This window comes from Astatotilapia calliptera, chromosome 16 (assembly GCF_964374335.1).
Source record: "Astatotilapia calliptera chromosome 16, fAstCal68.1, whole genome shotgun sequence".
Taxonomy (NCBI): Eukaryota; Metazoa; Chordata; class Actinopteri; order Cichliformes; family Cichlidae; genus Astatotilapia; species Astatotilapia calliptera.
Window position 1 is genome coordinate 7505624 of NC_137437.1, and position 59307 is coordinate 7564930.

Here is a 59307-nt window from a genome sequence, read left to right on the forward strand (position 1 = left end):
CACGGGGATATAGCAACTAAGGATACACAGAGACGCGAACTAGACAAGGGAATACAGCTGACAGGGGAGACAGAGCAACTAGAAAAGACAGACATAAACCATAAGACAGAACTCAAAGAAACCAAAGACTAGAAATTATAAATAATTTAATAAACTCAAAAACCATGGGTCAACGACCCAGGCATCCTAACACACTGGTCACTGAAAGTGTCATAAAGTAATGTTGTTGCAAAATGAACATATACCATTTCCTACACTCAATAAATAATTAATAAATCTGTGACCTCAAAAAAGGTTCAGAGGCATTTGAGGTCACCTGATGAATAGAAAAGATTTTTTTCTTTGTGTTAAAGTTAAATCAATAAGCACGACATGCGTTGAGAGTTTTTAGAACTTTATATTTGCAGTATAATTATAATTTAAACTAATTGATATTTTCAGTATTCATATTTTCAATGTACACAGGAGTTGAAGTGAGCATGGGCAATCCAGATCAACATCCTGGTAACAGAATAAGCAATTACATCTGATTGGCAGTTTAATCCAAAATATTGTTGTGGCCTTGTCTGTTTTAGTCTTGTTTTGTTTCCAGCCAACAGTATGTTGTTTTGTTTCCAGCCAACTTATTTGCTCAGTAATAAGAAAATTATAATATTGAATGAACTTCTTACACCTTCAACACATCCTTTGTTTCTTCTCATTTCTCTGATGTGTTCAGAGTGCTAAACACACAAATAGTTCTGCACATAATGCTTTTGATAACTAAATATAGATGCTTTATTTCCCAGAGAACAAAAAAGGGTAATTGTTTTTGTAACATTACAAAAAATGAAAGAAAGCTGGGACAAGAGAGGAAGATGATAGGTTATTGTCAAAGGAATCAGATATGTGATCTGTTGCTGAAGTTATGTTTTGTTCATATTGTGAAAGACCTGATAAATAGGTTAAATAATTAGCCCTACTAAAAGTTTGCATGAAAACACTAAGCAGTTTAGTTCAGTTTGGTGGAGACAAAAGTGGTTAGTTCGCAATATTATGGTAAAAATTTATAGTAATGCACTACGTTGGACTGATACAAACTAAAGACTAGAAACCTGCAATACTTGGAACATGGCAACAAAGAGGTGACTAAACAGATGCTCTGACAAAGGACCAGGGTAAACGGAGACAATATTTGGATTGAGGGGTGTTCAGGGAAGTGGAAATACATGGGAGCACAACATAACGCAGGCTAAATGAAACTAAAAAATGAAGACGTTTAATCAGTAGAGTGGATTAATTCAAAGTGCTAGACAAAGTGCATACTTTGTTACATACTGTAGCATATTGTGAATGTACAATTTTGCCAAGCAGAAGAGACCACACCCAAGCAATGCCACTTCCTCACATACACAGTGACAATGGAACAATGGAAGATCTGTGCTGAGAGTCAAGGAATGTGTGAATGTGCGTCTTTTATATTTGCAGGTCAGTCAATGTGTGGGATATTTTGTATAGGTACGGCAGGCATTTCTGAAAGTTGTAACACAGAGGTTTGGCTTGACTTGGATCTGAGCAACTCTGAGTGAGCAAATGCAAATGTGCCAGGCCTCAAGGATAATGGGTGGTTTGCACAACAAAAGCTGGAGGAGAAACAAGCTGACGACCTGTGAAAATCTCAGAGGTGCTTAACACCTCGGGACTTGCACCAGAAAATAAAAAACCCAGTAATTCTAGGGGGTGTTGGGTTTAGGGAAGTTACATGCTTACATGCTGTCTGGTCTTCATAAACGTAATTGCATGTGTGTATGTGTTAGTACGATTAATGCATTTTATGTTTGTGTAATTTTTGTGTACCTCTCCTCTTTGCGGTGCTCCAGACACAACCATTTACATTCATAGATGTGGACTGAGAAACAGGATTTTACTGTCTGGTATCTCATGCTTGTATAAAATCAAGATAGTCTTCTCTTGGTTTCTAAGCCTGTTTATACAGTCTGTTGTATTCATTACTGATTAAAATTTTTTTGAATATAGCAATGGATGATGAATTAAATGTAACATATATAACCCTTGATGGTTATGTCGAACTTAAGCGATGCGGATATCTATATTTTTTAATTATGGTTGCACTTTATGTTTTAATAATTATAAGTAATTCAACCATTGTGTTCCTGATCTGCATTCATCGAAATCTCCATGAGCCTATGTACATTTTCATTGCAGCTTTGTCAGTGAACTCAGTTGTCTTCAGCACTGCGATCTACCCAAAACTCTTTGTTGATGTTTTATCCGAAAAACAGGTGATTTCTTTTTCAGCATGTCAATTTCAGCATTTTATGTATTACTCAATAGGTGGCTCTGATTTCTTACTGTTATCAGCATTGGCATTTGACAGATATGTGTCTATATGTAAGCCTTTAAAGTATCCAGTCATTATGAGACAAACAACCATCAATATTTTGCTATTTTTAGCTTGGTTTTTGCCTGGCCTTCAAGTTGCAGTGTCGCATGCATTAGTTCTTAATAATAAACTCTGTAATTTCACTTTGAAAGGGATTTTTTGCAATAATTTATTGTGGAAACTTTACTGTGAGAGCCCACGAGCAGCATTCATTTACGGTTTAATTGTGTTGCTAAATGTTGCTATTTTTCCTGTGTTGTTCATACTTTTCACCTATGCAAAGATTTTTCTAATAACCTACAGAAGCAGTAGAGATATCCAGAAAAAAGCAGCAGAGACTTGCTTACCTCACCTGTTTGTTTTAAGCATTTTTACTACTTTTTGTGCATATGATGTCATTATAGGTCAATTAGAATTTGATTTTCCAAAAACTGCACAGTTAATAATGACTTTACAAGTGGTTTTGTATAACCCTCTCTTTAATCCGTTTATATATGGTCTGAAAATGAAAGAAATCTCTAAACACCTAAAAAGGTTGTTTTGTCATGTCAGGTGTAGTTAAATAAAAATAATTTCTCATGTGTGACAGTAAAAAAGGGACTTTTCAATTTCTCCATTCTGTATTCTATCAACATTTGGTAGTACTCTGCTGATAACAATGATTATAACTACAGTAGTTTCTCTCCAGGAAACTACTGTACAGCTACAGTGGAGAGATTTTTTTTTTTTTTTTTTTAAAACAACTGTTGGTGGGGGGTTGGGTTACTGGAGTTTCAATTAAGTTTTGGAGTTTCAACAATATAAATTCTTGAAAGTTATTTCTTCATGGAATATATCATGAAAATCTAAATAAAGATTTGTCTGTTTAATTAATTAGAGTGCACACTGGAGGGTGTAATTATTATGCATGAATTTTGAACATCTGTAGTACAGGAACATAATGAAATGAAATATTGTACTCAGCCATGCAGTCCTTCATAAAACCAGGTTTCTGAGCTATTTTTCTGAATCATGATATGGTGTTCGGAACAGAACCAGGGAATAAGAATGTAAATTTTAATTTTACTTCTTGTGTTAGCGCTAATCCTTCCACCTCCAGTTTCCTTCGCTCCTGAACCAATAGTCACCGCTCAGTGAACTCCATTCCTGTGTGACACTCCTGCCCACTAAGACTTGTGAGTTTAATCAGATCTTTTAATAAAATCTTTGCTTTAAAGAAAAAGGCCTCTCGGGCCCTTGAAAGTATTTGCATTTGCATTTAAGCATTAATTTGTAAGTACTCAAAATTGAATATAAATCACTACACATTTGTAAATCTTTGTTTATGCTTGTGGATACACATTTGTAACCCTTTAGAGACTAATTTAACAATGCAGAGAGCTAATGATTAACTAACTATGTTGGTTTGATGGTTCATAGTCTTTTCAAATTTGTACTCCTGCCTGTTTGTTTATCTGAATATCAATTAAAACAGTGCCGTGACAGCTGCGGGGAGGTCAGGACAAAAGCTGCACAGACCTGTTTACCTCACTTGCTCGTTTTAGTCAGCTTTTCATGTTTGTGTTCATATTATATAATTATAGGCAAGGCAAGTTTATTTGTATAGCACAATTGAACAACAAGGTGATTCAAAGTGCTTTACAGAGACATTACAAACAAAAACAAGTAAAAAGCATGATTTACAATTGATTAAAACAATCAAACAAACTAACTAACTAATTAACAAACAAACAAAACAGTATATAAAATCAAAACAGATAAAATCAGAAATAGATAAAATCAGTAGTTAAAATGTTAGTTTTGAAATTTAAGCTTAAAAGTGTGGATTTGGTGCTTTATTCAAATGCAGCTGAGAACAGGTGAGTCTTCAACCTGGATTTAAATAAACTGAGTGTTTCAGCTGATCTGAGGCTTTCTGGGAGTTTGTTCCAGATATAAGGAGCATAAAAGCTGAATGCAGCTTATATTATAGCTCATCTAGAAATGAATTTGCCTAATGTTGCACGTTTTATATTGATCTTGCAAGTGGTTATATGGCTCATATCATCCTCTCTTTAATCCAATTGTTTATGGACTCAAAATGAAAGAAATCTCTAAACACCTCAAAAAATTGTTCGGTGAAGGAAAGCTCAACATCTGGCAAAGCTCATGTTGAAAGTATGTAATTTAAATGTGTGTGTTTTTTATGTCGTTTGGTTCAATTGTTGCGTTCATGTGTGTATTATGTTTCACAGTATAGAAGTTTTCTTTTCTCTGTCTGAGATCTATTTTTGTATAGCATATGTATACTATATATTTAAGATTGTTGTATTTTTTTTGCTTGATATTGTTATTAGTGTATTTGTTACTCAGATTTATTTAAATATTCTCTATAAATATACTGCTATTTCCATATTTGTATACGATACTCATATGGCTACATGAGTTGCTCTTTTATTTAGGCACTCTAAGGGATTTGTTTCCAATGTTATATTTGGTGTCCACAAAAAACAAGCAGTAACTTGCAAATCATCCACATGGACTCTCTTTACCTTGTAATATAAAAACACCTCAAGGGATCATTGTTTTTCTGTTTTCTTAAATGCATTTTTCATTTGTTTGTTTGCTGTTGTTATTTATTCTTAACTTAAAACTGTGTTGCTGCAAGGCTATAAATTCAAGTTATTAGTTTTCATGTCTGTTTTGTGTCAATAATAAAGAATATTAGCATCTTAGCAAAGAGTTGTCATTTCAGAAAGAATCAACACAAGAACACATTTAGTGTTTTCCAAAGAAGCATTAATTATGTAAAGATAAGGGCATTAGCATAGAAACAAAAAACTGGAATGGAGATAGAGACCTCTAAGGTCGCCTAATAGATGTTAATTTGGTTTTGTATTTGTCTTTCAGTTTGTACAGAAAATGTTTTTTGATGTAGCAGCAGAAATACTGTGGAAAAGGAGTTGAAGTGAATGGCCCAAAAGAAGGACCAACAAAAGAGGTCACTCTAAAAGGCATCCTATACAGCTAAGATAAACAGAACAGAGGATATCTCGGAAGCAGGGTTCTCATAACAAGCTGGTGCTTAATTACTGAGTTAGATGAGAAGATTGAGAACAGGTGTGCAGCAAGCCATCCGCTACAGCCATTGACCACATCTTCTAGAAAGCCCAAAACACAAGGTGCTTTAGAGCAATAGAGAAAGCGAGGAGCCAGAGAGAGAGAGCAAGCGAGAGAAAACATACAGTGAACTCTTAGAAATACATGACAATCAGTGTTGCCAACTTAGCGACTTTGTCGCTATATTTAGCGAGTTTTCAGACCCTGTTAGCGACTTTTTTCCTAAAAAGCGACTAGCGACAAATCTGGCAACTTTTTCTGGTGGGCACCTCGCCCATGGCAAAGCGCTCACAGGCGGAGGATAATCCTCCCCCAGCTGCTATCAGGGCAGGAGACATTCAAACCTATCACTTTTTCCGGTCCAAGCACGGTTAAAGGAGCAGGGTTGGAATTGTGACATTAAAAAACAATAATTGCTAAAAGAAATAAATTATAAATGCATTTAAGACATTTTTTACTGACTTTATGTCTCTTCCACGATGTTATTTCTCTCTTCAACAGCGTAGGTTACAATTACATTAGCATGATCAATTATCCAAATTAGGCGATGACGTCATTTAGCGACTTCTAGCGACTTTTAGGACAGCCGATAGCGATTTTCCTTACTGATGACAATGGTTTGTTGATTTACTGTAAGTGATCTGTATTAGAGCTCAGGCAAAGTTCAGTTGCACCCATGCACAGTATGCCTCTGTGATTAATAACTGTACTCAAGCACAGAACTCAAGAGCATCATCCTCGTTGTGTTAAATAAAGAATCTGTACAGAATATAATAAGGCCGTGTCTCAGAGCATTCAATAGTCATTGCAAACAAGCCACAAAGTTTAAAAAAGCTCTAACCTTTAGGACCATGTAGGGCCGAAAGGTTAAAACTAAAATTTCAAAATAAAACCTAAAATTACAGGCAACCAGTGAAAGGAGGCCAAAAGTGGAGTGATATGAGATCTTCTGTTGATGCCTGTTAAGAGTCGACTTGCAGCATTCTAAGATAAGATAAGTTAAGATAGAACTTTATTAATCCCTCGGGTGGGTTCCTCTGGGAAATTCGACTTCCAAAAAAAAAGCACAGCAACGACCGAAGTTACAGTTACAGAATTGTTATATATATATATACACACACACACACACACACACACACACACACACACACACACACACACATATATATAAATACAGAGACAAATATAAATAAAATATACAAAGGGGATAAATAGAATAAATAGGAATAAAAAATAAAAATACAAGTGAATTGCACATTTCAAGTATTGAGTCTATTCTGAACCTGAACCTGAGAGTTTGAGACTATCCCTGACCTGGACTTCTTTCTCTGTGTGTATATAGATCTGCCCTGGACCCGAGCGAGCGTGTGTGTGTTTGGAACCCACTGAGAGCGTGTATTGGATTAATCCCTGTCTCCCCCTGGACCCTGGAGCCCCGGACCCTTTCCCCTGCCACACTGTATATATATTCTCACCTGTTGTCTCACTGTAAATAAACGCACTTTCTCTTTTGCCAAGGATACCTGATCTGCCCGTGAGTCCATTTCAAACATTGTGACACCAATTGTATATGGACTGAAAATGAAAGAAATCTCTCAACACCTCAGGAGGTTGTTTTGTCATTGCATCTTATGTGTCAAAACTGATGTTGGAAGTGCGGTCATTTCCTTTCCGATTCAACTTCAAAGGCCTGACTTCTCTACAGTCTAGACATTTCTGTCACGGTTCTGGGTCAGTTTTGACCCAGTATTTTGGGTTTCTCGTGTCTTGGTTTAATTTTGTATTTTGTATTGTATTTTGATTCTGTGTGTGTGTTCAGTTCTACTGCTCCCTTGTCTCGTTAGTCCAATTTCTCCCAGCTGTGTCTCCCTCCTGTTGCCCATTCCCTGATTACCACCCTGTGTATATTAGTCCTGTGTTTTCCTGTGCTCAGTGTCATGTCATACCCTCAGATTATGCCTGTGTGGTTTTTTCTCTGCATTCCGTGTTCACGTCATGTTTTGTTTTCATGCCAGCAATAAAGCTGTGGTTTTGAGTTGCATTCTGTCTTCGAGGCCTGCAGTTGGATCCTCATCTCCGCCTGCCCGCACACAGAGCCCTGACAGAACAACGCGACCAGTATGGATCCAGTGGACTCACGTTTCGCCTCTGACGGGGAGTATCTCGTGCACCTATGGGATTACTGTTGGATGGTAATCCACGCTGTGAACCCCTACAAGAGGCAGCTGGAGGAAGTCTTTTTTTTGATAATTTTTTGTCATCCACTGCTTCCACTGTCAGTTTCCTAAATATCAAAGGACTAAAACAAATAATAATAAATCTGAGAGCGAAGCTCAGTTTTGAACTGTTTAGCATGGGCAGTCCAGGGAAGGAAAATTCAACTGTCCTCCTGGAGGCCCTCGCTACTTGGTGTTCTCGGCGTCAGCAGCATTTTTTGTCAAGGTTTATCGCCAAATCATTCGATCCACCCTTAAAGAAGAAATGCAACCCTCGCCATCATCACCCTTCCATTCTCTCCTGTGGTACGGACTGGAGCGGTTGTCATTTCCACAGCAGGAGCAGCCGCAGCAGAGTTTCTCCACGTCACCTTTTGCCAGCCCTGATCCCATTTCAACAGGGAAGCGGCAGATGCGCCGCCAACATTCACAGTCCCAGCAGGAGTCTGGGATTTTGTCTGAACAGCCGGCTAGGTCAGCTGCCCAGCTGCCACCTTCAGCTCAGTCGGCTGCCCAGCTGCCACCTTCGTTCGTCCGTTCAGCCACCGCCTGCTGTATCATCCCCTGCGACTTCCACACCGTCGCCTGCAGCATCATCATCATCAGCTACTTCCACACCGTCACCTGCAGCATCATCATCAGCTACTTCCACATCGTCACCTGCAGCATCCCCGCCTGCAACCTGCACACCGTCGCTTGCAGCGTCAGGTTCCGCAGCCGCCACGCTGCCGTCCGGTCGAGCCTGTGTGGCTTCATCCTCGCCTGGTCCCGCCTCGTCGGCGTCATCCACTTCGGCAGTTGCTTGTTTTTACAGGTGATAGACATTACACCTGTTGTTGTTGTTTTTATTATTAGCATTATTGTTTATATAAGTATTACACTATAATCAGTGTTGGGGAGTAACGGAATACATGTACCGCCGTTACGTATTTAAAATACAAAATATGAGTAACTGTATTCCGTTACAGTTACCGTTTAAAAAGGTGGTATTCAGAATACAGTTACTTTGTTGAAATAAATGGATTACACGGTGGTACTTTCCTGTTTCATTTTGTCGCGGGTCAGGACTGTTTGGGTTTTGTTTGACAGCTACGTTCTGTAGTTCCAGGCGGCAGCATTACGGTTGCCATGGTTACAGGGAGACGCTCTCTCTCTGCGACTGTGTGTTTCCTGGGTGAGAGAGCGCCTTTTCGTTGTTGTTGTTGTTGTTGTGCTAAGCTAACAGGCAGAATGCTACAAGCATAGCTCTAAAGAATGTAGCATCATGGGCAGTGTAGTCCGTGTTGCAGGGAGAATGGACTGCCATACACGTTATGTGTCTGTGAGCGCGAGGAGGGAGAAAAAGGGGAGTGGAAAGGTATGAGTTGTCATCGAGGAAAAACGGGAGCTGGAAGCATGTAAATATAATAATAACCACTGCAGCCAAGAAGAGTGCCTGACGAGCCCAGTTGTAAATAAGCTATTAAGACTCGACTGTACACCGTGTTCGTGTTTTATTGTGAAAGTCTTTGTCTTATGTTAGTGTGTGCAGCTTGTTTCCCCCGTCTCGTTAACCCTGATCTCTCCCAGCTGTGTCTCCCTCCTGTTGCCCATTCGCTGATTACCACCCTGTGTATATTAGCCCTGTGTTTTCCTGTGCTCAGTGTCGCGTCGTACCCGCAGACCCTGCCTGTGTGTTCCTGCTTGGTTTCATGGTTTGGTTTCTGTTTTTGTTTCATGCCAGCAATAAAAGCTGTGGTTTTAGTTACATTTCGTCTCGGAGTCCTGCATTTGGATCCACATTTCCACCTGCCCACACACAGAGCCCTGACAAAGACATAAAGTAATGTTGTTGCAAAATGAACATATGCCATTTCTAATAAATAATTAATAAATCTGTGACCTCAAAAATAGTTCAGAGGTATTTGAGGTCACCTAATCAATAGAAAAAAAATTTTCTTTGTGTTAAAGTTAAATCAATAAGCCCAACATGGTTTGAAAGTTTTTAGAACTTTGCTTTTGCAGTATAATTATATTTTCAACTAACTGATATTTTCAGTGTTCATATTTCAATGTACACAGGAGTGTAAATGAGCATGAGCAATCCAGATCAACATCCTGTACCGTAACAAGCAATTAAATCTGATCATCCAAAATATTGTTATGGCCTTAGCTGTTTTAGCCTTGCATTGTTTCCAGCTAACAGTATGGAGTTTATTATTTGCTCAGTAATAAGAAAATTATAATACTGAAAGAAATGCTTACACCTTCAACACATCCTTTGTTCCTTTTCATTCCTCTGATGTGTTCAGAGTGCTAAGTAAACAAATAGTTCTGCACATAACAGGTCTGATAACTAAATATAGATGCTGTATTTCCCAAAGAGGAAAAAAAATTTAATTTGCCATAACATTACAAAAAATGAAAGAAAGCTGGGACAAGAGATGAAGATGACAGATTATTATCAAAGGAATCAGATATGTGATCTGTTATATTTTAATATATATATATATATATATATATATATATATATATATATATATATATATATATATATATATATATATATATATATATATATATATATATATATATATATATATAGATATATAGATAGAGATATAGAGATATAGAGATATATAGATAGAGATATATAGAGAGAGATATATAGAGAGAGATATATAGAGAGAGATATATATATATCTCTATCTCTATCTATATATATATCTCTATCTATATATATATCTCTATCTATATATATATCTCTATCTATATATATATCTCTATCTATATATATATCTCTATCTATATATATATCTCTATCTATATATATATCTATAACTTCTGTTATATGTGAAGTTGTATTTTCTTCATATTATGGAAGACCTGATAAATAGGTTAAATAATTAGCCCTACTAAAGGTTTGCATGAAAATACTAAGCAGTTTAGTACAGTTTGGTGGAGACTAAAAGGGTTAGTTCATAATATTATGGTAAAAATTTATAGTAATGCACTATGTTGGACTGATACAAACTAAACACGAGAAACTAACTTCAAGACTTCAACTTTTCATCAAGCATTTGGGCATCTTTGTGCTTTTAGAAACTATGCTAAATCATAGTTTTATTAATTTTCAGAACCAAAAACAAAAAAACAGGGAGCAGGAGATTTCAGGCAGCAGCGATGACAGTTCCTGGGGCCAGCCAAGCCATGGGGCAAAGCAGGGAAACAGTTCAGTGGATTAACCTGGAGGAGGAGCAAATACTTGGGAACATTTCTAGGAGGGCAACAGTGGAGACAGTTGCTTTCCCTCTGGATGCTCCCTCTGGAGTCAGCCTTTGAGGAGATGTAGCCTGAGATGCTTTTTGGCAGTTGCCAATGACTATACTAAATCACAGGTTTATTATTATTTCCAGGATCAAAAACAAGAACCATCAGAGTCCAGGGCCTTCTTGGGCCTTGCTTCTGCTGTGCCAGAAGCAGAGACAGAGACCCCCTGGAGGTTATATGGGCAGCTTGTGACAATGGAAATAATTTCTTTATATTCTTTGTAAGAGCCAGTCAGCCATTCATTACACTTCAGCATTATGGTGTAAATAATATCCTCTTTGTCCCCATCAGAAGAGTTTGAGTCTGCTGGGTCGAGCTCTAGTCTCTAGTTTATTTGCAGGACCCAAATGCTGACTCAAGAGACAGGCAGGATTAACAAAAAAAACAAGCTATTCAATAAGAGTGTTTTATATCAATCAGAAACACAATGTCTGTGACAAAACAAAATAAGCCTCTAATAAACCTGTCAGACCTGAAAACAAAACTCAGGGGGAGGGAACACTATACTAAACTAATCTCAATCAGAATATAAACTGAAATATGCTGAAACTAAGGACTACAGACTTAAGATGAAAACATGAAAATCAAATATAGCAATGATAAACTAAGAACCCAACGTAAACAAAGAAGTCCCAAAAGCTTAAAGCTAGCAGTAGCCTGCATCAAGAATTTGGGGGAATTACACTTCCCTGTCATAATCCATTACTGCTATCCAGTTACATGGGTCAAGGGGGACAGCAGGCATAGCAGAGACATCCACACCTCACAAGAATTCTCAACCCAGCCGTGTATTCCTGATAGAACATTGTCAAAACACCTCCCCTTATAGCACAGGTGTCAAACTCCAGGCCTTGAGGGCCGTTGTCCTGCAGATTTTAGATGTGTCCTTGATCCAATACAGCTGATTTAAATGGCTAAATGACCTCCTCAACATGTCTTGAATTTCTCCAGAATCTAAAAACTAAAAACTAAATATTTGATTCAGGTGTGTTGACCCAGGGTGTTATATAAAACTTGCAGGACACTGGCCATTGAGGCCTGGAGTTTGACACCCCTGCCCTATAGGATAAAGAGCTCGGCTTGGTGGGGCCTCATCTGTGGGTCACAGCTAAGCTCAGCCCTATATGGGCCAGCCTCATGTGGGCCCACCTTTAGCTTGAACAGGCATAGGACTTTAGTGCTTTGTGAATTGAGTGCGGTCAGGGGTGGAGACCCTGGCAGTCCAGTTCCTGATTCAGCAAATAGGCATTAAATTGGCTTGTATGAGCTTCTGAATGCCTTCTAAAACCAAAGAGGCTGCAGGCTCCCAACTGGAACACACTGTAAAAGAAATAAATTTATGATAGTTATTGTCATAGTCAAATTAATCCATACTTTTAAATATAGATGATACATTTAGAAGATTCATTTGTTCATTTTGTTTGAACTCAAAATAAATATCAGCCCAGGCTCAAGAACACTAGTTTCTAGTTTAATGAATCAAATTGCGGCTGAGCAATTCAGAAAATTTGTCAATTACAACCTTTTTACAGTGGATGGGTTTGTATATCCCAATGATCCAAACTGGTCCTGATTGATCGACCAGACGAAGAGGGATTCAAGAAAGCCCTGTATTAGGGTTATATTTTGGATTATATAATCATATATGCTTAGAGGTATATAATCGATTGTATAATGATAGAATGTCTGATCCTTAGTAGTCTGCAAAGACTCTGTGGGCATTCCAGAGTGTTCTGGCATACACACACATCCTAAGGTCATGAGAGAGGTCGTACCTTCTCTTTCTGATATATGGTATGGGAGGACACTTACTCTGTATCTGTTTGAGTATAAGAGCCCTTTGTTTAGATGGACCGCTGGACACCTGGCACCAGCTTTAGGGAGTCGTTCACAGGGTCATATTTTGACACACACACACACACACACACCAGCACATACAGACAGGTACTCCTTGTTCACATGTATGCCTGTGTAAAATGTCATATGTTAATGAAACTATGCATATTCATGTAACCACAATAAAGAGCAGTGCTGGGGGGGAGCTGACTGAGAGTGACTGGGGTTTGAGCGGCAGGAACAGCGTTCGTCTCAGTCATCTCCCTTGTGTACGAGATCACACAAAGAGGTGTCTGGTGTGTTGTTTTTGCCATTGTAGTGGATTGTCTCAGCTGTTCCAGCAATAGGTTTGTGCCTAGACGAACCTATCACCCTGTGTGTCATGGTGCTGGGTCGGTTACTCAGTGTTTTGAGTTTTGTTCTGATTTGATGTTTGATTTCTTCATTGTTATCTCTATTAGTGTTTAGGCTTCATTCTCAGGGTTTCTAGGTCTTAGATTTTCTTCCTGTGCCTCCTCTGTTTAGTGTCTAGTTATCCCTGTCCATGTGTTCTCTCTGTGCTCTGTTTCGTGTCCCTGAGTATGTCTCTGAGTTCAGTCTATGGATTTCCTGTTTTACTTCAAAGGTCTATGTCTCTTGTCTCGTCATGTTAATTAGGATCAGCTGTGCCTCTCTCCTGTTTGCCATTCCTTGTTTCCCTCCGTGTGTATATATAGTGTGTGTTTGCCTTTGCTCGTTGTCCGTCCGTCTGTGTTACTTGGTGTATCGCCGCATCTCTCTGCTCTACATTCTCCGTGTCATCTCTCCTCATCATCCTGCGTTTTTATGGTTTTAGGTTAGTTCATTGGTTTTCCCCAGTCTAGGTTTTGGTAGCTCCCCGTCCCGCATTTCCTGTTCTTGCCACTTTGTCACTCCTGTAAATAAACGCTCATGCACATCACAGCCTTTGCCTGCATTTTGGGTCCTTTATTCACAAACACCACACAGCTTGCCCCACAAACCATGACACTGTGGAAAAAAAGGAAGGGACAGGTTCACCCTCCCTGATGCAGAATTACTGGAAGCTGACCCTTAAGCTTGTGGAGGGAACATGCATCCCCATGGCTATCTGCATGGATGTCGCGATTTCACCCCATGGCCAAGAGGGATATTTCCCTGCACTTTTACATTGCCACTGACAGTGACACTGTGATTTTTTTTCCATTGTTTTAGTGTGATAACAAAAGTTCTTAAGTACAGAGCTTTGTAAGCTTTTGCCTATTAGAACAGTTCTTAAAGCACAATATGAATTTTTAAAAAAGTCTCTGCAATTGAGCACTATAGGCACCTGGAGACATTCAGACCTTCTAAATGCATCTGTTTTGAGGTTGTAGACTGTGGACTGGCAGAACTGTTACTCCTGTACAGGAAGTCTTGATTGACACATTTCAAAAAGGTCCATGAGTATTATGCAGAAGGCAAAGCAGAGCTCGAATTTAAAATTGACCGCAGCAAAAATGTGCAGAGAGGTTGATATCTCCAAAAGTTGATTCTGTTCGTCACTCATCCAAGTGACTTCTTCAGTCTCAGTCTCAGACTTCTGAGACTGAAGAAGTCACTTGGATGAGTGACAAAATGTTTCTCCCAGAAAACGCTATGTCCAGATGAACAGAATCAACTTTTGGAGATTTATTTTCCTGGATGATTGAGAATGCATCAAGAAGAGAGTGCATCAATGCATCAAGAGATTGGCATCCAATCACCCGATGTCCAACCACACCCGATCCTCTCTCTGTGTCTCTCTGTGACCTTACACATCAACATGAACATAATTCAAACTATAAAATCACATATCAATATATTTTCCTTTATGTTGCATTCACTTTATGCAATTATACATCAACAGGATTTATCATCAGCTCAGTCACATGAATGTCATGATTCTTTATGATTCAAATATGTTCTTTTTAACTCAATTACACAGGAGTACATTTTTGTGACATTTCCTTTTCATGTCTTTGTGTTTGTCAGTCACAACTTATTTAATAAAATCATGCACGTCAAACACACAGATGCCATTGACACATCATAGTCATAACAATGCCCTGGAAGGTGAGTGAGACAAAAGGCTGCATGTTAAGTCATTTTACCCTCTTTCACATGTAATGAGAGATAAACCAGGAGGCACTTCAATTTTTTTTCAAACATCCTGCCTCACTTGACAACACCAAATATTTGTTACAATTTTAGCCCGACTGCTGTTTTAGACCCACCGAAACATTCATAATTGCTCCTACCTGTCAGCAATTATCGTAAAAGTCTTTTAGCCACCAGTTTCGTAATGTTGATGAAATCTTTTATGACAAGGTTAATGAGATCCATGGAGGGTGCCTGTGTTGGATAAAACCATGCCACTAGCAATGAATGATTGACTTTCTGAATTCTAAGGACAGTTACACAGTTTGCATTTCAGTGCACAGTGTAGGAAGCTGAGTAGTTATAGCTATTCTTTAACCATTTTAATGAATGCTGATTTAAATACGACATATGTAACACTTGGTGGGCATGTGGAAATTCACAGATACAGATATCTTTATTTTGTGATCATGCTTACAGCTTATATTCTGTTAATATGCTTTAATGTTTCTATCATATGTCTTATTGTTATACACAAAAATCTTCATGAGCCAATGTATATTTTTATTGCAGCTTTGTTATTGAACTCTATTCTTTTCAGCAGTAATATCCACCCAAAGCTCTTGGTTGACTTCTTATCTGAGAAACAGATCGTATCTTACCAAGCTTGTCTTTTTCAGGTTTTTATGTTTTACTTTTTAAGCTCTTCAGAGTTCTTACTATTGTCAGCTATGGCCTATGACAGATATGTGTCTATTTGTAAACCCCTGCAATATCCAGCCATCATGAGAACAACTACTGTCAGTTTACTGCTGTGTTTTGCATGGCTGGTACCTGCTTGTTATATTGTAGTGCCAGTTGCACTAAATATTAATAGCAAACTGTGTAGCTTTACTTTGAAAGGAATTTTTTGTAATAATTCACTTAACAAGCTTTTCTGTGTGACTTCAAATGAATTATCAATATACGGTGTAATTGTTCTGTTGAATCTCGGACTTTTCCCCATGCTTTTTATACTTTTCACATACACAAAGATAATCATAATTGCTTTTCAGAGTTGTGGAGATATCAGAAGAAAAGCTGTTCAGACCTGTTTACCTCATCTGCTAGTTTTGATTAACTATTCTGTTTTGATTACCTATGATGTTGTCATTGTTAAACTGGAATCTGATTTTCCCAAAACTGCACGTTTCGTAATGACACTCCAAATAATAACTTATAATCCTCTCTGCAATCCAATCATATATGGACTGAAAATGAAAGAAATTTCTAATCACCTTAAAAGGTTGCTTAGACACATGAAATAATGTAGTGTCATTGTACATTTATTTACTAATTTATTAGTAATTTATTTATTGTGCAACACACTGGTAAAAGAAGTAGGTTTATGGTGCATTATAAGCAGTGTTGGGACTAACGCGTTATTAAGTAACGCGTTACAGTAACTACGTTATTATTGCGGTAACGAGCACGGTAACTAGTTATTATGCCAAAATCAGGAACGCGTTACTCGTTACTGGGATTTAGATAGGGTCGTTACTCGTTACTTCGTGTGTTGCGTTTAACTTACCTCGGAAATCGGAACACGAACCTGGGAATAATGTCACACTCGAGTAAACGGTGTTCTGGTTAGCCTCGTTGGAGAAGTCTGGATTCCAATATGGCGACGCCCTCGAAAACGCTTGTTTTGCTAGCTCTCTACAAAAACAAATTACTACTACACATATGCAGCTCATCTGCAGTCCCGAATTTCTGAGTCCCGAGTACAAAGGAAAGCACCACGACTGCAGTTTCCGTGCTGGACGTAAAAAGGGCACGTGACACTGTGACGTAAGCTACAATCATGGCGGCAGTCGAAGATGGTCCAGGCATGTGTTTTCTCTCCTGGAAATATTCACATTATTCTAATCTGATGAAACATCTTCAGAAACAGCATGCATCTACCAACTTAGTTGAAAAAGAACCTGAAGGCAACGTCGGTGACTCTAGCTCCGTTGATGCTATTCCAGCAAAACAACGAAAGCTTGATTTCGGACAGCCTGCTGCACAGTCCATCACCCAGCCCCAGCTACACAGGCTGATTGCCAGGTATGTTGTGGAAGACATGAAACCCATCTCAACGGTTGAGTCCCATGCTTTCAGACAACTGATTAGTCATATACCTGTGCGAGGGAGAGCTGGGAAGGCACCATCCAGAAAGACATTTTCCAGTTTCCTAGACCAAGAATATGCCAACATGGAGTCAGAGCTCAAAAATACACTTGACATGGTAGAATACATCTCCACAACAGCAGACATTTGGACTGTGCATAATAAAAGTTTTCTTGGTGTGACCGCGCATTGGATAAATGCACAAAAAATGAAACGTGAGAAAGCAGCGCTGGCATGCAGGCGATTTATGGGTCGACATACGTATGACAGTATTGCATCTGAGCTGGACAACATTAACTCATCTCATGTCCTATCGTTTAAAATCACATCAACTGTAACGGATAATGGCTCCAATTTTGTCAAGGCTTTTAAAGTGTACCGGCCAGCACCTGAGTCAGATGACTCTGAATCTGAGGAGGATGAGGTGACTTTTGTTTCAATTGGGGATGTGCTGCAGAATGCTGATGATGATGCTGATGATGCAATTTCTTTACCGCCACATCAGAGATGTGCATCGCACACAATGAATCTTATCTCTTGCACTGATGTGGAGAAGTGGCTATTGTCTGAAGCTGCAACAAAAACCATCTACAGAAGTGCCACCACAAAATGTGCAGGGCTGTGGAACAAGGCCAGTCGTTCCACAGTGGCTGCTGAGATTGTGGACGACATTATTGCAAAGAAGCTACTAGTACCTTGCACAACAAGGTGGAACTCGTTCTATTATGCTCTGGAGAGAATTTCAAAGATACCTGTGGTGGAGCTGAACACAATCTCATCCACATTACAGTTGAAATGTTTCAATGAGAGGGAGCATCAGTGTATCAGAGAGTACTGTGCAGTCATGAAACCACTTACTGTGGCACTGGACATTCTTCAAGGAGAAGACCATTGTTTTTATGGCACACTCCTACCCACACTGGAATCGCTAATGACCAAGACTCTGGCTATAAAAAATGGTCTGCAAATTCTTGTTGGGCTACCAGATACAGTTGTCCAGGTAAGAGATGATATTTTCATTTGTGTTTATCTTTAATGAAATGTTTTACTCAATTGCTTTTTATATTGTGCTGTGCTGTTCACATGCAAGTGAATGCTGTTACAGTTACAGATACTTAACCCCAATAAATAAATAAAATAAATACAACGTAGTAAAATACACACTATTTACAAATTAAAATACATTCTATATAAAACTACAGCATGCTGTTAATATTTAATGTTGAAACAATGCATACTTTCTCATGCAAAAATGTTTTTTGCACTTTTACTGTGTCGTTATTACAGGCAGTCAAAACAAGGTTTGCACATGTCCTTGGAAGTGAAGATGCTTTGCTGGCTGCTGTGACACTACCAAAATTTAAGCTTCGTTGGCTACATGACCAGGCGCGGAAGGACCTCGCAAAGGCACGTCTGCTGGTAGAGTGTCGAAAACTTCTCCCTGAGCAAGATCAGCTACAACCAGGTACCAGCGCCACCAACACAACACAGCACGCGGGTTCTAGCAAAGAGGATGAGTTCTTCTCCTTTGAAGAGAATGAGGACATATATGCCACTGCTGAAGGTGAGGTAGCCGAGTACCTCAAATCAGGAGCAACAGGGTTAGACTCTCTGAATCATTTCCCAATGATAAAGAAACTCTCTCTTAAACTTAATGCAGCTACTCCTTCAAGTGCCCCAGTTGAAAGGCTTTTCAGCCTGGGAAACCTGATTCTCACTCCAAAGAGGAACAAGTTGTCTGATCATAAGTTTGAGAAGCTTCTCCTCTTGAGGTACAATCGTTGGTTTGATGGAAACCAAAGTTGAGTAGTGCTCATATGATGATGATGTGTTGCCTTCAGTGGTGCTCTACAAGGTAAAGTAGGGTTATTTCCAAGTGAAACTTGGGCTTCTGAAGCACTTAAAATACCATTATATTTTATTTATCTACATGGCCTGTATGGAGGCAATATTATTTTGGTTTGACTGTTTATGAAGCTGAAAATAGTTATTATTTATTTTATTTCTGTTTGTGGGGCTGAACATACTTGTAATTAATTTTATTTCTCTTCTCTTTCTCTGAAAATACTTTTATTACTGAACATGAGGTCTCCAGTTGGTGGAATTCAGCAGTTAAGTTTACAAAGTTAAGTTCAGTTAACTTTACAAAGAATGGACAAACCTCACCGTGTTTATGTTAAATCATTTTTTGCACTACATGTTTTTGCACTTTGATACCTACTTTGATACCTACAGGTCCTAAATTGTCTGAGGTACAGTTTAATGTTGGCACTGCTAAAAGCATACTTTCTGTCCATTTAAATGGCAAAAATAAATATCTTTCAAAAGTTTCAACACACTGTATGTTGTGTTTTGTGATCCACTGCTTCTTCCTAGTGATACTACGTACAATGATTAGACACTGCTGTAACAACCCGAGAATGATGAGTTTGCATTTGTAGAGGGTTGAAACATTAGAAATAGATTAAAACACACAGATAAAAAAAGTGACACATAAAACAAACTTTGTTAATTTCTAATTTAGTTTCATTCATTTCATCATTGACTTGCACTCACACTACTACACTGCCATTTTAACTATTTTAGGTTCAGGCCATTAGGTGGCACAGTGTACTTGTGGCTGGATAGTGCTAACATGTAAGCAAGCTAGAAGACTGGCATCCTTGCTGGGTATCCAGTTAGGGAAGCAACACATTAATAAGAGAATTCTGGGTAAAACCAAAGTTACTTTCCCTAGTAACTAGTTACTTCGAAAGTAACGAGTAACTTGAAGTAACTGAGTTACTTTTGAGAGAAGTAACTAGTAATGTAACTGAGTTACTATTTTAAAGTAACTTACCCAACACTGATTATAAGGCATAATGTTTTCTGCAGTCATTGATCAAGAGAGTAAAAAAGGCAACCGGAACATCATGTAAAAGGAACCATCATAGTAAAAAAATAATCCAGTAATTTTGAATAAAGATGATAGGTTTGGCAGCATTTGGCAGTTTCAGTGCAGTTTGTGACATAATGTTTTTATTTTTCATGGACATGAATTGTTGTGGTTACAGTGTGGAAATATAATGAGAATGATTATGCCTCATGTTTGTCAGGGGTTGTGTGTGGAGGCGTGGAAGAGATGACCCAAACGCAGGACTCACGGTGCAGAAATGATGAGGATTTATTGGAGCGGGTGAATGAACAAAGCAGGAACGGCAGAACTGACTAGCTGACAGAAAGACTGAGTGGCTGGCTGAATAACTGAGCACTAACGGGAACGACAACATAACATCAATGACACGACAGTGAACGAGTGGAAACAGAGGACTTAAATACACAGACTGATGAGGATGATAATGAGAGACCGGTGAGTACACAGCTGAACATTATCTGGCTAATAACACAAGAGACGAGTTGACACAGGAAAAGCAGGAAGTGAGAACATTGATGTGGCAACATAACCTAAACGTGACAAAACTGAAAACACTGGGTCACCGACCCAGGAACCCTGACAATGTTGTGTTCCAGTCAAATTTGACTGATTTAAAAGTTTTCTCCCTGAAAACGTTAGTGATCAGACTGACCTATGATTCCACAAAGAGCATTTCAACACACAAAATAAACTCTCTTAATCTGCATACAATTTTCTGTGGTTTATTCAACATTTGCACACTCTTGGTTTTCCTGGCCAGAAATGATCTGTCATTAGAAATGTATGTGGAATAGACGAGTTAGTATAAATAACTGAGTTCAGGTACATGCCCTTTTGTCAGATGGACACACACACACACAGGTAAGCATGCATGCACGTATCCACATACATGCACACAACCTTCTCTGTACAAGAGAAGACCATACCATATACTTTCAAACAGTACATGCCAAGCAAGTAGTCTAGATATAGGACAAGTTATGCCTGGAACATTTAGGACTATACTTGGAAACTTGCAGATGGTAAAGAACCAAGCAAAGTTTTTGGTTCTGGAGATGAGGGGAGGTCTCAAGGACATAAGATAGCATGAGCTTTGTTAGAAGCTCAAAAATAAATCACCTTCCTGCCCAACACTCAGGGAGGGGCGGCCATCTGCTACAGCTGGTTGAGGGTGAGGAGAAAGAGAAAATAAAAAATACGAGAGCATAGAAAGATATAAAAAAAACGCACAAAGACAAATGTTAATGGGATGCAGTAGTGGTATATGAAAACACTGGGTATGAAAGAAGTGGAGAAGAGATGCGTGGTGCATCATTGGAGGACATAACTAATTGATTAATCAGAAATTGAAATAACAATGAAAAGAAAAATAAATTCTTAATAGTAACAGTGATCATAAATCGTGAATGAGGTTTAATGGAATATATTCCTGAGCTAATCTGACGACCAGAAGTTTGGAGATCTTTAGCCATTAACTCTGCAGAAAGTTGGCAACCTCTGCACACTATGCACATCAGCATCCGTTGACCCCACTCTGTGATTTTACGTGGCCTATCACTTGTTGTAATACCACTAACAGTTGACAGTAAAATATTTCGTTGTGATGGAATTTCACGATTGAACTTAAGCATAACAAAGCTGTCCATCACAGCCCATACTCTTTGTCACAACACTTTATGTATGGTGGCCCAGAGAGGTCAAATGGAATACAACTTAAGAAAACACCTGCAAATAGAAAAAAAATTGCTACAAAAAGCACACAACTGAAGTTGAATAAAATGAGGAAGTAGAAAAAAAACAATCGTCAAAACACAGCAGACTATTTTCTGGGGATATAATAATGTTAAAAAGGTTCTGTTTACCTGTACATTATATCCACAACATGTTGTGGTTTCAGAATCAGAATCTGAAATACTTTATTAATCCCTAAGGAAATTATGTGGGTTACAGTAACAATAACAGACCAAACTCTTTAAACAATACAATAAGTTACAGATTATACAAATTTAAGAAATAGCACTAATATATCAAGGTTCAAGGTTCTTTATTTGTCACATGCATAGTTATACAAGTATAACACACAGTGAAATGTAGCCTGACACGCTCCTCGACATGTGCAAAAATGGGGGGGGATAGAGGAAGAACATTATATATATATATATATATATATATATATATATATATATATATATAGTATATACATTGGGTGAATGTGCAGTAGTAGCAGCAAGCAGGTGAATTCTGTACATTAATATGAATAGACATCTGACTATTTTACAGGATAGACAATATAAACATATTTAAAAATAAAGGAATTTGGAATGTACATTGTGCCTTGGTTTAGAGTGTCTGGAAGAGAGTCCTGTCTCAGTCAATTATAGATGATGTGAGAGGGCGGGTGTGTGTGTTTAGGGCCTGGATGGCTTGGGGATAGAAGCTCCTCTTGAGTCTCTCTGTCCTTGCCCGGATGATGCGGAACCTTCTACCAGATTGCAGAAGTTGGAACAGTTTGTAGCCAGGATGGGATGAGTCCTTCAGTATCTGCGCTGCTCTAGTCCGGCATCTCCTGGTGTAGGTGTCCTGAAGCGGGGGGAGAGCAATCCTGCAGATCACTCTCTGGAGAGCTTTTTGGTCCTTCACACAGCTGTTCCCAAACCACGATGTCATGTTCTGTGTGAGGATGTATAGAAAATCCTGAGGATCTTTGGAGAGACCCGGAACTTCCTCAGTTGTCGTAGGTGATACAGGTGCTGCCTAGCCTTTTTGGTCTGGACCTGAATGTGGGCAGTCCATGTCAGGTCTGAGGAGATGTGGACACCAAGATACTTGAGGGACTGCACCCTCTCCACTGGAGCTCCATTGATGATAATGGGCTTGTAGTCTCTGTGCTGACCCCTTCTGAAGTCCACCACCAGCTCCTTGGTCTTGCCGACGTTCAGCTGGAGGTGGTTGTCCTGGCACCATGATGCCAGATTCTTCACTTCATCCATGCAGGCCGCCTCATTGTTCTTGGAGATGGCACCCAACACCACTGTGTCGTCAGCAAACTTCACAATGGTGTTGGAGCCATGGGTGGCCACACAGTCTGAAGTGTAGAGGGAGTAGAGCAGTGGCGAGAGGACACATCCCTGAGGTGCTCCTGTGTTGATGGTGATGCTGTTAGAGACGCATCTACCCACCCTCACCACCTGAGTTCTGCCAGTGAGGAAGTCCAATACCCATGCACACAGACGGCTGTTAAGTCCCAGATCCCTGAGCTTTGTGAACAGTCTGCAGGGCACTATTGTGTTAAGCGCTGAACTGTAATCAACAAACAGCATTCGCACATAGTTACCCTGTTTCTTGTCCACGTGGCTGAGAGTGGTGTGTAGGACCTGGGCGATGGCATCCTCTGTGGATCTGTTGGATCTGTAGGCGAACTGCAGCGGATCTGTGGTGTCTGGGATGGAGGAGGAGATGATGTTCTTCAGCAGCCTCTCAAACACCTTCATTACTACCGAGGTCAGTGCAACTGGCCGGTAATCGTTCAGGGATGAGGGTTTGCTGTTCTTGGGCACAGGGATGATGGTGGATCTTTTGAAGCATGTGGGGACCACAGACTTCGCCAGGGACTTGTTGAAGATGTAAGTGAACACACCTGCTAGCTGGTCAGCACAGCAGACGGCCGGTGATGCCTTCTGGCCCCGCCGCTTTCCTTGTGTTCACTCTCCTCAGTGCCGCTCGGACGTCATGCTCCGCGATGCTGGTCACCGGTCTCTCGCTGATGACGTCACTGTCCTCGGTAGTCAGGCGGTAGATAGCATTAGCCGCCTGGCTAACCTCGAAACGGGCGTAGAACTGATTCAGCTCGTTGGTGAATGCAGAGTCGGCGTTGATCGACGCAGTGTCCCTGACTTTGTAGTCCGTAATGGTGCGTAGTCCGTGCTACATACTTCGTGTGTCGCCCTGGTGGAAGCGGGACTCCACACGTTCCCGGTACCGGCGTTTGGCATCTCTCACCGCGCACCACACGCCGTATAAGACCGCTTTGTAGGCGCTTATATCGCCAGTGGCGAGACCCGCGTTGTAGGAGGCAGTCCTGGCGTTTACTGCAGTGCGGATCGATCTGTCCATCCACGGTTTCTGGTTTGGGAATGTGGTGACTCTCGCAGTGGGGATAATCTCCTCCACTAGCATATTGACGAAGCATACTGCTACTTCCGTAAACTCGTTGATGTCGACTGCGCATGCTCTGAACATGTCCCGGTCGACGTCGTTGAGTGCGTCCTGTAGCTTAGCTTCTGATTGGGCAGTCCACCGTTTTACCTCCCTCGTGGTCACGTCCTCCCTCCGTATGCTTTGTTTATACTGGGGGATGAGAAAGATGGCGTTGTGGTCAGACTTCCCAAAAGCCGGGTGTGAGACAGCTTTGTAGCCCTGCTTGTATGGCGTGTAGCAGTGATCCAAAATTCGATCCCCTCTCGTTTGTACACGAGACATGCTGGTAAAAGTTTGGCATGACTTGTCTGAGGTTCGCTTTATTAAAGTCTCCTGCTACAATGAGGGCTGCGCCCGGGTCCTTGTTTTGAAGCGAGCTCAGCACATCATGTAATTCGGACAAAGCCATACCTGTGTCCCCTTGGGGTGGGATGTAGACCACCGTGGCGATGACCAAAGTGAACTCACGGGGCAGATAGAAAGGGTGGCACTTAATGCTCAGGAACTCCAGATGTGGCGAGCAGCCGCTGGAAAGAGTAGAAATGCTCCTGGCATCACACCACTTTCTGTTTACCATGAAACACACTCCTCCACCTTTGGTTTTGTTCGACTCTGCCGTTCTGTCCGCGCGGATGAGCGGCCCGTCTTTTGTTGTTCTCCGCACCGCGTAGAATCTCTGGTGGCCAGGAAGGGTCGGGTTTAAAAGTGTCCAAGATTAGATGTGCAACCTTGGCACCGATGTTTACAAGTGATCCGCTGTCGTAAACTATAAGACTAGAGGATTTCGGGATGTAAACCAGAGCAAAAAATAAGTAAAAAACAAGAAAAGTGGATATACAAATCATTCAATTATAAATATCAAAAATTAACAATAAATATAAAGTGTTTACAGTGTATTAGATGGAGGAGTTGTACAGGGAGATGGCCACAAGCGGGAATGATTTCCTGTGTCGTTCAGTGGTGCTTTTTGGTAATCTGTCTCTCACTGAACGTGCTCCTGTGAGTAGCTAGCACGTCCTGGAGTGGGTGGGAGATATTATCCAGCATTGTCTTTATCTTGGACAACATCCACCTTTCAGACACCACCCTAAGGGAGTCCAGTTCCATCCCCACAACATTACTGGCCTTGCGGATCAGTTTATTTAATCTGTTGGCAACCTGCTGCCCCAGCATACAACAGCATAGAGGATAGCACTGGTCACAACCAACTCGTAAAAAATTCTGAGCATTGTCCGACAGATTTTAAATAGTGATGGGATTTCCGACTCTTTTTAGAGAACCGGCTCTTTCGGCTCAGCTCACTAAAAGGAGTCGGCTCTTTCGGCTCCCAACAGGCTCTTCAGGTTGTTTTGTTGCTTTAATTAATTTATTATTAACAACAATATGGAATTATGCACAAAAGGAATTACTAATGTAAAAACAATGTGGTTTTATTTATATATGTTGATATATATATATATATATATATATATATATATATATATATATATATATATATATATATATATATATATATATATTTTTTTTTTTTTTTTTTTTTTTTTTTTTAAAAAGGGCGAGAGAGAGAGGGCGAGAGAAAGAAAAAAAAACTCACGGCTCGCGTCGTTCACTTCAAAGATCCGGCTCTAAGAGCCGTTTCGTTTGACACATCACTAATGTTGAAGGACCTCAGCCTCCTCAGAAAATAGAGACGATACTGACCTTTCCCATATGGAAAAGATATAAATCTTATAAAGTTTGTATCTGTCTTGGGTGAAACTTGTATGAAAAGCATACAAGAGTGAAAACAGATATAAGATCCCTTGAAAAATTATATAATGAAATGTGTATGTTTTGGATACTTACTAAAACTATATGTGAAAGTAATGAGAAAGTGGCCACTTTCATGAGTAAATCATATAAGTTTTTACTATTTCTTTTCCATATGGGTTCCTTTAAAGTGGAGTGGTGTTTTTAACCCATCCAGTTTGTCTGTGTATACTCCAAGATATTTATAGTCCTCCACAATTCCCTTGGTTTAGCTTTGCTTCTTTTCTTTTTTCTTTTTTTTTTCCTGTCCCGTTTGGTTCTTTTGCCATCAGAATTATTGTCTAAAGGCGAAGAAAGATGCCCAACGGATTTACTTTACCAAATTGACCATCCCAGCCTTGCCGAAATGGTCTATTTGATTCGCCTTTTATTGTTTATTTTATTTATTTTTTATTTCACTTGCTAGATACGGGACAGACTTGAATGAGGAAAAGAAAAGGGAGAAAGGAAGAGTGGGAAAAAACAACGGAGAAGAGGGACGGGGATAACGGGCAAAAAAACAAAAACCAACTAAATAAGCAGACAAAAAAAATACATATATCAATCACCTGGATCAACTGTTGAGAAAGAAAAAAGAAAACAAGCAGAAGAAAACGAGAGTAACATAATAAACAATATCACGATGATCTATGGGAATATAACAGTAAATACTAAATATTAAACATTATTGTGCAGCACGTAAGATCGACAGCCCACAGTGTGCTTTGAGGTAGGAGTCAAAAAGGGTGTAGTTTGTGTGTGTGAGCACCCGTGTGTACACCTGTGAGCATGAGCGCGCTTGTTTTTAAAAGGTTCCTTCATGTAATGATCTGCTAGAAGGTGTGGGGAGCCACAGCTCCGTCCTCCAGGGCATGAAGCAGGTATGGAGGAGATCAAAACTCCAGACATTCAGAGGCCCCCAGAACACAAGAGACCAAGGAAGACCAACAGAGGGGCAGCTGCCTTTTCCCTGCGGTGGGGAGAAGCAGACCGCCCCAACTCCGCAGCAGCAGGGAGGCCCCACATTCCAGACCCCATTCGGACGGTCAACAGTTTACAAACTTGCATTTCTGAGTGTGACATTCCTGACACCATTATTAGTCATCAGTCACTGGTGGAATACTACTCTTTATGTATGATTTTTATGTTGTTTTATTCTGATATTGAAATTTTAGAGATTTTTTTTAAAGCTGTATAGACCTGTTTATCCCGGAGGTTTTGTTTAACTCATGCAATCTGGTAACAAATATTGATGGCTTTCTCCTTTCACTGTGATTAAAAATGTATGAAAGGGGGATATTTTAATAACACTGTACAAAAATAAGTCTAAATTTAATAGTAATTTCATATTAATGTTTCTCTTATAATGTTTTCTCCACCCCTCACTCACACATGCACATCAGCAAACTCTCAAGAACCATAAGACAACTCTTTAGGGAAACAATACAATAACAAATGTTAATTTCCTCTCCCAGGGTTTGTCTTGTCTGGTGTTTATTCCCTTGTTTTTTTGTGCTCAGTGTTCCTGATGTAAGTAACTAATATCTATGGAGAAAAAGATTGTAGATAATGAACATTTTTAAAATGTCAATGTTTAAATTCACAGAGTACTGTTTCACATATATTGTTGGTCTAAATGTTATATATTTCTAAAAAATAAAAAATGGTTTTCACAGTAATGGTGTTTTAGATCATGAAACAATAAAACAAATAAATCAATCAATCATCATTTTGGGACATATGAAACCAAAGGGTCCTTCAATTGGCACACTGGCTCAAACAATACAAAAAAAACACAACACAAACTGTTACATATATTGATGCATGCTCAATCATCCAGGTAAGGAAATCCCAAAAAGTTGATTCTGTTCATCTGGACGTAACGTTTTCAGTGGGACAAACATTTCATCCACGAAGTCACTTGGATGAGTGACAAAATGTTGCTCCCACTGAGACATTCTGTCCAGATGAACAGAGTCAACTTTTTGAGATAACTGTCACATACTTCAAAAAACAGACTTAACCAAGAAGGATGTCAGTGGCAGTGTAAAGAAACATGTCAGCTCTAACTGAATATTTAATAAAATGAATGATACTGCAGATTTTGTATGCCTAACACAATGCTATTAATTAATTGAACAGAGAGGATAGGGATTAATCAGTTTCTGTATGACTATCGTCATTCTTTAAATCTTTCACATCATTGTGGAGGAATTTTGGCTCACTGTTCTTAACAGTGTTGCTTCAGTTCATTGAAGTTTGCAGGCATTTGTTTGCCTCGTCCAGGAGCCAGTCCTGGGGAGGGAGGGTGCCCAAAGAAGGGGCATGGGCCCACCCTTCTGTAGGTCCTACACCCACAGGAAGGGGTCCAGTGTAATGTCTGCTGGGCAGCAACCAAGGGTGGAGACCCTGGCAGACTGATACCCAGCTACCAAGGCTGAAGACTGGGACATGAAATGTCACCTTGCTGGTGGGGAAGGACCCTGAGCTGGTGTATAAGGTTGATAAGTAACATCTAGTTATAGTCAGCCTCACCTCAACGTACTGCTTGGGATTCAGAACCAGTTTACTGGAGAAGGGTTTGACTTTGTCAAAGTTGACGACTCATCCATCACTGGAGGTGAGGTCACTGAGGAAGTAAAACCACTCCTTAGTAGCAGAGCCCTTGGGGTGAATGAGGTTCACCCTGAGTTCCTGAAGGCTCTGGATGTTGGAGGACTGTCCTGGTTGGTACTCTTCTAAAGTGCTGCATGGAGATCTGGGGTGGTACGTCTGGAATGGCAGGCTGGGATAGTGGATCTTTAAGAAGGGGGACCAGAGGGTGTACTCAAACTACAGGGGGATCACACTTCTCAGCCTCTCTGAAATGTCTATGCCAGGGTGCTGCACAGGAGAGTGTGTTAGTTGAACCTCGGATACACGAGGAACAATGCTGTTTTCATCATGGTTGTGGAACACTGGACCAGCCCTTTATCCTCTTGAGGATATTTGAGGATGTGTGGAAGTTTGCCCAACCAGTCTACATGAGTTTTCTGGACTTGAATGAGGCATTCGGCCATGTTCTTCAGAGTATTTTGTGGGAGGAACTTCAGGAGTATGGGCTGTTTGGCCCGTTGCTAAGAGCCATTCGGTCTTTATACAGCCATTGCAAGTCGAAGTTGTCGCTGGTGGATGTTAGACTCCACCGGGGTTGTTTTTTGTCACAATTCTGTTCATAATTTTTATGGACAGAATTTCTAACCAAGCGGCGGAAGGCTTCCACTTGGGTGGTCTCAGAAACTTGTCTCTGCACTTTGCAGATGATGAGGTTCTGTTGGCTTCATCAGGTGGTGGCCTCCAGCTCACACTGGAGTACTTAGCAGCCAAGTGTGAAGCGTCAGGAAAGGGAATCAGCACCTCCAAGTTTAAGCCCATTGTCCACAGCTGAGAAGGGATGGAGTCGCCACCCCAGATAAGTGGAAGAAAATGGATGGATAGATATTTTGGGTATGCATCCCCCCTTTGGTCTCATCTCTACAAAGGACATTGTTTCAGAATTCTTGTGGTTTGTTTAGATGTAACCTCACAAACCTTTCTAAATGGCTTTCTAAATAAGCCATACCTCAGTCTTTTTGTAATTGTACTGTCATTACATTCAGCAGGTTTTTGCTTATATTTGCTTAGGTATTTGTCAGGGGTTGACATTTGTAAAAGCACAGTAAGAGAGAAATGAGACACTGGCAGACCAACTCAGAGTTTCAAAGACGTGCGCACGGGTGAGAGTCTCTGAGCAGACTAACACACCGAGCACCGTTTACTCGCTTTATTTATAAGGCAAAATGGGTTACATAGTACTTCCTCTTTCAACTGAAGAGGGGAGAGCTCAGGCATTGTCTTAGCTATCTAACTTCTGCACACAAACTGAAAAACAACGACACAGCAGTATTCATGCTTATCTGACATCGCAGACACTGAAGTAAAGAATGCATGTATATATCCTGTCTTTGTCAAACATCCCACACACTTAAGCAAGGAATACATTGTGTTCTTTTCAACAGTAAGCTTTACCGTGTGAAAATATATAAACACTTGATTATAAGGCATACTTGTTTCTACTTGATTATACTTTAATGATTTAACTAAAATAAAAATTCTCTTAACATTCCCTCCTGATGTTAATATATTTCACATGTTTTACTCAATGCATAGTCACTTGTTAGTCACATTTTCAACTTGCACGTCATTCAGTGAAATAATTAAACAACAAGCTTGTCAAGATTGTCATAGAGATTTTCTTCTCTCTCTCTCACACTCAGCATATCATACTGACGATAGGGATCCTCCATAACTGACTGAGCCAAGACATGGTTTCCTAACATACGCTTGAACATGTTTATCATTATGCTTCTCAGACATGGGATAATACAAGCAATGAAAAGGCAAAATAGTAACATCACACTGAAAAGGGCCAACAGGCCTTTAATCAGTAGAGATTTCCAAGAGCCGCTCAGTTGTTTCAAAACATTCAAAGCATTTGTCATGTTTAATGAATGGATGTTATCAGGTATGTAGGTACAACATGTAGTGTTAAACAATACGCAGAGACCACCTTTCTCTGCGAGAATGATGTCTAAAGCCACTCGGTGCTGCATGACAGTGATGCGAATTGCATCAATTTCTTCATTCTGTCCTTGATTAATGCGGGTTGAAGCATTTAAAAATAATCCAAAACGATAGTCCAGGGTTTCTATCTGTAGTGCGTGTTTCCCTACTCCTATCCATGGAAACAAAGCGTGTATTACCTTCTGGCTCTTGGTCCAGAGTTTGAAGTCATCTGGTACATCAGAACCAAGATATGGATCATGGGGCTTGAGGCCTGTGTTACGTTTAGCTCTGGTGTTGCTGTTCACTGACATCTTAAAGGTGTGGTCAGATACCAGAACAGGGGCACAGAGTCCGGTGCTGTTTGGTGGCAGCATGAAATAGACTTTCAGGCCACACGCCCAAGCTGCGCCCTGTACCCAGTATGTACCTGTTGATGAGCCGATGCCATCCCAATCTGGTGCCGCCAGGATCATGGAGCAGTTTCGGTTTTGTCCTAATTTCTTCAGACCCTGGGGCGTACCTGTTTGTCCGGTTGCTCCTGTTGAGATTTTATTCAGGCGTCCCTGGTGTTATTATTGGTTCTGCTCTTCGGTGGGATAGGTCAGTCTGATCTTCAGGGCGACCAGGCACACCCGAGCTCCCACGTGAGTAGCACTGCCGAGGAAGCACAGGGCGGGAAACCCGTTCAGCCCTGTCCTCCAGCAGGGGTTCACGTAAGAGTCAGGGGAACCGGCGTCTTATTGTGGTGCAAACACTTTCTTCACGTGGGATTGATGAATCCACGAAACTCGTTCGGCTATCTTACACGCTGTGGGTGTGGTAAGTAGCACCTGGAAGGGACCTTCCCACTTTGGAGCACTCCAGTTTTTCCGCTGGAGGACTTTTAATCAGAATCCAATCACCGGGGTTCAACCTGCAAGAAACTGAAGAAAAGTCACTCGGCAGTTGATTGCTTAATCTCACTTCTTTATTCTCAAATAGTTTTGTCATCCATTCTGCCATTGTTGTTTCTGCAATAGATTTATTAATTGGCTCACTCATTATGGGGAGTGGAAAATGTCTGCCATGTACGATTTCAAATGGCGTTAGACCACCTGTTCCTTGAGTTATTCTCATCCATAATTTAACCAAGCTTAGACATTCAGGCCAAGGTTTTTTAGTCTCTTCCATACATTTCCTCAACCTTTGTTTAATTGTGCCGTTAGTTCTCTCGACTAATCCTGCACTTTGTGGATGATAAGAACAGTGATGTTTTATGCTGAAGCCTAAAGCTTCAGAAACTTTACTTATTACTTCATTTACAAAATGTGTGCCATTGTCTGATCTTATCAGAGATGGAATACCGTACGTTGGAATAAAATGATTACATAGACATTTTGCTACTGATATTGCATCTGCTTTTTTCACTGGGTATATTTCTGGCCACTTGGAAAATACATCAATTATCACAAGTGCATATTTGGAGGATTTTGATTCATTTAATTCTATGAAATCCATGTGGACAGTGTGAAATGGATGCGGTGGTATAGGGAAATGCCCTCGCTTTGGACGTAGATTTCCCTGTGCGTTGTGTCTTTGGCAAATCATACATGTTCTGATAAACTCTTGTGCTGAACTTTCAAAATTTTTGTATAGAATTGTTTATTAAGAATATTAATCATCCCTCCTGATGACACATGAGTTTTCCCATGTGTCACTAAAGCAGCAGTTCTATGCAAAGATTTTGGAAGCACTGGTTTGCCATTACACATCATGAGGTTGTCTTTTAATTCTGCTCCATCTTTCACCCAAGATTTTTGTTCACTCAGCGATGCTGTTTTCTGTGCATCTGCTAGTATTTCTAAAGGTATTAGATCTATGGTTTCTGTTGTTAAAACATCAATTTGTTTTTCTGCAGCTGCTTTTGCTGCTTTGTCAGCAAAGTTATTTCCTCTCGTAATTTCTGTGTCATCCTTTTGATGAGCTGCACATTTGCATAGTGCTAATTCTTTTGGCAACGTTATTACTTCTAATAGCTTTTTTAGAAGGTTTGCATGTTGAACTGTGTTGCCTGAGGAAGTTGTCATTCCTCTGTTATGCCATATTTTAGCGAAATGATGAACTGCTGAATAGACATATTGACTGTCTGTGTAAACATTAACACTTTGACCCTTATACAAAGTACATGCTCTGATGACTGCGGTTAGTTCTGCGCTTTGAGCAGAGTTTGAGGAGCTGAGAGCTTTTGCTTCTATCACTTTATCAACAGTTGTGACCGCATAACCCACACAATTTCTACCGTGAATGTCTTTTGACGCTGAGCCGTCCACAAAAACATTACTGAAACTGCTCTGGGGGGAGCTGTATATATCAGTGCGAGGTTTTGTATCTTCCTCTAATTTTTGAATGCAACAGTGTTGTTCTCCGTCCAGAGAAATCGGCAAAAGTGTACTTGGGTTTAGCTGGCCACACTTCTCTATTTTTATGTGTGATTGTGTAAGTAGAATCCCCACATAAGAAAGTTGTCTTGCATGCGTGAGGAAAGAGAGGTTCGCTTGGAGCAAAATAGAGGTCACTGCATGTGGGACTTTGATGATCAATTTATGTCCTAGAACAATGTCTGCACATTTTTTAACTGCCTCTGCTGCTGCTGCGCATGCCTGAACACAGGTAGGTAATCCAGCAGCTACAGAGTCAAGTTTGCATGAGTAGAAAGCTAATGGACGTTGTTTTTCTCCAAAAGCTTGAGTTAAGACTGCTTTCATATACCCTCCTGCACCATCAACATGGAGAACGAAAGGTTTTCCATAGTCTGGTAATGCTAAGACGGTACATGTCTGCAGTGCTATTTTCAAATCAACGAAAGCTTTTTCTGCTTCTGGAGTCCATTGTACTTTGTCTTTTTTACTGCTAGTGGTGTATTACACGTGGCTTTATTAGTTTTCACGAGAATACCTGCTTTCTGCATGTCTGCAATTACTGGCCTAATTCTTTCCTTTTCTTCTGCACTCAAAGGATATTGTGGTTTCACAGGCCTTCTGGCCCTTATGCTGACCTAACTATCAGAGTGTCATTAGAGAATTTCATTTTCACTTGAGGCAATTTTAGATACCTTCTAGTTTTTCAAAGAATTCACACATCTTACATATTTCAAACTTTGAAGTTTTTTGTTTTGTATATATATTATTTCCTAAACTTTGCATTGTTCATAGCTCACAGTTCTAAAACTGGGCATTTGTAAATCATATGTCTAATCACTATGTGTCACCATAATCCACAAGTATTGGCACAAATTTGTTTCCAAACTAACAAAATAATCAAACAAAACAAAAACGTACATGAGTCAGGATACAAAGAGACAAAGAAAAATGCTGCCAGAAACAAAGCAGAAGTGTGAGGGGAAACTGAGCTCACAGACAGCTGTATGTGTTCGCTTTTAACAGCATGCAGCCTCTGCTCTAAACCAATAAAAATAAAAGAAAATGTGTAACATGCTTATCAACTTAGCGGTGTCCACACATTTAATTCAGCTTCATAATCCTGTAGGTTTAGTTATTATCTACAGGGTTTGGCTTATTAGTTGTTATTATAGATGTGCTCTGTATCTCAGTAATATTTATCTAGGATAAATGACAGGTTTTCAAGCAGGTTAAGTGCCTCTATGCACCTAATTGGTTTAGATATTGCTTTTATTTTCTTCATCTCATATGTCATTATATTTTATTTTGTATCCATCAGGGACCGTGAGTGAGCTGCAGTCTCACTCACCCTCCAGGATGGAAACATTTATCTTTTCACACACTTTCCTTGGCTGAACAATGACACAGCCTTAATCTACCTTATGCATCTCTCTTTTTTTATAGAAAAGGTCTTCATATGAATGATTTCCTTTTATTTATTTCATACAATCTGGGCATGATGGGTCATAAATGCACTGATTTTTGCAGCCACGGCCACTATCTCTATGTGACATAAAAAGGGGATCGGTTAGATGCTGTTTTGTCACATGTCCTGAGGCTGATTTCACAATTATAGTGTTTTTTGAGAATGTTACATTTGGGACTTCTACAGTTAAGACAGTTCTACAAGCTCCTGTGTCTCAAAACATTTTTAACGGCACACCTTTCACATATATTACAACTGCTGGTTTGGCTTTTGACTTTTTTCCACATATAACTCTTTTTGCAAAGCGGTTTTTAAAGCATTTATTGAATCAGGGGTGCATTTGCCTTGCCAAGCTGGACAATATATTTTATGTGGATTTCTCCACCTTTTTGCACTGACTATTCCTGCATTTGAACAGTTTTTTCTAACCACTCTTCGTCTGCTGTTAATTTTACTTTAGTTTTAGAGTTACCCATTTTGAACTAATTACGTCAGAACTGTGACACCTTCTTTGGCATGAAAAAGTGAGAATGGGTTTTCGATAACAGCCTTCTACTCTCCCACTAATTGAGAGAGCGGTTATCAATTTTACGTGATGAAGCACAACCCTTTTTTCCACCTTTACCAATACGTGAGTGTACACAGGAAAACAGTTTGAGAAGTGGTTTGACCGCGTATTGGGTTGTAAAAACAACTCACTCCTCACAAACAAAGCGCGTTTCTATGATTTTTATTGAGATTTTCCGTAGGCCTATTTATTTGTGTAACACCTTCACCTTCAGCCACTCTTCTTGAGTGACCGGAAACCTGTTCCGTTACAGCCACTCCCAGAGCGACCGGAACTTTTAATAGCGATTTTTCTAGAATTTCGCTCTTGCCTGTCGTCTTCCTAGTCCCGCATGGACACTGAGATCTGTCGGCGTACCTAGGTTTACACACTACTTAAAGGAAAATCTCAATATCAACGTATTTTAGCGCTTGGTGGAATGCGTGTCATATTCACCTCTACTGTGGCGCTGCGTTTTAAGATCGGTGCTCATCGGGTCCTGGAGCCGTGAAGGCCGAACGCTGACCGGAGATCGAATTCACGTGTCCGGGTTTTTCGTTTTACTGATCAGATTTCTTCCAGCGCAGGCGTCACGACGTCAGGATCCGATGGAGACCGTCTATGGAAAACTAGACGTTAAAAATAACAGTCAGTTCTCCGGCTACGAAGGACCAATTAAATGTCAGGGGTTGACATTTGTAAAAGCACAGTAAGAGAGAAATGAGACACTGGCAGACCAACTCAGAGTTTCAAAGACGTGCGCACGGGTGAGAGTCTCTGAGCAGACTAACACACCGAGCACCGTTTACTCGCTTTATTTATAAGGCAAAATGGGTTACATAGTACTTCCTCTTTCAACTGAAGAGGGGAGAGCTCAGGCATTGTCTTAGCTATCTAACTTCTGCACACAAACTGAAAAACAACGACACAGCAGTATTCATGCTTATCTGACATCGCAGACACTGAAGTAAAGAATGCATGTATATATCCTGTCTTTGTCAAACATCCCACACACTTAAGCAAGGAATACATTGTGTTCTTTTCAACAGTAAGCTTTACCGTGTGAAAATATATAAACACTTGATTATAAGGCATACTTGTTTCTACTTGATTATACTTTAATGATTTAACTAAAATAAAAATTCTCTTAACAGTATTTTTTTTTCTAATAACCTTTTTCATATATATAATAATTTTTTACATAGAACCTATATGTTCATACTTGTTCATGATCAATTAATGAGGTGCATTTAAATATTAGCACCTTGTTACTTAATTACTATAGAAGCAACCAGTGTGTACTTAGTTTTTCACACTACTTGCAGTCTTGTGATAAGATTTTTTTTACAGTGAGGACATGTATGCATTTTTACTATAATACTACAAAGGACAAAAAGTATTTTTTAGATGAATCGAAAAATTCTTACAAAATAAATACAATTTTACAAATAGTCACAATAAACTGTTTGTAATCAGGAAACAAGAAATTCCTTAAATGTTTTAATAGTCCAAAAACAGTGGGGGTAGTACTGAGAAAACAGTTCAACACAGGACTGTACTGGAGAGTTAGGGATGAAGTCCATAGAGGGTGAAGCAGGTTTATGAACAGAGTCCAAGTAGAAGTCAAAACATTCACTTTCTTAAGTCCACTCATATGCCGATCAGGATAAGGTAGGTGTTCACTTTCTGTTTTCTCTCACTTGTTGTCATATCTCTTTTTATTTATTAAAATTTTGGTTCATCATTTTAATGGAGCTGGCATTAAATGTGTCATACATAACTCTTGATGGGTTTTTCCAAGTGAACAAATACAGATATCTTTATTTTATGATCATGTTTACTTTATACATTCTGATACTCTGCTGTAATTTCGCCATTGTATTCCTCATTGTGGTTGAGAAAAGTCTCCATGAGCCGATGTACATTTTTATTGCAGCTTTGCTATTGAACTCTGTTATGTTAAGCACTGTTATTTATCCAAAGCTTTTGACTGACTTTTTATCTAAAAGACAGATCATATCTTATTCTGTCTGTCTCTTTCAGTTTTTTATGTTTTACTCTTTGGGTGGTTCAGAATTTTTACTCTTGTTTGCCATGGCCTATGACAGATATGTGTCTATATGCAAACCTCTGCAATATCCAATGATCATGACAAAAAATACTATCAGCATTTTTTTAACCTTAGCTTGGATTGTGCCCTCTTCTCAGGTTGCAGTGGTAGCTGTATTAATGGCCAATAAAAAAATCTGTAACTTTACTTTCACTGGAATTTTTTGCAACAATACAATTTACAAGCTTCTATGTGTGTATTCAAAAGCACAAACTGTATATGATATGGTTGTACTATCTAATGTTGCAATTCTCCCTGCGGTTTTCATATTCTTCACTTACACCAGGATCCTTGTGATATCCTATCAAAGCTGTAAAGAAGTCAGGAGAAAAGCTGCACAGACCTGTTTGCCCCACTTGATAGTTTTGATCAGCTATTTGTGTTTGTGTGCATTTGATGTCATTGTTTCTGGTCTGGAGTCTAATTTTCCAAAGATTGTACACTCCATATTGACTTTGCAAATTGTAATGTATCCTCCCCTTTTCAATCCAATTATATATGGACTAAAAATGAAGGAGATTTCTAAACACCTCAAAAGGTTGTTCTGCGCTGTCAAAAAAAACTAATGTATCAAGACTGTCAATACTCATTTTTTAACTTACAAACTGATACAGTTGAAATCAATTGTACTTGCATGCAAGTAGCAGCAGTGACCCTAAATGCCTATTCCAGGTAAATATAGCCATTCATACTCGACTACTCAAGCACTCACAGACATCCTAATCACAGCTAAAACTATCTTGTTATTGTTGTTGTTTTGGATTTAGTTGTTGCTGACGCTTATTTTATTTTTATTTTTTTCATTTTTCTTAAGGAATACTGCCTATTCTTACAAGCCTAGTTTTATATTATTTCCTTAGGGTTATTAATGTATTCTGATTCTGATTAAACATAATGTGAACAAGTTCTACTGCTGCAGCAGCTGGTGCAGGGCCGGAAGAGGAATTAAAAACATGATTAGAGACACATCTTTACTAAATAGTATCTGCAACAAATGTAATGTGCTAATGCTGAACATAGGATATTATTACAAGACATATTTTATTCAGTCAGAAATCAAATATATATAACATTACTTTATAGAGTTACGTGTCATTTGTGCGCAAAACTGTGTGTATGAGACAGAGAACTGTCTTTGTAGCCTTCATTTTTAAATATTGCTATGAGTAGATTTGGTGTCCAACTTAGTGGTATTTTGGACTGCCATAAAGTTACAGTTTACAGGTGTTACAACTTGTTACAACTCATGTAATATTAGTAAAACTTTGCCTTGTTTAAATGCATGATTTATCATTGATAGGTAACCAGAGAAATATCACCAGTGAAATTAACATTCCATATATCCTCTGGTATGTCATGTGCTTTCATATATCACACCTAAATCAGGATTCCAAGCCATGGAAATAGGGCAGTCATGGCAGTATTCATCACAGCCTGAAAAGACTGGGCCAGCATTGGCTCCCTCTTCCTACTATCCTCCTCGCTAACATCCACTCCATATGCAGCAAATTATAATAGCGCTTGCCTTCTTGCCTTCACTGAAACAGTCTTATCTTCCCTGTGTGTTTCCAGTACTTTTCTTTGTGCTCATGTTTGTGCTGCCATTTGCTGCACCTTAACAAAGGTTTGTCATTTATTTCTTGAAATTGTCTCGGTAATGTCCATCCTCAGTCACACATTAAGTGAATACTTTTAACATATTAACCCATAAAAATCATTGACTACAGGTGTTCCATTCATTTACATGGCCACAGGTGCCTAACATCAAGCACCTATACAGACTAGTGAAATTTGCACCAATTTTGGGTCAATCACTCCAGACCTCCAAACCTAAGATAACCTTTATTAGTCCCACACGTGGGAAATTTGTTATGTCACAGCAGAAAGTGGACAGTGCACAAAAGAAAATTGGTTCCTACTTTACCTCTAGCGGGCAGCAAAACTATTAAAATAAGTTTCTGCTGCTGTTATTCTGGTGATGTCTTATGATTGACTTATTTAACTTGTTCCTTTTGAATTTTTCTTATACAGCATGATGTTCACTTGATTTCTGCTTCAGCATAATGAAGAACAATCACAAGCATTTCATGAGATTAAAGAGTTTAATTGGGAAAGAAATCAAATTTATGCAGTGTGTACAGTGATGATTCTTCTTCATAACTTCTGAAATTCTCTGTGGCCAAATGATGATTGATGGCCATCTATTCCTGCCTTATCAGAGCTCCAAGGTGATCACAGTTTGTGGCTCTTTGTTTGTTCACTTGCATTATTAGGATTGACTGTCTCAACTGGATTAAGATTTGGGGGATTTCCTGACTGTAAAATGCTATTTTGTGATCATCTGCAAAACCAATCTAAGGAGCTTGGAAAACTGGACTTCTTTAAGTTCCTTGAAGACATTTTACTTCTTCAGTTCAGTGGAGAGTCCCAGATTTTGCTTAAAATCTTAAACTGGCTGTAGATGTGGAAGTTACTGTTTCTATCCAGGCTACTTCCAAAAACCAACAACAAAACAAAACAAAACTGAAACAAAAAGGAATGGCATTTTTTTAGAGTAGATTAAATAGTAGGTGAAAGAACATGAAGTTTTTTTCCTCATTAAATTGTTTATTTATGGATCACTGGGATGAACAGGCAACTCTCTTCCCCTGCTTTCCTGTCTCTCTTCACTGCACTAATTAAGCCAGTAAAATGCCAAAAATTGAAAAATCTTTTATTTATTACTTCAATACTTTGGGGTAATATGAATGCCTTGCCCCCTTTCACATTTTCTAAAATCATCCAGTAGGCCGGAATGGCGTCTTTGCCAGACCGATTCTGGGCCCCCAGCCTCATGTGTGATACCAATGTTGCATACGCTTGGATACATGCACACAACAAAAACTTAAACCTAAAAATGAAAACTGAAAAAAGACGTGAATATAGTGATAACTAGAGATTGGCAGTAACATGTTAAAGGTAACGCATTACTGTGATCTGATAAATTTTTTCAAGTAACAAGTTAAGTAAGGGATTACTTTTGCAATAAAAGGAATTAGATTACTGTTACTTGCGTTACTGCGTTACTAAACAGGGATTTTGTTTGTGAAAGTGTCTCATGACAATAACGTATGAGCCTGCGATGTCTGTGGCAGCAACAGACATGTGTAGATCAACAATGGATAATATGGAGTGGGGGAGAGAGTATGACCATGCAGTGTTTAAAACTTGGAATTACTGACATTACTTTGAGTATGATTCCCTAAAAAGTGACAAATACATTTGCGTCACGGGAATGTGAAATTCACAGAGAAACCACCGGATCCCCCATTGACATGACTGCTGCAGCACTGGGCAAACATCCATCCTGCTAAACAGGTGAAAATAGTTTTAAGAATGACAGGACTTAGTGCCACTGAATCTTAGATTTTTCTTATTTTTTGCTGTATTTTACTTTCAGGGGTGGATCAGGATTTTTGCACAATCCAGAAGATTTTGAGATTGACTACAGCAGAAATGCGGCATTTCTTATGATCATATAGAATCTTTTTTCTATATGAAGGAAGTTCTATTCAACGGTCTTGGTAAAATGTATGTGGAGGGGGGGGGAAACCCAGATCACTGTGCCAGCAGTATTGTATCAAAAACCCTTTTGCTGAAAAGTATACATACAATGACCTCTCATATGCCAGTGTGTATCAAATGCACCTGGGCAATAACTCTATAAGACCTGACTTCTTTATTGTAAAGTGTTTTTGCTATTGAGCCTTCGGAGTTTACAGATAAGCCTGACCTTTATGTTTTGCCTGAAGATACCTGTGCCTATAGATTTCTTCCCTGGCACTCCATTGCCCACCAGTTGGCTATATAGTCTTTTAAAACCTGATAGGAAGGCAAAGGAGTGCTACATCACTGACTCACTAGCTGTAGAGATCATTCAGCCATCCACATTCACTCGTGTGAAGGGTGAAGAACAAGTACCACGCTGTTGTCCTCCGCTTTTGAGTTATTGCAGGGGGGCACTGTTTTCCCTAACCTGGACCTGTGTAACCACCACCTAGTCAGGATATGCAAAGGAGACCACTTTGTGTATCTGAGGTATCAGACGAGTATCTCGCCTTGTCGTTCACAAATTCACTGATTCACCAATGCTCCTGCCGTATTCCAAGGACTGGAAAATGAAATTCTGAGAGATTTCATTATCCACTTTGTCTTCCTCTCTCTGGATGATATTCTTAATTTTCCTAAGAATCTCTCTGACCACATGAAGCATGTCGGTCTCATTAGTGATGTGTTGGTCACGAACGAAACGGCTCTTAGAGCCGGATCTTTGACGTGAACGACGCGAGCCGGCTCCTTATTGGGAGCCGTGGTTTTTTCCTTCTTTCTCTCACCCTCTCTCTTGCACTTTTTTTCCCGCTTCACTCCGCATGCGAGCCTTGTGCTTTGCGCCTGGAAAAGAGGTGAGGGGCGGTAGTTACACTTGCAGTAGCACAGGAACAGAGTGGGAGGGAGAGAGAGAGAAAGAGATCGAGGGACAACAACGTCACATTAGAAAGGTATAGTAATCATCCACAACTGTTTTCAGTTGCAGATGATAAAGGATTCAGAAAGTTTATTCATGCAGGCCCATATGACAGAGAATATGCATCTTCTTTTTGTTTTCATATTTTCATTTATATTTAATTGTGTTGTGGTTTGCAGTGTTTTGTGTTGTTTCACTTTAAATTTGTTTAAAAGGAAAAAGCTGAAAATTTAAATAGTTAAAAGTTGAAATGTAAATAGTTGTTTTTCTATTATATGATTTATTTATTACATTTTATGTCGAGTGAAGTATATTTACGGTGGCCCCTAGAGACAAAACATGTACAAACTCCAAAACACCTACAAAACACAACAGAAGTGCTCCAGGGTGCAAGGTGCAGTGTTGAGCTTTTGTTACCTAGTGGCTACACAAGCCAGGAAGTACCAACGACCGGATTTGGTGTGTGGTAGTAACAGGTAAATGAACATTTTTTTAAATTATCTGAATATATATGAGTGCTTGTGTATAAATACACAAACAATACACATATGCTTTCAATTTTGTAATTTAAGTGATCTAGGTAGCTGTTTTGGAAGTTCAGTTAACGCTAGAAATTTTTTTGGAGTTTGTACGTGCTTTGTCTCTAGGGGCCCCCATATATATTTATATATAAACATATATAAATAAAACCATGAGTTTTTTTTTACATTAGTAATTCCTTTTGTACAGAATTTTATATTGTTGTTAATAATAAATTAATTAAAGCAACAAAACAACCTGAAGAGCCGGTTGGGAGCCGAAAGAGCCGGTTCTCTAAAACGAGCCGGAAATCCCATCACTAGGTCTCATCCTGCAAAATCTCCTGGACAACCATTTCTTCGTCAAAGGTGAGAAATGCGAGTTTCACATACGAGTGTCATTTCTTGGAATCATAGTGGAGCAGGGGCAACTCTGGCCCAGAAAAAGGCTGTGGTGGAATGGCCCAAGCCCCAGACTCAGAAGGAGCTGCAATGGTTCCTAAGATTGGCCAATTTTTTATAGACGGTTTATTGGAGACTTCAATAAGGTTATAGCCCCTATGACTCAAATCAAGTTAAAACAAGAAATAAGAAATTCATAAGTTGAACTATCTCATATGGAAGAAAATGTTGAGGAATGAATGATGAATTTAAGCTATTTGACTTTGTAGAGCTGTTTTTCAAATATGAAGTTTGTATGACTTGGGCGTGGCTGGTGCATAGCTTGCATGATTTATATTAATAAAGAGCAGGGACTTTATACTTGGTTGAATTTAGAACTGTTAAAAATAATTAAATATAAGCAATTAACATTTAAAATTCTCACAAGAGCATTTTCAGCATCGTATCAAAGAAAAACAACACCTCGAGAACAAGCTAAAAGAAAAGCAAGACATTTATAAAGATTGTTTTTGTTTTGCCCATACTCATCGTTGATGATAGAACATATGAACCCTTCCATGGTCTTAGCGTTTCTCTGCTGCACGCAGAAGTCGTTCTGACCCACTGCCAGCCTGTGTTGTCTTGTGTGTGTGTGATTGTGTGTGTTTTCCACTCTTTCCATGTCAAACAGAACGGATTCAGGCGCAGACTCAGGCTCTTGAGGATAAGAGTGCACTTTTTGGTATTTTGTGCTTCTGGCGCACTGTAATTATGTTCTTATGTAATGGGGGAGTCAGATAAGCCAGGATAAGACAGTTTTTTGACAGCCTTGCCGTAATTAAAATTTTCATTAAACATATTTTTTGAAAGAAAAGTACCTGGTCTTGCTCGTGTTTACCTGTTGCTGGACTGACTCCTAAAGGTGGTACAGAAGAGTAAAACAGAGCCAGAATGCTGCCAATACAAAAGTAAAAAAAACTAGCTTCACTGGTGACGGGAAAGGTAAGTGACTCATGCTGCAGGTGACATCAGACGCAGGAGATGAGGCAGAAAGAAGAGCAAATGGTAGCTTAGAATTTAACAAAAGGTTTTTTTTCAAGGTCCCATTGTTCCAAATGTACCAATCAACTGTCATATAATTAACCATATCTTATCATAATTAACCTAATTAACCATAATTAACTCCCTGGAGGACAGATAATGATGAGATGAGATGAGATGAATTGCCCACAACTGAGACGACAGACCTTGCTGACCATACATAAAATACACAAACATCACATTGGGGAGACAGGCCAGGTGAGGTAGCAAAGGAAAAAACAGTGAAATGTGTAACACAAAGGGATAATCCAGGAATGCACAGATATCATCACACCATAACACAATAAAACACCCAATAAGGACACATCTAAAACCTGCAGGACACCGGCCCTCAAGGCCTGGAGTACAACACCCTTGGTCTATCATGTCGACCATCCTTGTGGAAATTTGAACAGCTGTAGCTGGTTCTTGTTCTTCGATAAGCCAGGTCCAAGCCAGCTCCAATCATCCAGAACTCTGTTATCATGTTTCTGAATTGGTAGATGTCATTCAATGTCCTCAATTGAGAGTGTCGCCAGACACAGGACGCAACCAACCATCGAGTATTGGACAGTAAACGTCTCAGCAGGACAATCTGACTCTTCCAGGCCCAGGAGGGTTTCAATTTTGTTACGGGGCCAGTTGATCAAATCCACAACTTTTTCCGGTTTTACAGAACAAGACTGAGACTCTTTGAGGGTTAGAGTTAGAGGAGACTAGACACAGACATAGAAGCAGCAGCAGGGAAGACATGCACCCACCTCCTCCGAGAGCCAAAGAAGAGTGGGGAGAGTTTAAACGCTCTCCAAGATTACATCGACCAGTGCTCCGAGCGTGGGTGTAGTTATGAAGAAGGTCAAGAGCGCATCTTCCCCGGCAAAAAATGAGACCCCGTTATCAAAAAGGAGTCGCCCGGCAGACTCCCCCAGCACAACATTGCCTGCCGGCAACACATTACTGACTTCCTGGAGTCAATTGGAATACGACTGTTCGGAATTCCGGAATGCGCCAAAGTTCCGGAATGTTCGGAATTCCGGAATGCGCCATGGTTCCGGAATGTTCGGAATTCCGGAATGCGCCAAAGTTCCGGAATGTTCAGAATTTTGGAATGTTCGGAGTTCCGGAATGCGCCAAAGTTCCGGAATGTTCGGAATTCCGGAATGCGCCAAAGTTCCGGAATGTTCAGAATTCCGGAATGCGCCAAAGTTCCGGAATGTTCCGAATTCCGGAATGCGCCAAAGTTCCGGAATGTTCGGAATTCCGGAATGCGCAAAAGTTCCGGAATGTTCAGAATTCCGGAATGCGCCAAAGTTCCGGAATGTTCGGAATTCCGGAATGCGCCAAAGTTCCGGAATGTTCGGAATTCCGGAATGTTCAGTATTCCGGAATGCGCCAAAGTTCCGGAATGTTCAGAATTCCGGAATGCGCCAAAGTTCCGGAATGTTCGGAATTCCGGAATGCGCCAAAGTTCCGGAATGTTCGGAATTCCGGAATGTTTGGAATTCCGGAATGCGCCAAAGTTCCGGAATGTTCGGAATTCCGGAATGCGCCAAAGTTCCGGAATGTTTGGAATTCCGGAATGCGCCAAAGTTCCGGAATGTTTGGAATTCCGGAATGCGCCAAAGTTCCGGAATGTTCGGAATTCCGGAATGCACCAAAGTTCCGGAATGTTCGGAATTCCGGAATGTTCGGAATTCCGGAATGTTCAGTATTCCGGAATGCGCCAAAGTTCCGGAATGTTCAGAATTCCGGAATGCGCCAAAGTTCCGGAATGTTCGGAATTCCGGAATGTGCCAAAGTTCCGGAATGTTCGGAATTCCGGAATGTGCAAAAGTTCCGGAATGTTCGGAATTCCGGAATGCACCAAAGTTCCGGAATGTTCGGAATTCCGGAATGTTCAGTATTCCGGAATGCGCCAAAGTTCCGGAATGTTCAGAATTCCGGAATGCGCCAAAGTTCTGGAATGTTCGGAATTCCGGAATGCGCCAAAGTTCCGGAATGTTCGGAATTCCGGAATGCGCCAAAGTTCCTGAATGTTCGGAATTCCGGAATGTTCGGAATTCCGGAATGCGCCAAAGTTCCGGAATGTTCAGAATTCCGGAATGCGCCAAAGTTCCGGAATGTTCGGAATTCCGGAATGCGCCAAAGTTCCTGAATGTTCGGAATTCCGGAATGTTCGGAATTCCGGAATGCGCCAAAGTTCCGGAATGTTCAGAATTCCGGAATGCGCCAAAGTTCCAGAATGTTCGGAATTCCGGAATGCGCCAAAGTTCCAGAATGTTCGGAATTCCGGAATGTTTGGAATTCCGGAATGTGCCAAAGTTCCGGAATGTTCGGAATTCCCGAATGCGCCAAAGTTCCGGAATGTTTGGAATTCCGGAATGCGCCAAAGTTCCGGAATGTTTGGAATTCCGGAATGCGCCAAAGTTCCGGAATGTTCGGAATTCCGGAATGCACCAAAGTTCCGGAATGTTCGGAATTCCGGAATGTTCGGAATTCCGGAATGTTCAGTATTCCGGAATGCGCCAAAGTTCCGGAATGTTCAGAATACCGGAATGCGCCAAAGTTCCGGAATGTTCGGAATTCCGGAATGCGCCAAAGTTCCGGAATGTTCGGAATTCCGGAATGTTCGGAATTCCGGAATGTTCAGTATTCCGGAATGCGCCAAAGTTCCGGAATGTTCAGAATACCGGAATGCGCCAAAGTTCCGGAATGTTCGGAATTCCGGAATGCGCCAAAGTTCCGGAATGTTCAGAATACCGGAATGCGCCAAAGTTCCGGAATGTTCGGAATTCCGGAATGCGCCAAAGTTCCGGAATGTTCGGAATTCCGGAATGTGCAAAAGTTCCGGAATGTTCGGAATTCCAGAATGCACCAAAGTTCCGGAATGTTCAGTATTCCGGAATGCGCCAAAGTTCCGGAATGTTCAGAATTCCGGAATGCGCCAAAGTTCCGGAATGTTCGGAATTCCGGAATGCGCAAAAGTTCCGGAATGTTCGGAATTCCGGAATGTTCAGAATTCCGGAATGTTCAGTATTCCGGAATGCGTCAAAGTTCCGGAATGTTTGGAATTCCGGAATGCGCCAAAGTTCCGGAATGTTCAGAATTCCGGAATGCGCCAAAGTTCCGGAATGTTCGGAATTCCGGAATGCGCCAAAGTTCCGGAATGTTCGGAATTCCGGAATGCGCAAAAGTTCCGGAATGTTCGGAATTCCGGAATGTTCGGAATTCCGGAATGTTCAGTATTCCGGAATGCGTCAAAGTTCCGGAATGTTTGGAATTCCGGAATGCGCCAAAGTTCCGGAATGTTCAGAATTCCGGAATGCGCCAAAGTTCCGGAATGTTCGGAATTCCGGAATGCGCCAAAGTTCCGGAATGTTCGGAATTCCGGAATGCGCCATGGTTCCGGAATGTTCGGAATTCCGGAATGCGCCAAAGTTCCGGAATGTTCAGAATTCCGGAATGTGCAAAAGTTCCGGAATGTTCGGAATTCCGGAATGCACCAAAGTTTCGGAATGTTCGGAATTCCGGAATGTTCGGAATTCCGGAATGTTCAGTATTCCGGAATGCGCCAAAGTTCCGGAATGTTCGGAATTCCGGAATGCGCCAAAGTTCCGGAATGTTCGGAATTCCGGAATGCGCAAAAGTTCCGGAATGTTCAGAATTCCGGAATGCGCCAAAGTTCCGGAATGTTCGGAATTCCGGAATGCGCCAAAGTTCCGGAATGTTCGGAATTCCGGAATGTGCCAAAGTTCCGGAATGTTCGGAATTCCGGAATGTGCAAAAGTTCCGGAATGTTCGGAATTCCGGAATGCACCAAAGTTCCGGAATGTTCGGAATTCCGGAATGTTCGGAATTCCGGAATGCGCCAAAGTTCCGGAATGTTCGGAATTCCTGAATGCGCAAAAGTTCCGGAATGTTCCGAATTCCGGAATGCGCCAAAGTTCCGGAATGTTCGGAATTCCGGAATGCGCCAAAGTTCCGGAATGTTCGGAATTCCGGAATGTTCGGAATTCCGGAATGTTCAGTATTCCGGAATGCGCCAAAGTTCCGGAATGTTCAGAATTCCGGAATGCGCCAAAGTTCCGGAATGTTCGGAATTCCGGAATGCGCAAAAGTTCCGGAATGTTCAGAATTCCGGAATGCGCCAAAGTTCCGGAATGTTCGGAATTCCGGAATGCGCCAAAGTTCCGGAATGTTCGGAATTCCGGAATGCGCCAAAGTTCCGGAATGTTTGGAATTCCGGAATGTGCAAAAGTTCCGGAATGTTCGGAATTCCGGAATGCACCAAAGTTCCGGAATGTTCGGAATTCCGGAATGTTCGGAATTCCGGAATGTTCAGAATTCCGGAATGCGCCAAAGTTCCGGAATGTTCAGAATTCCGGAATGCGCCAAAGTTCCGGAATGTTCCGAATTCCGGAATGCGCCAAAGTTCCGGAATGTTCGGAATTCCGGAATGCGCAAAAGTTCCGGAATGTTCAGAATTCCGGAATGCGCCAAAGTTCCGGAATGTTCGGAATTCCGGAATGCGCCAAAGTTCCGGAATGTTCGGAATTCCGGAATGTTCAGTATTCCGGAATGCGCCAAAGTTCCGGAATGTTCAGAATTCCGGAATGCGCCAAAGTTCCGGAATGTTCGGAATTCCGGAATGCGCCAAAGTTCCGGAATGTTCGGAATTCCGGAATGTTTGGAATTCCGGAATGCGCCAAAGTTCCGGAATGTTCGGAATTCCGGAATGCGCCAAAGTTCCGGAATGTTTGGAATTCCGGAATGCGCCAAAGTTCCGGAATGTTTGGAATTCCGGAATGCGCCAAAGTTCCGGAATGTTCGGAATTCCGGAATGCACCAAAGTTCCGGAATGTTCGGAATTCCGGAATGCACCAAAGTTCCGGAATGTTCGGAATTCCGGAATGTTCGGAATTCCGGAATGTTCAGTATTCCGGAATGCGCCAAAGTTCCGGAATGTTCAGAATTCCGGAATGCGCCAAAGTTCCGGAATGTTCGGAATTCCGGAATGTGCCAAAGTTCCGGAATGTTCGGAATTCCGGAATGTGCAAAAGTTCCGGAATGTTCGGAATTCCGGAATGCACCAAAGTTCCGGAATGTTCGGAATTCCGGAATGTTCAGTATTCCGGAATGCGCCAAAGTTCCGGAATGTTCAGAATTCCGGAATGCGCCAAAGTTCTGGAATGTTCGGAATTCCGGAATGCGCCAAAGTTCCGGAATGTTCGGAATTCCGGAATGCGCCAAAGTTCCTGAATGTTCGGAATTCCGGAATGTTCGGAATTCCGGAATGCGCCAAAGTTCCGGAATGTTCAGAATTCCGGAATGCGCCAAAGTTCCGGAATGTTCGGAATTCCGGAATGCGCCAAAGTTCCTGAATGTTCGGAATTCCGGAATGTTCGGAATTCCGGAATGCGCCAAAGTTCCGGAATGTTCAGAATTCCGGAATGCGCCAAAGTTCCGGAATGTTCGGAATTCCGGAATGCGCCAAAGTTCCAGAATGTTCGGAATTCCGGAATGTTTGGAATTCCGGAATGTGCCAAAGTTCCGGAATGTTCGGAATTCCCGAATGCGCCAAAGTTCCGGAATGTTTGGAATTCCGGAATGCGCCAAAGTTCCGGAATGTTTGGAATTCCGGAATGCGCCAAAGTTCCGGAATGTTCGGAATTCCGGAATGCACCAAAGTTCCGGAATGTTCGGAATTCCGGAATGTTCGGAATTCCGGAATGTTCAGTATTCCGGAATGCGCCAAAGTTCCGGAATGTTCAGAATACCGGAATGCGCCAAAGTTCCGGAATGTTCGGAATTCCGGAATGCGCCAAAGTTCCGGAATGTTCGGAATTCCGGAATGTGCAAAAGTTCCGGAATGTTCGGAATTCCAGAATGCACCAAAGTTCCGGAATGTTCGGAATTCCGGAATGTTCGGAATTCCGGAATGTTCAGTATTCCGGAATGCGCCAAAGTTCCGGAATGTTCAGAATTCCGGAATGCGCCAAAGTTCCGGAATGTTCGGAATTCCGGAATGCGCAAAAGTTCCGGAATGTTCGGAATTCCGGAATGTTCAGAATTCCGGAATGTTCAGAATTCCGGAATGCGCCAAAGTTCCGGAATGTTCGGAATTCCGGAATGTTCAGTATTCCGGAATGCGTCAAAGTTCCGGAATGTTTGGAATTCCGGAATGCGCCAAAGTTCCGGAATGTTCGGAATTCCGGAATGCGCCAAAGTTCCGGAATGTTCGGAATTCCGGAATGCGCCAAAGTTCCGGAATGTTCGGAATTCCGGAATGCGCCAAAGTTCCGGAATGTTCGGAAATCCGGAATGCGCAAAAGTTCTGGAATGTTCGGAATTCCGGAATGCGCCAAAGTTCCTGAATGTTTGGAATTCCGGAATGCGCCAAAGTTCCGGAATGTTCGGAATTCCGGAATGCGCCAAAGTTCCGGAATGTTCGGAATTCCGGAATGCGCCAAAGTTCCGGAATGCGAGGACAAAGAGAATTTAATAGCAGCCTCTGATACCAAGGCCAATCCGAGTGCTGACAAAAATGTGCAAAATAATCATGCAAGTTGATGGTCTAGTCTGGAAACGGGATCAAATAACAAAGGAGACTGAAGAGCTGCACTCACAGGTCAGTGACACTGTGTATAGCTGTCTTTGTTTAAAAAAAATATCAGTAAAAGTTGATCTGTCTGCCTCCCTGTACTACTGCTTGAAGGGTAAGGTGTGAGACAGAGGTCTGGGGGAGTCCAAAATTCCAACTTCTCTCCACCTGCAACTAAGTAAGGCATCATGGCTAATTAATTGGACAAACGATTCTCTGTGCTTCTGAATCCCCTGACTCTCCTCTCCTTTTGTTACAGTGCCCATGACCTGCCACAGTTTCCCCCATCAAGTTCCCGCACTCTGCCTTCATACACAGCAAATTCAAAAGTGTTAAATGTTTTGGTGTTAATAGTCTTCTTGCAAAAGTAGAGTTAATTTTACTCTAAGCAGAGTCACATTCTTTTAATGTAACTCTGAGGTGTAAAATGATAGTAGTTAAAATCGAGTGTTAAAAATGAGTGTTTCTCTGTCAAATCTGGAGGTGTTACAATGGAAACATTAACTCTTGACCTCTTAATTCTGAACTCCTAGAGGGGCTATGACACCAATAGAGTGAATTCACAGACTCCGCCCCCAGCACGGCTCCAATCGAAGCTGAAGTGAAGCCGTTTCAGAACATTTTGCTCTACATATTTGAGTTGTTTGCCATGCTTGGTAAGTCATTTTTTCAAAGATTGTTTCAATTATTATTATGAGCTTTTACTTCTGTGGCTCTTTGGAGTTGAGACAAAGCTGTGTGAAAGGCATTAGCCATGTTGCTCGGTGATAGCATAATATTCTGTTTTAGCTAGCTGAAAGGTATTGTTTGCGGGCAAATACCACAGCCTTGAAAAAAAGCTTGCATGTGAATTTTCAATCAAACGTTTGGTCAAATACACCTAAAACAATGTCTAGAATGTGAAATGTTGGTATAATGGTGCTACTTGAAGCCTGAAAACGATCGCCCATAAAAAAAAAAACGAGCAAACAGCAGTAGCTGACGTCCTGACTGGGTTCTACGTTAGCATAGATCCCTCCAGAGTTTTGTGCACACGGTTTAGGTAAAAATTAAAAAGGTTGAGGTTTTACATTTAGTTCAGTATTACCTGTTGCCTGTGTCTTTGTCTTTTGGGAAAATACTTTACACAAGTAATGGCTCAAAGAGGATTCCTTTTTTTTTTACTGTGCTGCAATTGTTTACTGGATTATTTGTGCCATTAATTAGTGTCAACTAATTTTTATTCGATCTCCGCACAGGATATGCTTGTGAAGATGGAATATGGGGGAGAGCAGAAGTGCGTTGAAGTTCCACGAAGGGATGAATGAAGGACATGCATATTGTATTGAAGAAATAAGTGATGAGAACGCTGTTATTTGCATTTACCATGTCAGACCTTTTGATAAACAAAATTCTAATGAAAGTGAGAACATGTATACTGTTACATCTTTCAGAAAATGTTTTGAAATTGTGGTGCACAGTTCAGAATAAATGTTTTTCAAAAACCATTGCATCTTTTTAGTAAATGTTTATTTCCAAAAGAAATTTCTAGAAGTTCAGAACAGTAAAATTCCCGCTTTTTAGAATGAATTAGAAGATAACTCTTAGTTAAACTAAAATACTCTTTGAGGGTTAATAAATAAACTCTTAACACCAAGTGTTAAATGATCAACTCCAGACAGATTTGGTGTTTAACACTAAATCAGAGTTAACGTACCAACTCTCCAAAAAGAGTTAAATTAACACTCTCTGGTGTGGACCCATATAGACACTTTAATAGTGTTGAAATCAAATCCGACAGTGTTAATTTGGACATGCTGGATTTGCTGTGTAGTGTCCCCTCACAGTTCATGTTATTTGCCACTTCCCTCTTAGCTCTGAATCCCCTAGTTCATAGTTCCTGCTCTGTTTTCAGCCTCTCATAGTTCATGCTCTTAGCTCCTGCTCAGCTTTTATTGATATGGACTCTCCTAAAGTCCCTCTTCCCCTCCTTCTCATTTGGTACCACCACCTGGACCTTTTGGAGGAGGACAAGTGAATCTTCAATTCAGAAGCATCCAGAGGAGGAAGCAGGGGCAGCCATTTCTGGCACATGTATCACTCTTTAGAGAAAAAAAGCTATCCATAACGCAAAATTTAGAGTAATTTTTTTTGCTCACAGGTGTACACACGGGTGATCACACCCACAAACTACACCCTTTTTGGCTCCTACCTCAAAGCACACTGTGTTCTGTTGATCTTATGTGCTGCACAATAATGTTTAATATTTAGTATTTACTGTCATATTCCCATATATCATTGTGATGTTGTTTATTCTATTACTCTTGTTCTCTTCTGCTTGTTTTCTTTTTTCTTTCTCAGCAGGTGATCCAGGTGATTGATATATGCCTTTTTTTTTCTTTTTTTCCTGCTCATTCTGTTGGTTTTTGTCTTTTGCCCTTCTCCCCTGTCCCTCTTCTCAGCTGTTTCTCTTTCCCTCTTTCTTTCTCCCCTTCTTTCCCCCAGTCAAGTCTGTCCCGTATTCAGTAAGTGAAAATAAAATAAACAATAAAAGGTGAATCAAATGGACCATTACGGCAAGGCTGGGATGGTCAATTTGGTAAAGTAAATCCGTTGGGCATCTTTGTTTGCCTTTAGACAACAATTCTGATGGCAAAAGAGCCAAACGGGACAGGCAAAAAAAAAAAAAAAAAAAAAGAGTAATTTTTTTTTCGAGTTAGCTCTGCCAATCAGGAACCCATCTGAATGATTTAATTTCCTTGTTACCTGGAAGGAGATGGTGCCAATGCATGCGCACTCAAAATCGGACCGTGAGGTAGCAAACGTGAACAAATTTGCGCCAGGTTATTCAGTTTTCAATACCTTCTAGCAAATGATGAATGCATAAAAGGCATTAACTGTGGTTATGTCGGGTTTCTAGACGACCTGTGACACACACATGTAATGGAGCTGTCAATAAATTATGACAGCTATCCTGACTTCAGGTCTTAGATGAACAGTGAGTTGGAATCCAATGTGTGGGTCATGGACATTACCGAATGCTGTGATTCACAGACAGTGGCTCAGGAGCCACACGTGTCTCACAACACATTATATCTGAGTCAAAGGTTTCAGGTGTTTAAAAACTGGGTCCCAAGGAAAAGATATTGGTGAAATATGACTTTAATCCAATTTGGGGTACTTTTTTGTCTTTGTGTGTTTTCTTATTTACAACTAATATTAATATTAGGGGGCAAGGAGTGACAAAATTAAATACATAAATGAATTAAATACACCATTAAATAATTAAATGTGTCAGTTATTTAAAATTGGAATTAGTGAACTAAATAAAGATTTAAATATTTCTGTTCAAACATTTAATAAATTACTTATTTTAAATTTTATTTGATTAATGACATCAAACCCAGGGGGTTAACACTGTTCCAGTCAAAACCATTGCTTTGGCCTAGTGTACACCAATTTCATTTACCGAGGTTATATCTATTGTGTCTTTATTTCCTGATGTCCGTATGTGTCATACTTGTTTCAGTCACCAATTCTTTTTTTGCCTGTTCCATTTAGTTCTTTAGCTGTCAGAATTACTTTGCCATATGGATCATCACTGCCTTGCCGTATTGGTCCATTTGATCGTCCTTTGTTGTTATTGTTTATTTTATTTTATTTTCAGTTGTTACAGACGGGACAGACATGACTGAGGGATAGGAAAGGGAGAAAGAAAGATGAAGAAAAAGAAAAACAGAAGGGAAGAGGGACAGTGAGAAAGGGTCAGTCACCAATTCTGAATCATAACTAACATTAAAAACATGTTTAAGAAGGAAAGAGAGCAAATAAATCTGATTAACATCTGATCTTTGTGTTTTTTGTTCAATATCAGCATGACCTGTGTATACATACACAAACTTTATTAAAAGAGATAACATGACGTGTTTCCATCATGTAGTAATTGTTAGGTTTAAATGTACCAGGACAGTTAGACACTATGAAACACATACAGACTTCAAAATGTTTGATTAATATTTTTATTGTGAATATTAATCAAGATTAAAGTTACAGTGTGCAAAATCTCAACACTAGATGTCAGTACATAGCAGACTGCATTCAACCCATTTCTGTTTTCGTACCCCTCCCAGTCCAAATACACAATCCCAACTAAGGTGGCTTCCATTTATCTGTAGTGAGTGTGTGCTGTCAGTCCGCTGTTTAGCTCAGCAGTAGCAATATGTATCGACATCTATGGAGGAAAACGCAAAACTTTGTGGTTGAGTCCAATATGAGTCGATGAGTCACTGAAGCTCATTTCTGTCTGAAAATGATACTGCAGTGTTGTTCAAGATATCCTGAACTTCTCTGTCAATAAGTGCTGCCCTTGTTAGTGACACTTTGAAGTGGAGCTAACTTTGTTAAATTCAGACTCTTAGCGAATAAACTCTCATACAATGTGAGAATGTAATCAAATTGTTTATTGGAGGGAAAATGTGATTTTTAGGACACTTGAGTCTAACATTAGGTAATATAGCATTAGCTTATTGCTGCTGTGTTTTAGCCAGCTCATTGTTAGCTGTCTGTAGGTAGTAGGGTCGCATGTTTAATCTGCTAACAATAAGTAATTGTGATGAAAACAGGAAAAAATGAACATGTTTTACACATTTCATGTGTTAGAGCTCTGACTTCAGTTCAGTAGATTAAGCTGAGGAGAAAGAGGATGACATTTTATCCAGTTATCGCCTTCCCTCGCATTTTTGCTTCTTTAGTGAAGTAAACCAGATGATAAAACATGGGTATTGTTAAGGGTTCAAATATTAAGGAGGGATACAGGAGGTAATCCAATAACAACAATGATCTGGCCGGGTGGAGTCAAACGATGATTTTAATGAACACACGCAGCGTGGTGAGATGTACACTGCAAAACATCAGCTGTAGATCTCCACCCAAAAGACACTTCAGATTGCTTTTGATTCATCAGGGTTAACGCCCCCTCATGCGTCATCAGATACAATACATGCTTACATCAAATCAAAACCACAATGACTTTTAACACAGTTTGAAAAGAACATCGCCTCGTCTCCCTGCCAGTTGTCTTTCTGTCGCTGCCGGACGCACGCTTATCGTCTGAAACATCAGGCCCACATCCTGCAAGAACCTCTACTAAAAGCTTAATCAAAGAATATAAAAGTATAAAAGACAATTTGAATAACCTGGTTATTCAAATAGCATCATTCAATCAGCTCCTCAAAGTAACTTTCACTTTCACAAGCACGCTCTGCAAAAGCCTGCGCTTCCTGTCTACTTTGGCACAGAGTGTACTCAGAGTTAGGCCTTTCTTTTATCAGAATCAGCACATACACATTTAAGATTATAACAAGCATTCAAAAGCATTTAAGATTATTGATTTAACTCAACAGTTTAAAGTGGTTATAACTGCACCTGTAATAAAGGCTAATTGGGTACCAATATGTTTAAACATCTGAATACAATATCAATACTGTAAACTGTATTATTAATGCAATGGTAATGATGATGATTATTAACAATAGCAGCAAAATAATTCCCCTGATCTCCACAGTATGAACCTTCCTGTCTTAAGTCTGTAAGTGCAGACACAAATTAAAATTTCTCTAGGCTAAATTATTACTATTTTATTATTTAAAATTTCGCTAACTTTCAGGGATTTCTCAGTTGAACAAACATGTTTTATAACTCATAAGATATTTCCCCCCCCCAATCTAATTTGCAGGGAATTATTTCTATGTTTTTGGAAACGGCATAGGAATACTGGACTGATACAGTTTTTAACCAAACACGTAACATTTGGACAGTTGTGGATCCAATGTACCAAGCAAACTACCCACTAGCCAGTAAGCATTCACCTAGCGGCTCTAATCTGTCTCTCTTAATTCCAACCTGAGCCAACAGAATTATTTAGAGAATGAATTGGTGGGTTTAAATACTTGGATAACACGCGGACCAAATAGACCTTTTTCTTTTTATTCTTGTACTGAAAATCTTGAGAGATGGTTTTTAAATGGCATTTAACTTTAGTAAGAGACGTACAGCATAATATTACTCAGTGATATAAGATTTAAGACAGAACACACATACCTTAAAGGAGTGAGGCTCTAAGCGGTGAGGCCATTCAATTTCTCTTGGTGAATGACTGTAAAAATCTGTACAGCATATTTTACGTTGATATTTCTCTTTCTGCATTGTAAAGCATGGTAATTTTTGTGTTCAATAAACTTTCAGTCCAATGACCGGCTATACGTGGGTTTTATTAATTAACTGAATGACAGATAGCAGTTGGGTTCATCAGAGTTCAAATCTGTCACATTTTACAGTAGAATATCCAGGCGATAGATGGGTCATTCCATATGAAAAGCAACCAACTGCACCAGTTTAATGTTTCTGATGGAGAGGAACAGAAACAACCATTAGTTTGATCTGTTCTCTGATTATTCTGTGGGGGAAAAAAAAATAACTTTTGAGTCCAACTTTTAAAGGATTTCATCACCATGTGAGATAAGCCAGAACAAGTTATACCAAATAGGAAATTTGTTAGTTTTTTTTAAACCTAGTGTTTGATATTCCCACTATAGCCTTAATTCCTTCTCTGTCAAAAATAATTTTCCAGTAATCTACAATCCTGTTTAATTCTGTGGCTGTTAGGTGGAGACACTGGTTGGTTTTACATATCAGTTTCAGTTCCAAACTTTTAGGAGCATTAAACTTTCTGTTGTTTGGTTTAATATAATGAATAAATGTAATTTTATTAAGCATGACAGACACAGACGTCTTCAGGGATACAGACAGTTTTTATTCTGAGACAAAAGTCTTGATTTGTCTTACAAAGCAGCCCTTTTCCTAAAAAATAAAATAAATATAACAAAGATCATTTTAGTAACACAAAGTGTCTCACTGAAAAGATCGGCTGTTTTCTCAACAGCCTCATTTCTGCATAAAATTAACTGGAAACAGAAGCATCACATTTCTGCGTGTTTCACCAACACTGACGTGGGATCTGATTTTTTTCTTCCCCCCTCAACTTAGTGCAAGTTCAGTCATCACATTGAACAGTAATTTCAAACAAGTAAAAGTAAATCACAAACTCTTACAGTTCAGTCAGTTTTAGCTGAAATTCACTTTTAACATGATCAAAGTAAACTGAGGTCAGGTCTGCACAGGACTAACACCAACGACACAAACTCTACAGCGCATGACTCGAAACACTTACATCATATAAATCATGTTCCCGGACACATTACTGACAGTGTTATCAATTAAAACATTCTTACACAACACAGACACACATGCATGACCGACCTGGTGGCAAACGTCATTTGTGGGCTTCAGATAATAATAAAGCCTCTCCTGGCATCAGCTTTCAGACAGAGACATCCCCGCACATTAAGGCCAGTTCTTTTAGTGCAAACACAGAAATGCAAAGTCAGTCTTAAATGAATGTAATGAGCTCCATTAGTCGAGGAAATGAGCCAGATTATTAACATCAATCACTAAACCAAGTTGTTTAATGTTAGATTATATTTTCTTTGAGTGCTGAATTATTTTCTTTTCATTACGGTCCGAAAATTATTTTGTACCCACGCTACTAACTTAAATTTATGTGCAAGTCACAGTTTCTTTGCAATTTTAACTTGCATCTCATTTCAAAACATTTTCAGGGCTTTCATGGTCACGTTTCCACTATTGGAGACATTTAGCATGCTCATGTGCTTATTTTGCATCTGTGTGGTGATTTTATAGGTTTTTGTTTTCTATGGAAGGTCATTTTTGTGTCTTTATTGTTCTTCTCTCCTCACTGAACTGGTAGAATTGTGTCTCAACGTACTTTTTAAGGTAATCAAAAATTTGTTAATAATAAGTTTGTTAATAATTTTGTGTCATTTTGAGTTTGTTTTGTGTCTTTGTTTGTTTTTGCATAAATAAGAGCAAAACATTGCAGATTCATTGGAAAAAAGGAGCGAATCATTATTTCAGACATTCATTCTCCACACCACTCTCCACCACAAAAAACAAACAAACAGAAATTTGCACTTTTATCCTAAAGCATTGCCATTGTGGCTTCAGAGGCTGTTCTCAATTGGCTCATGCAAAAGAGTTTAATGAACCACAAATGTAGGAGCCCTTCTCACTCTGGGCCATAAACTGAAAACAATCGCTAATCCAACAAATGTATGAACTGCTGAGAGAAAGAGTCCCCGTCATTACAGAAACAAAGAGCCAAACATTATAATCTGTATTTAAACAGTAAAAGTGTTTCCATAGCAGGTTTATGATTTTAAGCACCACTGGATTCCTGCCAAATCTTAGTTTAGCTCATTGCATCACCACCTAAGCTAACTGTAAACAGGCCATTTGGTTTGTAATTTTTGGCCAATAATTAACAGAAATAAGCAGTCACGTAATTTTAAGACCAATGGAACGAGGACAAATCCAGTCTTGGTTTTGAACTCAGGAGGAAATTTGAGAGCTTTGTGCTTTTGAAATGTCAGTGGACTCATTTGCGGAAACGTTGCTGGGTTTTGGCCCTGCTGAGGACACAATGAAATGAAACCTGTGGGAAACATTTTTTAGATATTACTCCTCAGTAAAGACCTTCCACCAAGCCAGCAGCAGCAGGCTTGGCAATCTGAGTTGTTAAGGTGTTAATCTGTGTTGACTGATTATCCAAAAAAAAAAAAAAAAAAAAAAAAAAACAACAACAGAAAATTCATTTGCTTTTTACAACAAATAAATTCCTATATATTTGTGAGGTTGGAAAATAATTATAGTAAAGTGAATGTACAGCATCGTCATCAGCAAAACTTCTACTTGCAAAAAGCAAAGGCCTTGAATGCAAACGCTTGAGCTCATCATGTAGAGAGAAACGATCATCAACATTATCAATCTGTACTCCAAAGAAGATCCATACCTACATCTGAACAGCTACATATCTTAAATAAGGATAAAATGACTCTTAGAAGAAAATGAGGTAATGAATTTAAGCTCAAGTGACCTGTCAGGAGGTGGCAGGGGAAGTCCTTCCACCATATTCCTGTCCGGTCTCATATTTATATTTACAGAAAGAGTTTTCAGCATAAAAGATCCTGTAAGCTTAAAAAACTTTGAACAGTTAC

The 59307-nt window shown here is 40.0% G+C and overlaps 4 protein-coding genes and 1 long non-coding RNA gene across 5 annotated transcripts; 4 read left to right on the forward strand and 1 right to left on the reverse strand.

The window, feature by feature from the left end:
• The first annotated feature begins 2015 nt into the window (after window positions 1-2015).
• LOC113008102 (olfactory receptor 2T11-like) lies at window positions 2016-3497 on the forward strand. Its single transcript, XM_026145262.2, has one exon. The coding sequence runs from the start codon at window positions 2019-2021 to the stop codon at window positions 2943-2945; it is 927 nt and encodes a 308-aa protein (XP_026001047.2). The 5' UTR covers window positions 2016-2018; the 3' UTR covers window positions 2946-3497.
• An 11427-nt stretch (window positions 3498-14924) lies between these two features.
• On the forward strand, window positions 14925-16265 carry LOC113008051 (olfactory receptor 4B13-like). The gene has a single exon (XM_026145183.2). The coding sequence runs from the start codon at window positions 15345-15347 to the stop codon at window positions 16263-16265; it is 921 nt and encodes a 306-aa protein (XP_026000968.1). The 5' UTR covers window positions 14925-15344.
• A 13472-nt stretch (window positions 16266-29737) lies between these two features.
• LOC145421052 (endogenous retrovirus group PABLB member 1 Env polyprotein-like) lies at window positions 29738-35588 on the reverse strand. Its single transcript, XM_080290806.1, has 2 exons — window positions 35460-35588; window positions 29738-31130 (listed from the first exon to the last, which is right to left on the reverse strand). The coding sequence occupies exons 1-2, from the start codon at window positions 35494-35496 to the stop codon at window positions 30244-30246; spliced, it is 924 nt and encodes a 307-aa protein (XP_080146932.1). The 5' UTR covers window positions 35497-35588; the 3' UTR covers window positions 29738-30243.
• Window positions 35589-36731: 1143 nt separating this feature from the next.
• LOC113008088 (olfactory receptor 11A1-like) lies at window positions 36732-38856 on the forward strand. The gene has a single exon (XM_026145245.2). The coding sequence runs from the start codon at window positions 36753-36755 to the stop codon at window positions 37677-37679; it is 927 nt and encodes a 308-aa protein (XP_026001030.2). The 5' UTR covers window positions 36732-36752; the 3' UTR covers window positions 37680-38856.
• Window positions 38857-50728: 11872 nt separating this feature from the next.
• Window positions 50729-51684, forward strand: LOC145421086 (uncharacterized). Its single transcript, XR_013902375.1, has 2 exons — window positions 50729-50853; window positions 51436-51684. It is a non-coding gene; the product is annotated as an uncharacterized LOC145421086 (long non-coding RNA).
• The last annotated feature ends 7623 nt before the right edge of the window (window positions 51685-59307 follow it).

Excerpts from the sequence above, each read along its gene's own strand:
- LOC113008102 (XM_026145262.2), top strand. The coding sequence starts at position 2,019 with ATGGATGATGAATTAAATGTAACATATATAACCCTTGATGGTTATGTC.
- LOC113008051 (XM_026145183.2), top strand. The coding sequence starts at position 15,345 with ATGAATGCTGATTTAAATACGACATATGTAACACTTGGTGGGCATGTG.
- LOC145421052 (XM_080290806.1), bottom strand. The coding sequence starts at position 35,496 with ATGAGCACCGATCTTAAAACGCAGCGCCACAGTAGAG. Across the intron at positions 31,131-35,459 it reads AACGCAGCGCCACAGTAGAG|GAGCAACCGGACAAACAGGT; the intron begins GTGAATATGACA and ends AAATCTCAACAG.
- LOC113008088 (XM_026145245.2), top strand. The coding sequence starts at position 36,753 with ATGGAGCTGGCATTAAATGTGTCATACATAACTCTTGATGGGTTTTTC.